Source organism: Lactuca sativa, chromosome 2 (assembly GCF_002870075.4).
Source record: "Lactuca sativa cultivar Salinas chromosome 2, Lsat_Salinas_v11, whole genome shotgun sequence".
NCBI lineage: Eukaryota > Viridiplantae > Streptophyta > Magnoliopsida > Asterales > Asteraceae > Lactuca > Lactuca sativa.
The window spans coordinates 56,498,684-56,570,772 of NC_056624.2; the positions used below are offsets into that span (position 1 = coordinate 56,498,684).

A 72,089-nucleotide genomic window follows, 5' to 3' on the forward strand; every position below is an offset into this window, starting at 1 on the left:
TAGGGTTCTAGCCACACATGGCTAGAACAGGATCACAAGTCAAAAGATAGAAATATTATGTAATTACTACTTACAAATAAGATAAATAATGTTTCCAAATGACAAATGATCAAACCCTTGAAAAAATCTTCGAAATCCTCTCGCCAACAGTGCTCTGATATGATGTGTGTGTATGTGTAAAAATGACCCCCATCCTGTAATATGAAATATAGGAAAAACTGTCAAAAGGCAGTTTTTGGGTAGAACACGTCCCATGTCAAAATAGGCTAAACTAACATGGGTCGTGTTTAGCATGGTCAACACAGCCCACGTTAAAATAGGCTAAACTGACACGGGTCATGTTCAGTATGGTCAATAGCTTCTTCTTGGTCAAACACTCCTCGTGCCCACTTTTCAGTGTAAATCCAACACGACCCGTGTACTCCTCTGACTCTAAATCCAAACTTGACCTTTCCAACTTTTCTGTACTTTGCCCGATCATCCCGAAATCTTCACTAATGCTTCCTGGCACCTCCCAAAGTGCGTTCTAACCTCCAGTTTACCTGAAAAGAACATGAAAGCGTGCAAATAAGGTTATTCTAAAGACTAGCATGAATTGAATGAAATACACGAAAAATGAATAACAACTATGCTAAATTGATGCATAAAAGGGACTAAAAGGTGTGCAAAAAGGTGCACAAAATGCACCTAACACTATTCATCCTAATCGGTATTTTATTTTAATATTTATTTTGTCCTTTTTTATTAAGTTTTTGCCTAATTTTATATGCACATAATATAAACACATAAATCACATAGATTTAAACAACTTCCTTTTGTTTTTTCATCAAATGATTACAATTGTCGATTAATGTCAATTACACATCTTATTAATGCCTAGAGGCAAATGTTGGTGCTACATCATGCCGGATCATCATGAGACGACTAGTGAATCAACAGTTAGTCTTATGAGATAGTGGGTGAGCACATGCTAGGAGCGGCCAGCCTCGCTAGGTTGATTATAGTAAGAATCAGAAGGCTAGTCGCAACAAGAACCGAACTAGCCAAGCAGCAAGGCATCATCGACCAACCAAGAATCTCTTGCTCTACATGCAGGCTAATCACTGCCTACGTAAGGGAAGATGTCTGTAGACTGGTGCACATGCCACTACCAATATTACCTCTACACCAATAAGGATAAAGGAAGATCAAGATGGGGAAAACTAGACTAATACAATGCTAGTACTCAGGATACCGTTGCAATGGCCCCTTCTCTGATACACAAAACCCTAACTAGAAACAAGAAGGAGCGATAACATCACAACGACATACTCTCTAGATCCTTCTCTCTACATACACATTCATTCATTTCTTCATGTTCAGTCTGAACCGAACATCGGAGCACCCTTCTTGAATCCCCTCTTAGGAAGCAATTGACGTTATGTTTGATTGTGTCTAGAGGTTCCTCACAAAGATCCATCACAACGTTAGAGTCTCATTGACGGAACGACATCACAACATATATATATATATATATATATATATATATATATATATATATATATATATATATATATATATATATATATATATATATATAACATCCTCTAAATCTTACTTTCAAACCACATTTTTTGTCCACCACAAAACTTGAACTCTTAACCCCTTAAGAAACACAATATCGCTAGGCCAATAATCCTTTGGTTCTCCGACGATAAATCTTCATAAATGGTCCATGTGATTTCCCGGGATATCAAGCATAATCCATAACTTTTTTGTCTTCAAGGACGACCCCCATGGTTTAAAAACTTTTCATATATAGTCTTTTTGGATCACACCATAACTTTTGGTTTGTTGTGTTAACATGTACAAGTCATGTGAGGGAAAATCCTCTTTTACAAACCACATGGACCACTTGTGACGATTTGTCTTATTAAATAAACAAACACTACTCCTCCCCCAACCCTGCCGATCGTACAAACCACAATTGGTCATTCAATTTCAACTATTTAACCTCTATAAGGAATAGCAAAACTAAACCTCAATTTCAATTACAAACCTTTTCTCTTTGAAACTATTAATCATGATTTGAGCAACTTCAAAACCTCTTTTTCCTAAAAGATCCGTTCATTAAACCTATAAAAGTTGTTAGATTGGGCGAATGACCAACTTTCACCATCTCCAAACAATATTAAAAACAAGGGATAAAAACAGGACTGGGGAATACTAGATCCCAATTCCAATCTGTATCCCAAATCCTGATTCCCATGCTCATCCCCACTGGGGAATATAAATGAATCCTTATATCCAACCCAAACGGGGAATCATGGATGTTTTTTTTATTTTAATAAGAAAACTTTTACGTAGAGTATAATTTTTTTTATCAAAGTTATATTTGAGGTAACAATAGATAAACCAAAGACGAAAAAACATACACAATGTTAAATTAGATAAACGAAGAAGAAAAATGTAATTTCAACCAAGTAATTACTAATGAGTTGAGTTACTTGGATCAATTTTTAATTATTGTAAATTTTACTATAAATATATGTTTTATATTATTTTTATATATTAATATCTATTAGGGAAAATCCAAGGTTGGGGATTAGGGGTATCCCCATCCCCATTCAACTTCGGGATTCCTCGGTTAAACCGGGTGCAGGTTTCGGGTTCCCCATCAGGTATGAGGTTTTTTTTTTCCATCCCTATTCAAGAGCATCATCTAACCATTCGCTTTAAACAAATCCTAAACAAGAACCCTACCATTAAATGCATTGGGATACAATACCATTGTGTCTACATCTTCCTGAAATAATTTACGAGGTGTTGTTGCGTCCATACATTTGGCTACGAAATATCTAAACTCACCTAATAGTATTGTACTTCACAACACTACCCAAGACCTATAAAAAATGATGAAAATGTATTGAGGAAATTTTCTAATGAGACTGAGTAGGCTCTTTCTAGTTGCATTCTTTTTTGGCTCTCAACTAAAAGTATTACTTCATTGGTTTTTCTCATCTCTTATTTGCTTAAAAGGATAAATCCTTTTTAAGACATTACACCAAATAATGTCATTGCTTCTTGAACCAATCCATCGCTACACATACCATGAAGAATCACTATTGCATTTGGGAAGGAAATTCCTCTATTCTTGAGCTTTGTACTACAATTACTATATAGAGAAAGAGAGAAGGTGGAGCCTTGACTAAAACAAATGCAAACCTACATTCACTACTAGAATAAATTATCATACAACAACCGTCATCATCTTCTCCAAAATGTCTTCATCTCACTCTCATCAACCATTAGACTCGTCAAACCACCACATCCATCTCCCTACATCAATCAATGACCACACCAGAATCACACCATCTTCTTGACACCGAAGTTCTCTTTTGTATTCTCACCTCGATCTCAACTATTGTTCATCATAACCATCATTTCCACACAACATGACATCACAGAAAAAGCCCATTTCATCTATTCTTCCTTAAGATCAAACCTTGAACTCTAGAAAAATGAAAGGGATGGGCTGACTTGGTTAGTGATTGGGGGAAAGATGGAAGGAGTGCTACGTATCAAACTTCTTAAGTCTTCTTTGATTTCGATTTTACCGGTGATCTTGGAAACAAAACATGCACACAAGAAGACGGGGGTGACGAGTATGGTTTGTTATTTAAGAGAGAAGAAGAGAAAGATATTAGGTTTTACAAAACTTCATGAATTCCTCATGTGTTGTTAGCCAAAAGACTATGGACGTGTTCGACACGCATCGTTTGAGAGCTTCTGGCTTTTAGCTTTTAAGAAAACGCTAGTAAAAAAGAAAAAACATTGTTCGGTGACAGGAGTGTTTATATTTTAGTCTAAATAAAATGCTCCAAAATCAAAAGCTACATATAGTAGCTTTCAATAAAACGCTCCAAAATCAAACGCTACCCGCTACTAGCCACCCACTAACCGCTATCCGCTACCAGCTAGTTTTACCGAACACGCCCTATGTATGAAAAGTTTTAAAAACATAAGGACCTTAACCAAAAAAATTAAACCGGAGAAACCATTTGTGAAAGATTTGTCTTTTCCACTTAGGGTTAATGACCTAGAAGAGTAATAAAGTTTTAACTTTGTCCATATTAGAACCTTAAGTTTATTTTTATTTTTATTTTTATTTTTATATATATAAATATATATTACACCAATATGGTTGTATATAATTGTTTAAAAAAGTAATAATGTTTTAATTTTGTCCATATTAAATCCTTAAGGTCTTTTTTTGTACATGTTACACCAATATGGTTGTATATAACTGTTTAAAGAGGGGTAATAATGTTTTAACTTTGTCCACATTATGTTCTTATTTTTAATATTTTTATCATTTCATCTAACTCTTTTATAATTTATATTAGTATCTAGTTAGATGGCAACATTATTTTATCTTCTCATTTTTGTTGCCCATTCACCACAACCATGGTTTCAATTGAAAGGTTACGTAATTTTTTTTTGTCATTTTTAAAATAATAATAATAATAATAATAATAATAAAAATCAAAATCTTAATGATTAAGGCTATGTTTGGTGCGTCACGACTAGCTGATAAACTAGTTTATTTTTCGATCTTTTTAAGTTGTCCTGTTTAACAAGCTAAAAAGTAGCTTATAAGGCAGCGTTTTAAAAAGCTACTTAGAATAGTTTTTTAAAAGTTTTTTTTAATGTTCAAATATACAACTTAATTAATTAATAAAACATATTTTTTAAATGCCCTTATGTCATTATATAAATTTCAGATAGCTTATAAGTTAGTGACGAAGACAGAGTCAAAGTAAAAGAGTATCCCTGAAAGGTAATGGGGTATCCTCGATAAGTAATGGCTCCGCCAATGGGGTATCCCTGATACACCATTACTTATCGGGGATACCACATTATTTTTCGAAAATACTCTTTTACTTTGACCATGTCCTTATTACTGACTTATAAGCTATCTGAAATTTATATAATGATATAAATGACATTTAAAAAATATGTTTTCTTAATTAATTAAGTCCTATATTTGGAAATTAAAAAAAACTTTTAAAAAACTAGTAGAAGTAGTTTTTTAAAATGCTAGCTTATAAACAATTTTTCGGCTTGCCAAACATGACAACCTAAAAAAGATCGAAAAATAAATTAGCTTATCAGCTACCTGTGGCGCGCCAAACATAACCTTAATCATTAATATTTTGATTATTATTTATTTATTTATATATTTATTTATTTATTTATTTATTTATTTGTAAAAGTGATAAAAGATTGTTATGTAACCTTTCAATTGAAACCGTGGTTGTGGTGAATGGACGACTAAAATGAGAAGATAAAATGATAAAGTCATCTAACTAGATATTAATATAAATTGTAAAAGAGTTAGATGAAATGATAAAAATATTAAAAATATGGATATAATATGGACAAAATTAAAACTTTATTATCTTTTTTAAACGGTTATAAAAACCATGTTGGTGTAATATGTATAAAAAAGGATCTGAAGGACCTAATGTGGACAAAATTAAAACCTTATTATATTTTTTAATCGATTATATACAACCATAATAATATGTAATATGTATATTAAAAAAAATACTAATATCAAAATTAAAAGCTTATTACCATTGGATTATATATGATGGAGTATTATTTTTCTATTTTATTTTTTTGATACCACAAAAAATGTGGATGATATTCACGATACCATCCTAATCCCATTTCATAGTTTCATGCATACAAACACACAAATACCTCACCCAAAAAAAATCCCAAAATGTTCCTTCGTTCTTCCCAATTCGTAACACTCACCTCCAATACTCCCATGGAACTCTCTCTTTACCCCTATAAACCGTCTCTCCTCACCCCTTCTTTGTCCTCCATTACCACTTCAAGTAAGTATATCCACCCATCCTATTCGCTTTCTTTTATAAATGATTATGTCTATTTGTCTCAGGGGTTTACTCTTTAATTTGCAGAAAAGGGATCGCCCCATAAAATTAGGATTGCATTCTCATGTAATTGCTCATCATCTTCGTCAGAAGCTTCTGTCGCTACAGATGCACCATTTTTTCAAATTGAGGGGAGGAGAGCGTTCATGAATTGTTTTCTTGCTACAGGTTTTGGTTTTGCTTTATTCAGTGAATTACTTCTCTTTGTCCTTCACATTTATGATACTGATATCATTTTCCTTAAAAAGTGAGCAATTTGCTAGGGTTTTAATTTGCATATAGAACCCTAAATCTGGTTTCTCAATTGATTTGGTTATTAGCATCAGAATGTAACCCTAGGTTGTGTTACTTTTAAAACAATGCAAACTTCAAGGTATTAAAAGACAATATCACTAAAAAAGACATAATTTAAGGAGGGGTAATATAGTAATTTAGGGTTTTCCTTAATTTATTATTTATGTGCCTAATGCTTGAAAATTAATTTTTGCAATGAACAGCTGCTGGTTTTTGTGTCACTGGTGTAGCTGATGCTGTTAGTACAAGTAGAAGAGCTGTGAGATCCTTATTAATTATTTAATTATAATATTATATATAAATTAATTATTTACACAAACATTTCTTACAATTTATAAGTGTTTTTATTATCTTTATTGCAGCTTAAGGGAGCAAAAGTGCCTGAGAGTGAATACACAAGCCTTCCCAATGGGCTAAAGTTAGTAACTTACTATCTACAAACAACGATTATTTTCCATTTTTGGTTTAATAACAAGTTTTATTATAATTTTGTAATTACTCCCTTAATTACTAAACTAAATAGCTACAAAAAAAAAATGGGTCGAAATTTGCCGAAAGTGTATTCTAATCCATAATCGTTTTATAATTTAGACTTTCTTTTTTGTATTGTAGCTTTTGTGAACATATTAAATTCATTAATTATTTATAAAGTTTAAAAATAAAGGGCAAATTACAGGAAAAACCATTTTTGTATTATAGTTTTTGTGAACATATTAAATTCAATTTTGTATTATAGCTTTTGGAAAAATGTCTGAAATTGTTTATGGTTCAATTGGAAAAAGAAAAAAGTACTAGTTGTCAAAGTCAAACCACAAGATTACCCAAATTAAAATGTTTTTTTTTTTTCATTTGCCCAAAAATAAACAAAAATTGTTAGTGGGTCAACCCGACCCATTTTGACCAATTACACAACACGCCCATTTTTCAACCTCCATTTATTATTGTCAAAAATAATAATAATAAAAAATTAATATTATAAGTTAATTTTGTTTAGGTACTACGATTTGAAGGTTGGAAATGGAGTTGAAGCTGTGAAGGGATCTCGGGTTGCAGTACGGTTTGTGTCCCAATTTTATATTTTTATCTCTTATTGCAAACTTAAATAACTCTAGTGCCTATATAATATATATATAAATATATTTCTATTTAGTCCTTTCATTGTATTACTCTTTTAATAATTCAAGGTCAAAAAGGTACTTTACTCTCGCTACCAATATAGGCAATGCACTTTATTTTTTACCCGTTGTAGCAATGTACTTACAGTTCTCCACCAATAATACCAATGTACTTTATTTTTACATTTTTCTACCTATATATTTATAGTCATTATACTTTATTTGTTATCATTTGTAAGGAAATGTAACTATTTTGCTAATATGAGTAATGAATTGTATTTATATGTAAGTTGCTATTATACGTAAAGAAAATATAAAGGGTTGTTTGATATGCCTCTTACTGGGTTGGGTCTGACTAAGTCAGGTCAGATTTAGACTGTTTGATACCACACTTAGCAGCCTCTGACTCGTTGGTTGAGTCTGAACTTGACTCAATCAGCAACTATCAAACAACCCGTAAGTAAATAAATGTTAGTATATTGATAAAATGGACAAGAAATATAAAGTACATTGTGCATATATTGGTAAAAACTAAAAAGAGTAAAGTACATTGCTAAATATATAGACACTGATGTTGTAGGTACATTATGTTGCTAAATGGAGAAACATCACTTTTATGACAAGTAGACAAGGGATGGGTGTTGGTGGTGGAACGGTAGGGAGAGTTAAAATCTAAATTCTAAAAAACTAAATGCAAGAAATAGCAACATACTTTCATTTCTTTTTTTGAAAAATCTACCTTATTATAGCATTCTACTTTCTTATTTTATCTTATTATAGCCACAAAAATTGCTTTGTATCTTAATGACATTGCCATAATTGGAAGAAATGAAAGTAGAATGTTGCAATAAAAAAAAAGACACATAACAAAATAAAAAAATAATTATATATAAGGCAGTTTTATGGTTTTAACCACTATTAATTTAATTTTCCAATCAAACCATAAAAGTTATAAATAATTTTCCAAAATAATCATTGTTTTGATTTTTTTTTTTGGTTTGATTGGAAAAAAATAATGTACAAGTGGAAAAAAATTATAATGATTTTTTTTTTCTTTGTTCAGCCTTACGGGTTTGATGTTGGTGAATCTGAAAGAGGAAATGTCCTTAAAGGGTTAGATTTAGGTGTCCAAGGCATGCGAGTAGGAGGCCAGGTACCCTAAACTTTCAGCAATTGTCAAAACCACCCCCTCAACTATAAGCTAAATAGTCAAATACCCCCTGGATTTTGAATATTTGAATATTTGATTTATATAATTCTTGTAGCGACTGCTGATTGTACCCCCGGAACTTGCTTATGGAAGCAAAGGTGTGCAAGAAATTCCTCCAAATGCAACCATTGAGGTATGACTACTGGTGTGAAATGACGGAAATGCCCTTCTCATAATGTAAAAATTTAAAGTTGGTGGATATCTTTATCTTAAAGTTCTTATCACATATCAAGCATTCAAGCCTACTTGTGTTCACTTTTGCTTGTGTATCGGATTCATTTGAGATTTTATTCACATCTTGAATGGTGTGGGCCCCTTTTGAATAGGGCTAAATGCAAGAAATAGTAATGTACTTTCGTTTGTTTGGGGAAAATTAAAGATTTATTTATTTATATTTTTTTTTTGACAATTTTGAGGTTTAACAACTTATACTTTATTTTTTCTAATCAAATTATTAAAGATTCAGACATTTTTCCAATTCAACCATTTTGAGTGTATTAAATCAAAATGGTTCTTTTGGAAATTTACCCATGAAAAATATGTATTAAACTTTTATGGTTTAATTGAAAAAATATAGTGTTAATGGTTAAATCTTAAAACTGTAATTTGCCCTTTTTTTTTTAAACCAAGATTCTATTTACAAATATTTTTATTACTAACTTGTAAAATCTACCCGATTAGACCAATAAAATTTACTTTTTATTTGGATGAAATTGTTATAATTGTGTAGATTTTTAAAATTACTAATTGTATTATGCTATAATTAACAAATATTTGAAATTACGTTGCTGTTTCTTGCATTTAAACCCATTTGAACAATCATTCTAAATATTCTCTATAATATCCTTTCATCCTTTTTTCCTCTATAAAGTAATTTTCAGTTTCTTCAAAAAAAAATTTAACAAAAAGTTTGTTTTTTTAAACAATGCAGATAGATATTGAATTATTGTCCATCAAACAAAGTCCATTTGGGTAAGTATAAAAAATTAAATTACTCAAAAACATTATTCAATATTTCCCTTGCATTTAAATTAAAATACTTATAATTAATCTATATGTGAATTTATCCTTTGTAGGACTCCTGTCAAAATAGTTGAAGGGTAACATGAATATTCTATATTACCTTTTGTTGTACAAAGAGAAGATCAGACGACAACAAAAGAGAAGATCAGAGGGTGACACGTGTCATGATAAAAATTGGAATATTATTTATATTTATATATCACTTTATTCGGGACCATGAAGCTGCTTTTTGTAGGTTCTTGGACTACCATTACTTTTCTACTACGTGGCATATTTTTTGTGATATTAGATCTTGTACATTGATGTTTCATGGAAGGTATATAATTATAAACCTTAATGAAAGAACTTTTGTCAATTCCACAGATATTCATATTCTACTTTTTTTTGTCGATTTTTCACAAATTTGTAGCTGGATTTACTTTTGGGAAAATGACTTATAAGCCCAACAAAGTTTTCAAATCGTTCAAAAAATCATAATTATGTTTTGTATGTTCAAGAAAATTCAACGAACTTATCATTTTGTCTAAAAAAGTGCATCTAACTTACACTTGTGTTCGATTCTCATTAGGGTCAACTGGTTAATGAAAGTCAATGAATAACATGACGTATGACGTAAAATTAGATATTAAGAAAATGAATTGTAAGACCAACGAAGTTTCAAAACTGTTCAAAAAATTTCAATCATGTTTTGTCTGTTTAAAAAAACCTAACGAACTTAACTTTTTGTCTAAAAAATCCTAACGAATTTATGTTTTTATTCAATTCTCATTAGAAGCAACCAGATTCATTAGGTATACAATTAGTTGACAGTTGACATGACATTATATTTAATGACATGTAATAAACGGATTAAAATTGCCTTTTATATATCAATTAAGGGCTTGGAGAAGAGAAAAACGAACGACGTTTGTGTTCAATCTCTTGTAGTAGCTACTTTTTATTTTTTTTCCTCTCAATCGTTGATGTTCAACTCAAGATCTACAAAAAAAGTATTTGATGATGCAAACCTTTGTGGACGTAGACACCCTTCTTGATTTGGGCATCTAGAACAGAGGATCATCCAGCAAAAAAGTTTAGGGCTTATTTGAACAGATGGATAAGTGTAATGAAAGTTCTATCATGTCCATCTTATATCTATTTGCTTGGTTTCATAAAAAACAAGAACTTATTTGGTTGATTATCTTAATAAGTTCTTGTTTTTGAAGGAACCAAATAAATAGATAGAAGACGTACATGATAAAATTTTCAATCACACTTATCTATTTGTTGGAACAAGCCCTAAACCTTTTCTCTAGACGACCTTCCGTTCTAGATATCCAGATTCGAGAAGGGTCTCTATACCCACAAGGGTTTGTATATCAAATATCTTCTTTGTAGATCTTAGTTGGACATCAACGATTGAGAGGAAGAAGAAGAAGTATCAACTACAAGAGATGGAACAAAGACATAATCGATATATAAAGGACAATTCTAATCTATTTATTCCATGTTATTAAATATAATGTCATGTCATTTGCCAACTAATTGTATACCTTATGAATCTGGTTGCCTCTAATGATAATTGAACAAACACGTAAGTTTGTTGGGTTTATTTTAGACAAAATGTTAATTTCGTTGGATTTTTATTAACAAACAAAACATGATTGAAGTTTTTTGAACGGTTTTCGAAACTTTGTTGGCCTTACAAATCATTTTTCTGATATTCAATTTCATATGATAAGTCATGTCATTCATTGACTTTTATTAGCCGGTTGACCCTAATGATAATTGAACAAAAATATAAGTTAGTTGGGTTTTTTTAGACAAAATGTTAAGTTAATTGGGTTTTCTTCAACAGATAAAACATAATTTGGGTTTTCTGAATAGTTTGTAAACTTCGTTGGGCTTATAAGTCATTTTCCTTTTATTTTTCACCATTGAGATGCGGGAATTTAAGGGAAAAAACAAATGAAGACAAATTTGTAAAAATTAGAACTTTAATGGAAAAGTCATATATCCCCGACTTTTTCTATAAACTCATTGTTTATGTATATATAAAATAAAAAGCAACAGTATTAGATAGGATGGAACTTAATTGGCTACCGAGGGTTATTTTTTATAATGAAAATAAGAGGGTATTCTTGTCTTTTATACATATAAACATTCTAGAATGAATCTTTATCGTTCTATTTTTGTGAGTTTTGCCTCATAACATCTAATAAAAAATGTATCAAATGCAATATGTCATGTCTTAGTCATTTGCATTCCTTATTCTAAACATTTCCTCCATAGAAATAATTTACTTTCAAGTCCCACAAACTTTAGTAGTTTTCAACATAGATTCTTTAAACCGCATTTTCATATTTTATTTAAAAAAAAAGCCACTTTATTCCAATCTTTTTACCCTTTATTTATCCTTCTATCTTTCACCCCTTTCACACCCATTTCTTTCCAATTGCTCTCTTTCCCTTCAAATCCCAAACCATGACTTTTCTTTTCTTTTTCATTTCCTTCTTCTTCTTCTACTCTTCTTCATCTCAAAAAATTTGTCCCAATTGTGGTCTCCAAAAAGTCCCATATCCATTAAGCACTAACCCCAATTGTGGCAATCCCGATTACACTCTCAAATGCCATAATCAAAAACTATACTTCAATGCCCTAAATGGAACTTCATATCTTGTCCTCAAAATCAACCCCCAAACTCAAAAACTAGTGATCCAAACTCAACCATGGTTACCTAACCAATGCATTACTCAAGATTTCCCGGTTAGTGAAGGACTATGGTTAAACCAATCACTCCCATTCAACATATCATCGCAAAACACCATTTTCATCTTCAATTGTTCCCCTCGTTTACTTGTGTCCCCTCTTAATTGCACTCGGTCTAGTCTTTGTCATGAGTATCTGGAAAACTCGGGCAGGGTTGACCCTGCCCGAGTTCTTCAATGTGCAAATACAATCAACCCATGTTGTACTTTCATTGCCGGAGGTCTCCCGTCGGCTTACAAGATCCGGTTGCATTCCTCCGGTTGTCGGGCTTTTAGAAGCATTATAAATTTAGAAAATGAAAAACCCGCAAAAGAATGGGAAGAGGGGGTTGAGATTCAATGGGCCCCACCGCCGGAACCCGTTTGTAAAACTCAAACCGATTGCTCCGGTGAGTCCAAGTGTGAAATTACCGAAAAGGGTATATCCCGATGTATTTGTAACCGACGTTATTATTGGGATCACGTCCTCGGAGTCTGCTCGAAAAAGGGTATCTCAAAAACCGGGTTTCCGGTCAAGATTTCGATCGGGGTGGTCTTGTTTTTTGTGGCGGCGGTGGTGATGGCCACCGTGACAATCGGAAAATCAAGAAAGATTCGCCGGAAAGCAGAGGTGGCGAAGAAAAGAGAAGAGTTGTTCAAATCGAACTCCGGGATGAAATCCGCAAGAATGTTTACGTTAAAAGAATTAAAGACATCAACAAACGGGTTTTCAAAAGATCGAATTTTAGGAATCGGTGGATTCGGTGAAGTTTATAAAGGCAATCTGCCAGATGGCACGATCATAGCCGTTAAATCTGCAAAAGTAGGCAACATAAAAAGCACACAACAAGTCCTTAATGAAGTCGCGATTCTTTCTCAAGTCAACCACAAGAATCTTGTTCAACTTTTGGGTTGTTGTATTGAAGCCGAACAGCCACTAATGATCTATGAGTTCATTTCCAAGGGTACCCTTTATCAACATTTACACAAAGAGTCCTCCAACTTTTTAAATTGGCAATTAAGGGTAAAAATATGTTTACAAACCGCCGAAGCGTTAGCTTATCTTCACAATTCGGCTCATACTCCAATTTATCATCGTGATATAAAGTCAACTAATATACTTTTAGATGATGACTTCAATGCAAAAGTTTCCGATTTTGGCCTTTCGAGACTGGCTCGGCCAGGGTTGAGTCATGTATCAACTTGTGCTCAAGGGACATTGGGGTATCTGGACCCGGAGTATTATAGAAACTATCAGTTAACTGATAAGAGTGATGTTTACAGTTTTGGGGTTGTGTTGCTTGAGGTTTTGACTACAAAAAAGGCGATTGATTTTGAGAGAGGGGAGGAGGATGTGAATTTGGCAGTTTATGTGGCTCAACGGTCGGATTCGGTTATGGAGGTGGTGGATCGGCGGTTGGTTGGGGAGGAGCCGCCTGGTCCAGTGGTGGTTAGTGTGAAGATGTTTTGTAAGCTTGCTCTTGCTTGTTTGAGAGAGAAGAAAGGGGATAGACCAAATATGAAAGAAGTGGTGCAAGAACTTCAATCTATAATTAATGTTTTAAATCAAGAAGAGGTTTCTAATGAGGCAAGTGTAGTGTCTTTAGGTTGAATTGTCTTTGACCTTTAGTTGTATACTTGCCTAGCCGTAAGAATATGAGATTCTGTAAGTGAAGTATCACATAGATGAGATTTCATAAGTGAGATATTGATTTTAAGCCGAGATACATCTTTCTTACTTTGGAACACGTACTTTTTTTTTTTTTTTTTTTTTTTTGTATTTTTTTTGTATTTTTTATGTTTGGTTTAGGTATTAAGAGATGATTTCCATTGTTTTTTTTTTTTTTTTTTAATATGTCGATATATGCTTTTGCGTTTAGAATGTATATTCATAGTATAGAAAGGGGTATGTGGTTTGATTGATGTTAGCTTAATAAGATTACAAGCTTTATTTTGTATTAGGTCTTATGTTGGCCTATTAGCTAGTTTATATATTTTGTCTTTTCTTTTCATTGTATCTTGTATTTCTCATTTGATAATAATATAAAACCTTGACTGTTTTATGTCCTGATAGTTTACATGGTATCAAAGCTCGATTTGATTATCAATATTTTCGTTTTTGAGGGGCGAGTTATAGACTGCATTGCGTTGGTAAGGGGCAGCGCGCCCCGTCTTTGAAAATTTTCGCAATTTTTGGTATGGTTTTCTTGCTCGTTTATGTATTCCGTCTGATTTGATTTGTTCGTTTTGTCGATTTCAAGGTTTTCGTTTCGTCTGTTGGTTTTGTTGATTTCTAGATCTTGATTGTTGCTATTGCTACTCGTATTTACTGCTATTTTTGTTTGACTGATATTGAAATATGGCCCCGAGAGATGATTATCTTCAGTCCATTAGTATTCAACTCGATGGCAAAAACTATGCCTATTAGAGTTATGTTATGAAAAAATTCTTGCGAGCCAAGACTATGTGGGGGATTGTTACAGGTGACAAAATAAACCAACAAACGAGAAGGCTGCTAATTATGGAACCTTATTGGATTCATAGGAGACTGATAACTCCAAGATCATTACTTGGATTAATAATTTTGTTATCCAGTCCATTGGTACTCAGTTGACGAAGTATGACACAACAAAGGCGGTTTGGGATAACTTGGCTAGGCTGTATACTCAGTCTAACTTTGCAAAGCAGTATCAGTTAGAGTTTGATATTTGAGCCCTACAACAGAACAATCTTAGTGTTCAGGAATTTTATGCAGCTATGTCAGATTTTTAGGATCAGTTGGCTCTTACAGAACCCGATGTGTTGAAGGCTTTTAAGCCTTATATTGACAGAAGGGAAGAACAACATTTCGTTCAGTTCTTGATGGCATTACGTTCAGATTTTGAAGGCTTGCATGGATCAATCTTGTATCGCACACCTCTTCCCACTGTTGATTTGGTTGTTCATAAGTTGATTACTGAAGAAACTCGTATCAAGTCCCATGCCGACAAAGGTCCCAAGACAATCACTCTCGTTGTCTTTTCTGTTCCATAACGACCTTAGTCTTCAAACCATGTCCCAAAGTTGCATTTGATGAGTGTGCTTTCTGTATGAAGTAGAGATGAGTGTGGGATCGAACCGGTACGGGTACCGGGAATGGTACCGGTTTTCAGTACTAGTATCAGTATCAACGATACCGATTCCCAAATTTCATGTATGTGGAGTACAGAGTACCATCCCATATTTTTAAATTCGGTACGGTTCGGTACCAGTTCCGGTATGGGATCAGGATTTGGGACAAACTGCTCATTCCTAGTAAGAAGAACCATTGGAAGACAAGTTGTCCTTTGCTGATAAGCAAGGGAAATCAACAACAACAACAAACAAGATCACCTACACAATCTCAGCCTTCACAACAGAACATGTCTTCTAGACAGTTATGTCCCTTGTTTCCATCTTTAGGCCACCATAATACGCTGCTACTTCACCTTCAGTTGAGAATGAATCAGATTTTACGCCACCATCAGCCTTGGATCTCCAGATTGTTAAGCAGTTCAGCCAGTTCATTGTTGCCAATGCAACTGCCATGTTAGCTTCCATGTCTTATTCAGGTCTGTCTTCAACCAACACGTTAAGTATTCCTTCATCCTTTTGGATATTGGATTCTGGCGAATCTCATCACATATCACCACATTTGTCATCTTTTTCTTCGATATCATCTCGTACACCTGCCTCTATTATGTATGCTAGTGCTAAACCTATGTTAGTAGAGGATGTTGGTTTTATTGTCACTCCTTATATATATATATATTTAACATATGTGTATTACATTCCCACACTTGTTTTGAATCTTGCATCAGTCAATCAGTTGTGTAAAAGCAAAAGCAATCTCCTCAACCTAGAAAGAGAACTTTGGGATCTTCTTTTTCTTCTTAAGAACTCGAAGGCACTGCTCTCTGAGCTCTTTTGTCCGCTATCGCTTCCTCTAGTACTATCTCTGATCTCTCTTCAACAGTTGCAGTACGACTCTTTAATTCATCTCCTGCCCTTTATAGTCGTAATCGCTAGAAACTCTACATCATTGGCAATTGGCATTGACGTAATTTTTTTTCTCTACTATGTTGACACTTGATCATTCATAAGTATAACAAATATTCTTGAAAGAAGAAGGTTATTCATTTAAGGGGGATCAAAAGTCAAAGGTTATTTATCTAAGGGGGAACATATATCACGATTCTATCATCTCCTTATCATCTATCATTCCGCTGCAACTCATGATACGTTGACTATTTCCATTGCAATTATGTCACTTTGATTTCTCCTAGTAAATTATAAAGGTTGATTCTACTGATTCCAAGAAGGGGGGGGGGGGGGGGGGAAGTATAGTTGATTGTTTCTATCTTGCTTCTACTTCTTAGGGGGAGATAATTTCAAAATGCAAGAAAGTTCTTACTCTCAGGGGAGCACTCATTATCTCCTTAATCTAAAAATTGAAGACTTTGTTGAAGATTAGTTTTGACATCATCAGTTAGGGGGATATTGTAAGGTCACGCCTGATGATCTAATAAGTCAAACACTATAAGCTGACCGCCAGTGCCAACGCCAATGTCAGCACCAGCATCAGCGCCAACGCCAACTCCAGAATGATTAGCATCAACATGAAGTCCACGATCTTGGTGATCATTATATATTAGGAATATATTGTTTGTATATTAGGAAATTATACATATATATATATATATATATATATATATATATATATATATATATATAGGGTTAGGTTATTTTGTTTTTACTAAGTATTGTGTGCCAGAATGCACAGATCTGGACCAATGGATGAAATTAATCAATGGACATGATTTGAGAGTGTATGATATTACAATGGGGTAACATGTAGCATATAATCACACAATTTTAAGCAAAAGATTATTTTAGACAATTAACTACATTTATAAAAGGAAATTTTCGGATTTTTAGGGATGATTAATTATCCTAATTTAAAAAAATCTGAATTTTTTAATTAATTCAATTTCAATTTTTTACCAATTTTATTCTGTCAGAATATTTTTGTTAGAATGATGCTCTTTCAAAATTTTATTCTAATAGAATATTATTTTGTTAGAATGATAGAATGCCAACCATAAACTAGTAAATATATTTTCGATTTTATTCTTGCAGAATATATTTCCAATGCAGATATTTGATTTGAGAAATAAAAAACAAATTCATTCATATTCTTACAGACTAATATCCTTATACATTTAAAATAGTTATATATATTCTAAAAGAATATCATCAAAGATGAATAAAATTCTTAAAAAATAGCATTCTTGAATATATAATTATTGAACAAATACACTTGATCTTCTTCAGTGGTCCGTATAATCCACTTGATCTTCGCATATATACTTGTTGTTGAACTCGATTCCAAATATTTTTCTTGTATAATCAATATTGAATTTCTTCTCTATGCAATTCTGAAAGAATAAGATACATTACTCGTTAGTATTACCCGTTAAACAAATATACTAGTTAACAAACATTCGTAAAGACATTCTTACAGAATACATTTATATAAATAAATTCTGACAGAAAACATTGCAAAATGCACTTAAATAACATTCTTTTAAAAATCTTTTGCTAATAATAGGCATCAAATTGATGATTGTTACTAACATCATTCTAAAAGACATTCTGCAAGAATGATTCATTTAAGTTGTAACTAAAAAAAACATATTATAAATTCTGAAGTACACAATACAACCATTCTAATAGAATGTCACAGACATTGAAATTCTATCAAATACATATACACAATTAACCAAAATTCTATCATAATGCATATAAACAATTAACCATTCTAATAGAATGTGGCAGACATTGAAATTCATTTACACAAGTATCTGAATTCCAATTGAAATTCTTAGTAACAATTAACAAATAGTTTATTTTTACACCAAATAACATGACCAGAACCAGTAAAAAAAACCTAGATTTCAACCATGCATTTTATCGAACACTTGGTGTGCTTCTTCAATTTCTTCAAAAAAAAAATTAGTGAGAGTCTTATAAATTCAGTTTCTTGGTGGTCAAGAACTGGAGATACAACTAAAAAAACATGTTATGATTAGTACAAGAGCATACCAATTCAGTTTCTTGGTGGTGTCATTGACAACCTAAAATCCCCTGTTGCCTTTGTTTTCACCTCCTTTTGCAGACTCCACAACAGGCACCGAGCACCTCTTCACCGCCATCTGTTGCTGTTGCTTTTCCCCGATTTCTGTTCAACAGATTGATTTAGTTCAAACACAAAATCAATTAATAAGATTAGAATCGATTTTGATGACAGATAACTCGATTAGCGATAAACGATTTCATGGAATCGATATTTTCCTCCTCCTCCTCCTTCGAATCGGTGAATCATTGGAGGTGCTTCCCGATTTCTGATTCCAATCGTGCTTATCCTCCTTAATCTGACGAAGATGAGCACCGGGGGATCTTCCCCTTGATCTTCTTTGCTGTCGACGACGGGAGAGGAACGAAGAACCGTTGACTGCCTTGAAGATTTTTTCAATCGTATCTTCCGGTTGGTGAACTAGGAGTGAAAAGGGTTTGAGCATTATGGAGGTTTTATTAGACAGGATTTAAGAGAGAGGCTAGGTCAAATATACTTATTCTATTTCCTTAATTGCAAGATTCAATTAAATTATTTCCTTAATTAAAAGTATAAAAGGTCCAAAATACCCTTAAATGATTTATTTAATTGTTTATTATTTCTTGAATTCTCATTGGTGCATTTAGGCACACAATACTTGCTAAAAACATTTGAACCTAGCTCTCTCTCTCTCTCTCTATATATATATATATATATATATATATATATATATATATATATATATATATATATATATATATATAATAGATACCTGATCTGTAATCTTGGTGATTAGGATCATACTTTTACTTAGATAGGTATACACCCCTTAATTAGAGGGATTTCAGTTACTATAATTGTATATATTCAACATTAGGGTGAAACCCTAATGTAAGTCTTGGTGACCGTCTTTGTGACATGTTATCTTTGTGAGAATATTCTTTCTTAGTGAAAGCATCTTTGTGATTATCTTCGTTCTTTGTTCTTGGTTTGTTTTTTATTTTTTATACTTGAGTGTATCCAATACAATCCTTCAGTTTATTTCTTAATATAATTCAATCATAAACTTGGAAATAAATAAAATAGAATGCCTAATTTGGTATGTTTGACTGTAGGTTGTAGAAATCAAAGAATGTTGTTGTTAAGTGTATTTTTGTGGATTAAATAAAGTTCAAGGGGGGCAGAAGCGAATAAGCTAAAACTATGAATGTTGTTGTTGTTAGTTGTACTATTGCAGTTACTGATTGTATTGTATTCAATTCATTAATACTAGTGTATAGTAATAGTTGATGTATTGTATATTGCTTAGTATGAGTCCCATATCAGGTAAATTAATAGAGTAGTAGAAATAAATATACAATATCAGAACAAGAAATAAGTCTATTAGTGATGACATTATTAGCGATGAGAGGCACCTTTAGCGACGACAATAGACAAACACGCTTTTTGTTGTCGCTAAAAGTGCTTGTTGTCGCTAATAGTGGTGTCGATAATAGCATGCCACCAGCGATCCGAGTGTCCCACATGAAAATGAATCATGACCGTTCGTTTATAAATGATCCATTGGTTAGTGTTTCATCTCGCATGAAGCAATAGAGACGACGATAATTGCGACGACATGTTGTCGCTAATTTTGTCGATCCGTGTGACCACCCCAGAAGAGATCTTGACCCTACGTTTTTCCCTTATACGACGGCTTACACTCACATAGAAAGAGCATGTGTTTTTCTCTCCAAGCTGTCGCCGCTATTTCCCTAATGTCGACGTTAAAGGCGTCTCCCCAAAAGGTGTTGCCCATTTTGTTACTAGTTTATCCCATATCAACGTTACCTGCTGCCAGTTAATTTCTCTACATTTTCTCTAACGACTAGACAAGTCATCGGCAAAGAGTGGCAGTTTTCACTGGTTGGCGACTAGACGACTTCACCGGCGGCACCACTTCCCTCTATTCCCACTCACCTCGCTGGAAAAACGTCACTCAATGTTGGACGACAAAAACACAGCTTCTTCAGCCATCTCCTGTGACGGTAACGTACTCGACATCCCTCCTTTATCTTTCTTTTTCTCTTTTGACCCTAATTTCGAACCTAATTTCAACAATTTTGATGTTATAAGGATTGTTTTCTGACGACATACCACCACAACCACAATAGGGTTGTTTTCTGGCGACCACCACCATCACAACACTGACGAATTTTCCATTTCTCCGACCACAAGTGCATTTCTCCGGTCACAAGAACTGTATATGCATGTGTTTGTATTTGGTAGGATATGGTGAATGTGAATATATGTGTTTGAGTTTGTATTGAATGCATAAGTATGTATATCTAGTAAATGTGATTTCACCCATTGACTTTGTAGTTTTTTGTGTATGATTTTTGTTTGGTTTAGGTTTTTATGGTCAAAGTATATATATGTATTTAATAGGGAATGTATCAAAATTTGTTCATATCTTTTTTTGTATATGATTTTTCCTTGATTTAGGTTTTTATGGTCAAGTATGAAATTAGTAGCATGTAATTGTGTGTTTGATATGTGTATGTGTATTTTGTATTTGGTGTGTGCGTGTGTGTATATATATATATATATATATATATATATATATATATATATATATATATATATATATATATATATATATATATGTAAAACGTGTATTTGGTATCTGGATATATGTGTATATGTATATTAATTTGTATGCATAAAAATAGAAATTATATGTATGTGTATTTGGTATGTGTATATATGTATTTGGTATTTGTGTATATATGTATTTGTATGCAAAATGTTATGATTCACAATGTTAGAATTCAAAAAACAAAAAAATAGGATGCTAGAATTCTAATAAGTTATTTAAAATAAAATGTTATGATATGATTGGAAAAAACGAAAAATATAAGATGTAAATCTACTAAATTGTAATTTAATAACTTAATTATTTAAAGTACAATTCTATAGTAAAAAAATAGTTTTTTAATTTAAGTCTCTTCCTTTTAAATAATAAAAAAATACGATACTATAAATTAAAAAACAAAAAATAGGATGCTACATTGTAATAAGTTATTTAAAATAAAATGTTATAATATAATTGGAAAAAAATCAAAAAAATATAAAACATAAATCTACTAAGTTGTAATTTAATAACTTAATTATTTAAAGTACAATTCTATAATAAAAAAAGTAATTCTTTTTTTAATTTAAGTTTATTCCTTTTAAATCATAAAAAATACAATACTATATATATATATATATATATATATATATATATATATATATATATATATATATATAGAGAGAGAGAGAGAGAGAGAGAGGATGCTATAATTCACATCTTTATATATATATATATATATATATATATATATATATATATATATATATATATACACATTTTAAAAAAGAAACCTTATGACATCGTTCAACAATCATGGCCATTCATTGTGTTTTCTTGATTAATTTCAATCCTTAGATCATTTTGATGATGACATCCCAAAATAAAATTAAAGTAAATTAATATTGACTAAATTTGAAGTTTGATTAATTGATTTAATGTTAACATCATTTATAAAAGGAATATATTCAACTCATTTAAACCTCATCATAATTTTTGAAAGTAAATTTCGTTCCTTCCTAATTAAAATTATGTTCTTAGCTGGCACCTTTCATATATTATTTCAATTTATATCTATTATATGAAACGCATCTACAAGATTACGGGATATCATTGCTCAATTTCAAAGAATCAATGAATTCGAAATTTGATATCCTTTCCATAATCATTGTTGAAAGTTATGTGTAAATCATATGCTACTGTTTGTACATTATGTTTTCTTCAGACCCTTTGCAACATCACGTTCGAACAACATCACCCTTTGCAGCATCACGTTCGTCATCCAGGTTCCTTCTTTAATATGATGTTCTTAACTTTTATTAATTGTATTTGATTTTTTTGATTCTCATTAGTGTTGTATTTGACTGTTATCTTTGAATGCATGAATAATCTTGATTATAAATGTTAGTATTAGTTTTTTAATCTTTTACTTTTGTCTTTTTAACCTTGCATTTGATGTTGCACTCTACATGTTTGATAAAATGTCCATTAGAAAATCATAGTGACTTTTGATTAACTGTATGTATGTATGTATGTATGTATGTGTGTCTTACGTAATTAATTTTTTCTGAGATTGTTTGGATTGCATGATAGTTGATGATTGAAAACTACCATTTACCCTTCAGTGTTTTTAATTATCAATATTATACTGCTATTAATTTGACATATTTTCCCACAATTTTTGGTTTTTAACAGATTTTGTTAATAGCAATGTACTTTGACTTTAATCTATAATGTTTTGAATTGCAATTTCTAAATTTCTTTCTAGTTGTTGTAACTGTGTTCAGTGAATACAAAGTGCATTGTAATTTCTATTTTGTTTTTAACATATTTAGTTAATAGCAATGTGCGTATATGTTTTTTTATTTAAAAAACCAAAGCTTTTATTTCATCATTTTCCCTAATCTGTCCCTATCCTTGAAAGGTCATATCTCAGTCATGGGAAACCCTTTTTGGTCGAAATCAGTGAACAAAGTTTCGTATTTAAGACAGTCAATCTTAAAAATAGCATAGTTATGAAAAATTATAAAGTAAGATAAAAAAAATTATAAGATATTAGGAGATTTTTAAAACGTACAAGTAGTAAAAACGTTACGGTTATTAGAAAAAAAAATAAGACCGTTAACATTAGTAAAAATGTAATATATAAACTAAATTAAGACAATAATAATGAAATGTCATTATCTGATATTTCTAATTGAAAGATATATAACAAATTACATTGATGATATACCAAAATTATTCAAAGTTATGCCAAGTCTAATGCAAAGTTTTTGTGAACACCAAATAAATAAGAACAAACATAAAAGCTATCACTTATATTCATAATCAATTTAAAATAAACAATCATGATTTAGAAAAGAATTTCCATTGATGATATACTAAAATTAAATTCATATAACATTTAACATTCCATATATTATACTCTATGAATTTATTTGAATAAATGAAATAGTTATCAATATTTAATACAGTGAAAAACCGGTATATTGGTTGTCAGTATATGTTTAAATTAAGTAATTTTATTATGGAATGAATAGTCTAATTAGAATGTTTATGCTTATATAACAATATAATTAAGTAACATTTTTAAATAATTGAAAAACGTAGAATAATAACAAGTGAAAAAATAGTTAATTCAAATGTACCAAAATTTGTCATGTGACAAAATGAATGAGAAAATGACAAGTGACAAAATGATTCTTATTTATTAGGATATATATTTTTTTTATTGTGTGACTTTTTATAACTTTATATATATATTTTTATATGTTTCCCCGCGTTTAAAATTTTATATTTTGACGACTTACGTATTTCCTTTATCAAATTCAAACTTTTTAAAATCGGATTCCGATCGTAATTTACCAATTTAATCGTCATTAATTTCATCTATAATTTCACCCAATTTAAATTTGTATTTCCCTTATATAAATTTTTTTAATGATTCTGATTTTTTCCCTCCAAAAATATTTCAAGCATTTATTTCTTATGTTTTCGTTTATCAAATTTAAATTTGTATTTTCTATATACCCATAAAAAATTTTAATTTAATAACTTACAAGTTTCTTTTGTCAAATTTAAACTTTCCAAAATCGGATCCAATCGTAACCTACCAATTTAATCATCATTAATTTCATCTATAATTTCACCTAATTTAAAATTTTATTTTCTACATATAAATTTTTTAATGATCCTGGTTTTTTTCCTTCAAAATATGTCACAACTGGAAATTTTGTGTCATGTAATCTATACATTCAAGCTAATGTGAATCAAAAACTTCAATCAAATACATCATACTAGTACCACAAATAGTCATCAAGCAATTGGAAACCTTAGAAGTCCTTGTTTAAGTCCATTTTGGGCTAGGACTCCCTTATTGGATCCAAATGGACCAATAAGCTTCCAATTAGACTATCATGGGCTTAGAACCCTAATTGGGCTCTAATTGGACCCACACTAATTTATTTCAACATTTTGGGCCATGTTGGGCCTAGAATGAAATGAATTGAAAGCTTTGATCCATAATTAACCTAATTTGACCCTAACAAGTCATAAAAATCACCTTTATATTTATTTGGACCAAAAATCACTCAACTTAACCATGAGAATTGGGCTTAAGCATTAAAGCCCAAATTTTTCTTTTCCCCTTCCAAAATCTCGGCCCAAGGCCCAAACCCAAGAAAAGGAAGAGAGTTGACTTTGGTTTGCCACCTCATTTTTATCCATTGGACACCCATGCATTGTATCTCATTCTTCCATGCAAACATCACTTCAAAATCACTTCTCTTCTCTCCTCTCTCTCACTCTCGGCCATATGCAAACACACACACACCACAAAAATCTCTTCCAAACTCTCTAAGTCTTGAAGAACAATCCTCCCTCTCCACTCAAAATCTCGAGTTTTAGGAAGCATTCAAGAGGAAATTTCCACCAACTCTTCATCCAAGGTAAGGTTATGCTTAGATCTATGAATTAAATCCTTTGTTTTATCAAAATCCCTTCCTAATCTATGCAAAATTCATGATCTTGCATCCTAGAACCATCTCAAACTCGAGATCTTCAAGAAAAGGGTGCTAAGGCCAAAAATCACCAAGTTTTCTTCCATCTTTTCTTCAAAAACCGAAATCACACACCAAGGTGAGCTTCATACCCCCTATTTTCTGTTTTTATGAGTTTTGTGGGGGGGGGGGGATACAAGTGAAAGTGTAGATCTATATGTGTTTTGTATGCCTTGTATGATTTCCATGCTTATATGTATGCATTTGTGTGTTATAAGGTTGGATCTAGCCATAAAACCCCTCAAAACCGAGATATATCTTGTGTTAAATGATTTTAGCTTCAAATATATTTCTATATACAAAGTGTTTCAAGAAAAATGGTTAAGTGGTTTAGTAACAATTTTCTTTGGGTTAAAAACACAAATTTTGGGCCTAAAATGTGAAAAATACAAAATTAAGGGTCCAAATTGGCATATCACGAATTCTGATGGATGAGGTGTGCCAAAACAGTTTCAATAAAACAATTTCTGGAAATATACTCATTTAGGGGATTAAAAACATAAATTCCAAGCTTAATGGGCTAAAAATGACATTTTTGGCCCAATGAGGCCCATTATGCGAGATTTTCTGTTTTGGAGGGCCAAAACTATATTTTTCTGTAAAACAGTGGACTATAAGTGTTCCAAATCCTATTCAAAGGTTTAAAATGCTTTTTAAATTTACAAAGGACCAAAATTGCAAAAATATTACAATTTGGGCCAAAATTGTCAAAGTTGCGAAAAAGAAGGGTTATAACCGAGAAAACTGAAACTTCAGGGGCTTAAACTGTTTTCATTGAAAAATATGCAGAAAAATATTAATTTCAATAATTTTTGGTGTTAAAATGTCAAGAAAATCGATTCAAGGACCAAACCGGAAATTATTTAACAAAAGGGTCGAAAAGGTAAATTTTACAATCAATGAGGGGCTGAAACAGAAAACTTTCAAGGCTATTTCAATACATGCAAAGAATGGTACCACGACTATCGACGAAATACAATACATTCCAATGTCGTTGTTAAACGAATTGGCTCGGTCTCGAACCAATAGAAATCTACAACTACTAACACTACGACACTACGACACTACGATTCATACAAGTAACGTTTGGTAATTCATTATACATGCGAGTGTGCACAGACATCTACGCACCATCTTTGGGCCCCAAAAGTGTAAAATCTTGTTCGTTGAGCCTAGCTAGCCCAATGACCTGATCTTAAGGCCCGAAGACATTTTTTTTACGGAGTGTTGGGTTTTACCGATCCGACACAACGTAAATGGACTTTCAATGGCTTGTATACTACTGGTCCCCAAGGGTCCTTTGGTATAGCTAGTAAAGTCTACATTTTATGCGAGGCGGGTCGGGGACCCGTCGTACATTTTTATCCCCAACCGGTTAATGGAGTCATCGGGGTCTTCGTGACCTCTTTCTCTTCGGATGTGGGACTACACATAGTCAGGGCGATTGGATAACGTGATTAGTACGGACGACGCCTACGGGATCGTTAGTATAGCTATAGACTAGTCGTTTGTGTAACGCGTGTTTGTAGCAAATAATCATGCTCAAAAATAATCCAACGTCGCCTGGGACTGACACTACACGCTATGCAATGTTTTCAATGTGACTTCATGGAATTCAAGGAATTAGGGAAAACATCGGGTTTTCCTAGGGTTTTCAATACATACAGATTTGAAATGCATACAATTTTAAATGAACAATTTTTTTTTACAAGCATAGAAACAAACAAGCATACCTATGGATCTTCACAATATTTTCAAAAGCTTTTCTTTTCAGAAAATGTCGGATTTTCTGGTAGTTTTCAAACAATACAAACATTGGATTTCAAACACTACTTATGAACTCACCAACATTTCATATGTTGACGTTTTTCAAAATACTTGTATTCTCAGGGAACCAGTGAACCAAAGGAAAACATATTCGGTGATGGCTTGCAGTTTGATTATGAACGAATCGAACAATTTTTTTTTTTTTGGGAATGTAATGTTTAAACAATGTATGACATGTAAACGCTACCGGTTGTACAATATTAATGCATGGTGACGAATGTTGTTATGTTTCATATATATTCAATGTTATGGTATTCAATTGAGTCACGACAGCCCCCGGACGTTTCCGCCGTCTGGTTCGGGGGTGTGACAAAATATTTCTTGCATTTATTTTTAGATAATGTTTCCCCATTATAATTATTACTTTCCTCATATAAAATAATAAAACTTACCTATATGCTTTTATATTTATATTGAAATTTTATAAGCAACGTTAACACTAAAACAAAGTGATGGATTCAAGTGACGATTCATCTTCTTCAAGGAAAAAAAAGCTAAAAGTTTTGTCCCTAATGTTTTACCCATCAATATTTCTTCAAAATACACTAATGTAATTATCTATGATTTTGAATGTACTCGTATGTGACGAAGAATGTCGTTCCACTAATAAAACAAAAAATGTTATGTACAAAGAGGTCATTCAACGATTATAAATATTTATCGATTTCAATGTATCTTCCACACATTTTAAGAATACCAATAACCATAACTTTTTTTTTTTAATAATTATTATGTAATATTTGTAGACATTTGTATGTTTTTTTATGCGTTCCCCTGTGTTTAACGCGGGTTATAATTTAGTTATTATATAAAGTACAATACTATAATAGAAAGACTACATAAATAAGTTGCTATAAATAATAAAAGTATGGAAAAATAAAATGCATTAAATAACAAAAATATACTACAATTCTAATAAGTTATTTAAAACAAAATGTTATAATGTAATCGGAAAAAAAATGAAAAATTTAAGATGTAAATCTACTAAATTGTAATTTAACAACTTAATTTTTTAAAGTACAATGCTATAATAAAAAAATAGGTTTTTTAGTTTAAGTATCTTCCTTTTAAATCATTAAAAGCCTAGAAATACCCACCCGAAACTGTAACGCCCGGTTCCTGGTATGTATTTAATTCAAAATTTTATTCACTTTTGTATAGAAAATCGACAAGTTGGAGGCCCCAAACTCGTCGAGTTGGAATGGAATAGGACGTGGGTTGTAAAGTATACTCAAAGAGTTGAGAGCCTCAACTCGACGAGTAGGACTTACAAAATAAAACCCTAATTTCCAGGGTTTTGCACCCTATTTAAACACCTTACCCTTCATAGGCTGGCCTCATTTACAAGCTCCAAGTCCCAAACCCTAAATCTCAAAACCCTAATGCATTGTGTGACTTTGTGAGCCATCCTTGAGAGAGTTTTATGTGTTTGAAGCTTGTGGAAGAAGAAGAAGCTTGAGGAGTCAAGAAGGAAGTTTGTAGATCCAGAAACTTCACCTCATCCTCGTCACTTTTTGGTAAGCAAGTCTCAAACTTGCCAAATGATTGTTTAGATCTCTTTCTTAACACTTTTATTAGGTTTTTGGTCCAAATATATTGATCCTTGGGAAATAGACGTCCCAAGTGAATACCCTTTCAGATCTAGAGTATTGAAGGGCTTTCATGGCATAAAGGTGCAAACTTTATGGCAATAGAGGCCCCATGCAACCTTTTGTCTACCATTTTGGCCTTTTAAGCTCCAAAGGGCCATGTATGAAGGGAAAATTGAAGGCTTTACGTATTCATCTAGTCTCTAAGGTCCATATCTATGTTTGTACACCTTGGGGAAGGGTATTAACGGGTAAAGTTGGAAACTTTACCCTTCTAAGGAGATTTCCATTCTATATCTGAAGTATGGTTCTTAAATCTGAAGAGTAGTGACTTAATCCATTAAGAAAGCTTAACAGATTGAAGAACTCGACGAGTTGGGTCGAAGTGCCCCGTATTTGAAAAAGGAAAGACTCGACGAGTTTAGGACGGACTCGATGAGTGGGGTTGGAAAGTCCCGATTTTGTTGATAGGAGAAACTCGACGAGTTGGATCGCGATTTCAGGGTTTATGATTGATGGAACTCGGCGAGTTGATGGATCAACTCGGCGAGTTGAGTCAACCCAGAATGTTGACTTTGACCAGGGTGTTGAATTTGACTTTGAATTTGACCAAAGTTGACCCTTAAGGGGGTTATGCGTATGAAAGGGTAATTAAAGGAAATCTTTAATGTGTAGGAGTTCGAGTGAGGTTGATTTCAGTGAAGAGGACAGTTCAACTACTTCACATCATTTGAGGCGAGTTACCTTCCAATAGAAGTGGGTCTAAGGCACCAATGACGACCCACTAGTAGTTTATTAAAGTTGAGATGATTGTCTTTTAGATAATTTCCTGGTATGCCAATATTTGTTATGCTTATTATGCTACTATGCTATGATATTATTCGGTAGTGGTAGGAGGGGTAGGATAGACCCCGTTACCGGTCGAAAGGACCGAAGGGGTAGGCCAGCACCCAGATATGCTAGGCAGTACGTGACCTATATGTTTACGTATTAGGATGATATGTAGTGGTATTAGGGGTGAAATAGTCCCCGTAACCGGTTGAAAGAGACCAAAAGGGTAGGCCAGCACCCATATATGCTAGGCAGTTACCGGTTGAAAGAGACCGAAGGGTATGCCAACACCCTGATGTGCTAGGCAGTTACCGGTTGAAAGAGACTAAAGGGGTAGGCCAGCACCTAGATGTGCTAGGCAGTATGTTATTGTATGGTATGTGGTATGAAGGGGAAACTCACTAAGCTTTGTGCTTACGGTTTTCAGTTTTGGTTTTAGGTACTTCCTCTTCGAAGGGAAAGGAGCTGGCTGTGTAGACTCAGCAGCTAACCAGGGAGTTCTTGGATATGAGACAAACTACTGAGTTAGTGGCGGATATCACCACCAAGTTCCGGGAGAGGGCCTTTGTAAGATCCCAAAAATACAGTCCAAAAATTTCGTTTCCAAGTTATAAATAAACCCATAGTAAACCAATCATCTCATAAAAACATAGATGATAGTATCTCAAAACATCATATCAAAACATTATATCAAAATCACATGTGAAAATATTAGAGTAAATCATCCCAGGCTAAATGCTGTGGTGTGTGCAATTCAGTCATCCCGAGCTCTTTCCCTTACAAGCGGAAGTAACTGAAACCAAAACTGAAAACTGTAAGCACGAAGCTTAGTGATTCTCCACAAACTACCACATGCCATACACATATCACGTAATCACATAATAGCATAACTTGGGCATAGCCCACTACATTGGGCCCCATCGAACCATATCGAACCAGAATCCGCCATCGGGCCCCGCCTGGCATCGAGCAAAGCTCGGTATACATAAGAATATCCATAATTTCATATAAACATAAACATCTAGCATATATATAAACATTCCTTGGGCTTTCCCCGACATCGAACCGAAGTCTGGAAGCATTCTAACAGGCACATGCAAGAATCACGAAGACATCCAACATACAAACATTCCTCGGGCTTGCCCCAGCCTCGTACCAAAGTCCGGAAACATATAAACCTAAATTGTGCATAGCCCAACATCGGATCTTAGTCCGACATAAACTCACATACATAAACGGGCCGACATTGGTGCCGTCGACCCATTCCTACTGGAGGAAAACTCACCTCACAAAGCTGACTGTGAAATATCGTGGTAAGGAATCTCTTACGGCTGCTCCAACGACTCCCCGACTATCATTATCACAATAACTCAAAATCCAATAATCCTTCTTAGGGTAAAATGACCATTTTACCCCTGGTCAAAGTCAACATTCTGGGTTGACTCAACTCACCGAGTTGACCCATCAACTCGTCGAGTTCCATAAATCAGAAACCCTGAAATCGCGATCCAACTCGTCGAGTTCCTCTTGAACTCGTCGAGTTTTCCCTGTCATCAGAATCGGGACTTCCTAGTTTCACTTGTTGAGTCCGTCTTGAACTCATTGAGTTTTTCCTTCTACGAGGTCGGGGCATTTCGACCCAACTCGTTGAGTTCCTCTATGGACTCGATGAGTGCTTCAATCTGTTGAGCCATCTTAATAGATTAAGCTCCTATCCTCCAGATCTGGACTCCACACTTCTTCTACACATTGAAAATGTCCTTTTAAGGGTAAAGTTTCCAACTTTACCCGTTAATAACTTCCTTTAATGGGTTCAGCTCAAATCCTAATTCTTCAAGATCTAGATCTTGATCCAAAGTCCATATATACTTCGAACTAAGGCATACAAACTGAGATCTAGACCTTAGTCATCATTTGAACACGTAAAGTTTCCGCCTTTATCACCATGCATGGCCTTTTAGGGCTTAAATAAGTCCAAAATGACATCTTAGAGCTTGTATGGGGGCTCTAATGGCCATAAAATTTGCACCTTTATGCCATAACATTCCTTCAAGGTCCTAGATCTGGAAGTACAAATACTTGGGATGTACATTTCCCAAAAGCTAACATTCTTAGACCAAAACCCCCATAAAAGTGAAATGAAGAGATCTAAGAAATCATTGAGCAAGTTTGAGACGTGCTTACCCGAAAATGCTACGAATGGAGTGAGGTTTCTGGATCTACTCTCTTCTTCTTGAGTCCTCTAGCTTCCTCTTCTTCCACAAGCTTCAAAAGCACAAGTTTTCTCTCAAAAAGGTCTCACAAGCTCACACAAGGGTCTAGGGTTTCGTGGCTAGGGTTTTGGGACTTGGTGGCTATAAATGAGGTCAGTCTTTAGGGATTAATGTGTTTAAATAGGGTGCAAAACCCTAAAATTAGGGTTTCGCTATGGCAGTCCTACTTGTCTAGTTGAGGCTTCCAACTCGTCGAGTAGACTTCAAAACCTGCGTCCAAATCCATTTCTTATTCGATGAGTTTGGGGCCTCTAACTCGTCGAGTTCCTGCCTAAAAAGGAATAAAATTATAATTTAAAAACATACCAGGAACCCGGTGCTACAACCTTACTGGTGCCTCAGTACGTGGGTGATGAGGAGATGAAGAAAACCCGATACCATGACATGTTGAGAGCTGACATTCGGAAATATGACAGCTACTCGACATGCCCGACTTTGGATGACATGATATTGAGGGCGAGAGAGAGGATATTGATATAGAGCATATTAGGAAGAGGAAGGCAGAGGCTGGGCAGATGATTGGGGGTTTTTGGGAAGAAACCCAATGGATTCGACTCAAGGTTGAAGGGCAAGCAAGGTCGGAGCCGTTGTGGGAAATGCGACAAGACGCATGAGGGAGTTTGCAGATTAGGGGGATTGGGCTGCTATAAGTGCAACAAGCTTGGGCACTTTGGAAAGGATTGTACTGCCCCTACCCCCACCCTTCAGACATCAGACCTGATTTGCTTTAAATGCAATTAGAAGGTCCATAAAAAGGCCAGCTGCTCGATATTAGTATCAGCAGCGCCAGTAGCGGTGCCAGCTCCAGCGACCCTACAAATTAAGGATGGCCGACAGGGCAAGACAGATGCTCCAGTGGTGAGGAGCCGAGCCTTCCAGCTGACCGGTGAGGAGGTGCGTGCCACACCGGATGTGGCGACGGGTATGTTTCTTCTCCCAAACTTTTATTACATGTCAGTTTTGATATTTATATTCTATGTGTTTTGTTTAGGATCGTTCCATGTGAACGACATCCCAATACATGTGTTATTCAACTCGGGGCTACCCGATCATTCGTATCTCTTGTACCCAGCAAGAGGTTTGCTAAGTCTTCAGGCATGTTAAATTGTCCTTTAGATGTCGAGATTGCAAACGACCGATCCGTCCGGGCATCAGAGGCTTACAAAGATTGTGTCCCGAGGATGTATGACGAGCGTTACCTCCTGGATTTGGTTCGCATTCCTTTGCGAGGGAACAAGGTCATAATATGCATGGATTGGTTGAGACCTAATGGGGCGGTGATCGACTGTGAGTAGCAGTTGGTTCGTTTCAGGACCCCAAGTGGGGGAGAGTTGGTGATTCAAGGCGAGACGCTGCAACATGGGCCAACTTTGTGTTCAGCAGTGAGCGCTAGGCGTTACCTTTAGCAGGGTTGTGCGGGTTATGTCACATATGTTATGGGTACCTGGGAGGAGGGTAAGGCAACAGTGAGCAATGTGCTAGTTGTTAGGGAGTATCCGAATGTGTTCCCGGAGGAGTTTCTTATGATACCTCCAGAGAGACAGGTGGAGTTCAGGATTGACCTAGTTCTGGGTGCGGCTCTGATAGCCAAGGCACCATATCGGTTGGCTCCTCCCGATATGCAGGAGTTGTCTACACAATTGAAGGAGTTGTTAGACAAGGGATTTATCAGTCTGAGCAGTTCACCTTAGGGAGCCCCGATCCTGTTTGAGAAGAAGAAGGACGGGTCACATCGGATGTGTATAGACTACCGGGAGCTGAATAAGGTAACGGTGAAGAACCATTACCCACTCCCGAGGATTCACGATCACTTCAACCAGCTTCAGGGGGCGTCTTGGTTTTCCAAGACCGATTTGCGTTCAGGCTATCACCAGATAAGAGTCAGAGATCAGGATGTACATAAGACTGCTTTCAGGACTCGCTACGGTCATTACGAGTTGGTGGTGATGCCTTTTGGGCTCACCAATGCTCCTGAAGCATTCATGGACCTCATGAACCGCGTATACAAAATGATGTTGGATCGGTCTTTGATAGTCTTCATTGATGACATCTTGGTTTACTCCAAGACACATGAGCAGCACGAGGAGCACTTGCGAGAGGTGTTGGATACCATGAGGAGGGAGAGATTGTACACAAAGTTCTCCAAGTGCGAGTTCTGGTTACGCGAGGTGCAGTTTCTGGGGCACTTTGTCAACCAGAACGGTATTTTGGTCGACCCGGCCAAGGTGGAGGCCGTGATGTGATGAGAGGTTCCGAATTCTCCATCTAAGATTCAAATTTTCCTTGGTCTAGCAGGCTATTATTGGATATTCATTCAGGATTTCTCCAAGATAGCGGTACCCCTGACCCGACTGACGAAGAAGGCTGTTGTCTTTCGCTGGGGGCCTGAGCAGCAGGCAGCGTTCAAGACTTTGAGGCAGAGGTTGTGCGAGGCGCCGATCTTATCCTTTCTAGAGGGCGTTGATGATTTTGTAGTGTAATGTGACGCGCCTATCTTGGGTTTAGGCGCAGTGTTGATGCATAGGGGGCACGTCACACCTATGCCTCGAGGCAGGTGAAGCCTCACGACGCGAATTACCCGATGCACGATCTGGAAATGGGCGCGGTTGTTTTCACCCTCAATATTTGGTGAGTCTACCTCTATGGGTTCCATTGTACCATTTACACGGACCACGAGAGCCTGAGGTATTTGATGGATCAGCCATATCTGAGCATGAGACAACGACAATGGTTGGATGTGGTGAAGGATTATGACTGTGAGATCCTCTACCACCCGGGGAAGGCCAACATTGTCACCAATGCACTTAGCTGCCAGGCATTCGTAGCCACGATTAGAGACATCTGCCGGAGGATGACATTAGTGACTCCGCTTTAGGAGCGGATCCGAGCGTCCCAAAAGGAGGCTATGAAGGAGGAACACCAGAATAGTGAGCGTATCGTGGGTCATATTTCCTCCTTCGACTATGATAGCTTCATCCTGTTGACACTCCATCGCAGAGTGTGGGTTCCGTATGTGGGAAGTGGGCGCCAGATCCTGGTGGAGGAGGCGCACAAGTCCAAATTATCCATCCATCCCGGGGCGACGAAGATGTATAGAGATCTTTGTCCTGATTATTGGTGGACGTACATGAAGTGGGATGTGGCATGGTACGTTGAGAGGTGCTTGACATGCAGGAAGGTCAAGTCCGAGCACCAGAGACTGACAGAAAGACGCAACCGTTGGATATCCCTGTGTGGAAATGGGAGGATATTACTATGGATTTCATCACGAAGCTTCCCAGGACTATACGGGGAGTGGATTCGATTTGGTTCATCATGGATCAATTGACCAAGAGTGCCCATTTCTTTCTGATCCTAGAGAGTATTTCAGCCAATAAGCTGGCTGACATCTACATCAGAGAGGTAGTAGCTAGGCACGGAGTGCTAGTTTCCGTGATTTCTGACCGAGATGTACAGTTCATTTCTAGGTTTTGGAAGAAACTTCATGATGAGTTGGGTACTCGTCTGCACTTTAGCACGACTTTTCACCCGCATGAGGATGGTCAGAGCGATCGGACCATGCAAACTTTGGCGGGTATATTGCGGGCGTGTGTTTTAGATTTCGGTGGTAGCTGCGATACCTACCTTCCCTTGGCATAGTTTTCCGACAATAATAGCTACCACGCCAACATTGACCGTCCTCCCTTCGATATGCTTTATGGGAGGAAGTGCAGAACCCCGATATGTTGATGTGAGGCTGGGCAGAGGGTCATGGGGATTACCGAAGTGGTACTCAAGACGAAAATGATGATCTAGTAGGTCCGGAGTAGACTCTAGAAGGCCCAGAGTCGGTAGAAGAGCTACGTCGACAAACGTCGTTCAGACCTGGAGTTTCAGGTAGGAGATATTGTCCTCCTGAAGGTGTTACCTTGGAAAGGTGTCATCCGATTCAGGAAGCGGGGCAAGTTAGGTGCCAGATACATTGGTCCGTTTAGGGTATTGGCGTGGGTGGGCTGAGTTGCGCATTGACTGGATATGCCAACCGAGCTTAGTCAGATCCGCAACACCTTTCATGTCTCCCAGCTGTGGAAGTGCCTAGTAGATGACTTTGCAGTGGTACCTTTAGAGGATATTCAGGTGGATGACAGCCTGAAGTACATCGAGAGACCAGTAGCCATCCTCGACAGGAAGACGAAGGATCTGAGGAAAAAAAAGGTAGAGTTGGTGAAGGTGTAGTGGCTGCACCGCATGGGCTCATAATGGACATGGGAGCTAGAGGATGAGACGAGGGAGCACTAACTAGAGCTATTTCCAGACGCAATGGACTTCGAGGATGAAGTCTGAAATAAGTGGGGGAGATTTGTAATGCCCAGTTCCTGGTATGTATTTAATTCAAAATTTTATTCACTTTTGTATAGAAACTTGACGAGTTGGAGGCCCCAAACTCGTCGAGTAGGAATGGAATTGGATGCGGGTTGTAAAGTCTACTCGGCGAGTTGAGAGCCTCAACTCAACGAGTAGGATTGGCAGAATGAAACCCTAATTTTCAGGGTTTTACACCCTATTTAAACTCCTTAACCTTCATAGGCTCGCCTCATTTATAGCCTCCAAGTGCGAAACCCTAAATCTCGAAACCCTAATGCATTGTGTGAGTTTGTGAGCCATCCTTGAGAGATTTTTGTGTGTTTGAAGCTTGTGGAAGAAGAAGAAGCTTAAGGACTCAAGAATGAAGTTTGTAGATCCAGAAACTTCACCTTATCCTCGTCACTTTTTGGTAAGCAAGTCTCAAACTTGCCAAATGATTGTGTAGATCTCTTTCTTAAATTTTGGTCAAAATATCTTGATCCATGGGAAATCGACGTCCCAAGTGAATACCATTTTAGATCTAGAGTATTGAAGGGCTTTCATGGTATAAAGGTGCAAACTTTATGGCCATAAAGGCCCCATGCAACCTTTTGTATACCATTTTGGCCTTTTAAGCTCCAAAGGGCCATGCATGAAGGGAAAATTGAAGGCTTTACGTATTCATCTAGTCTCTAAGATCCAGATCTATATTTGTACACCCTATCTTGAAGTATGAATGACTTTTGGATCAAGATCTAGATCTTTTAGAGTTAGGGTTTGAGCTAAATATCTTGGGGAAGGGTATTAACGGGTAAATTTGGAAACTTTGCCCTTCTAAGGACATTTCCAGTCTGTATTTGAAGTATGGAGCTTAGATATGAAGATTACTGACTTAATCCATTAAGAAAGCTTAACAGACTAAAGAACTCGACGAGTTCAGAGAGGAACTCGATGAGTTGGGTCAAAGTGCCTCGCTTTTAAAAAAAGGAAAGACTTGAAGAGTTAAGGACGGACTCGACGAGTGAGGTGGGAAAGTCCCGATTCTGTTGATAGGTGAAACTCGACGAGTTGGGTCACGATTTCAGGGTTTATGATTTATGGAACTTGGCGAGTTGATGGATCAACTTAGCGAGTTGAGTCAACCCAGAATGTTGACTTTGACCAGAATGTTTACTTTTTGATCAGGGTGTTGACTTTGACTTTGACTTTGACCAAAGTTGACCCTTAAGGGGGTTATGAGTATGAAAGGGTAATTAAAGGAAATCTTTAATGTGTAGGAGTTTGAGTGGGGTTGATTTTAGAGCCAAGGACAGTTCTGCTGCTTCACAACATTTGAGGTGAGTTACCTTTCAGTAGAAGTGGGTCGAAGGCACCAATGCTGGCCCATTAGTAGTTGATTATAGTTGAGATGATTGTATTTGTGATAATTGTCTGGTATGCCACTATCTATTATGCTTATTGTGATAGTATGCTATGATACTATGTGGTAGTGGTAGGAGGGGTAAGATAGACCCCGTTACCAGTCGAAAAGACCGAAGGGGTAGGCCAACACCCATATATGCTAGGCAGTATGTGACCTATGTATTCATGTATTAGGATGATATATGGTAGTGGTAGGGGGTGAAATAGTCCCCGTTACCGGTTGAAAGAGACTGAAGGCGTAGGCTAGCACCCAGATATGCTAGGCAGTTACCAGTTGAAAGAGACCGAAGGGGTAGGCCATCACCTTGATATGCTAGGCAATTACCGGTTGAAAGAGACCGAAGGGGTAGGCCAGCACCCGGATGTGCTAGGAAGTATGTTATTGTATGGTATGTGGTATGATGGGGGAACTCACTAAGCTTTGTGCTTACGATTTTCCATTTTGGTTCCAGGTACTTCCTCTTCGAAGGGAAAGGATCCAACATGATCACAGCGCATCACACTACATTTTCCACACCACAAATCTTTGGGATTTATACTCTGATGTTGTTTTTGATGGGTTTTGAGCACTCTAACAACCTTATGGTGCACATGCAACCCTAAATGCTTTGGATCTATGTTTTCTCTAATTATACATGCAATTTGATTTTCCAAAGAATTGTCCTAACTAGCATACAAAGCATGGGTACTTGAATAGCAAAACTAGTTAGATGACTTACCTCTTCTTGTAGCTTGTTAACTTGGACCTTTAAGAGCCTAGCACCACAAATGTGATGCCTCAAATGTTTCACAAAACACCACCAACAATGGAGGACTTGAGAGAAAGTGAGTTGCAAAAAAAAATCGGCTCTTATGATCTCCTAGAACCACTAGTCTGATTTTAGGAGCTAAGGGGCTTCTTTTATAGTGTGTCAAAGTCTAGGGTTACATCCATGTAAACCCTAATGGACATGACCTTTCATATTAGTTAGGATCTATGGGTTAAACCTGCATGGACTATGCATGGACTACCATATTGGTTTAGTCCATCATAAATAACCATAGGCCCACACTATAAGAATTATTGATTTACCAAATCAATGCATGCACATTTAATTAGTCTCTTTTGATCACTAGATTAATTCCAAATTAATTCTTGATCAATACTAATTAAATAATATGATTTCATATTAATATATTAGAACTTATAATATATTAATAAATCATAAATAACCTTTTCTCAAAAGTCCATCCTGTCAAATTGTTCTGGTGAAATGCAACCCAAATGGACCATGCTACTCTCGGGTCAAGTACATACCAATCATAGTTATGGGCTTAGACACCTAATACTACAGTGTCTCACTTGGATAAGTCTAATAACTATAATTGTAAGTACGACTTAAAACACCGACTAGCAATCGTAGCTCTTAAAAGCCTCTGTCAAACTCTGACATGCCATTTAGATAAGGGATCATATAATCCTCTGTTCTTCAAGATATCAGCCGGAAAAATACATGGAACAATGTCTTACTTATTGTCCAACAGTTTGGTTCTCGATTTTCGATTTGTTTGACATAGAACTTAATCGAACACATCAATTGAGTTCTGACCGGGCCCGACAGATAAGCCAAAACAAAATTATCGAGGGGCCCAAGATATCGCTTTTAATCCTCCAAGGCCTAAAAGGAACAGATAAACTTCGACAATATATGCTTGTACTAACTACTCGTTAAATCATACACAATAGTGTGTTTTATAACATCAAGTTACTAATGTGGTTTCGCACTATCAATGTACAACCAACTTATAGTCAACTACTCATATATCTTGGTTTGAAGACTTATATGATGTTATCGTCTCACTATCACTCGAGATAAATTCCATGAAGTGATACAAGTGAGCATGGGTTTAATCCAATACTCAGACCTTATGAGCACTCATGAATGTTGTAGTAAACTTTGCTATGTCTAATACACTTCAGACAATCTACAAGCCAAATTCATGATAGTCTTGCCTCAATACCTACTTCCAAAGTATGATCGACTGTGGATAGTTTGAATAATATAATTATTCTGGAAGTCAAAACATGAAAAATGAAACAATAGTAAATGATTGACACAAGATAGTAACATTACTTATAAATAAAAAACACCTTTTATTTAATCATCAAATGTCAATTACATTTCAACTATTACAAGTTTCTAAACAGCTATCTATTCATTAAACTAATATCGTCCTTCAGCCCAATACGCCTCGCATGCTGTAAGTGCTTAACCCTACTCAGTACCTTTGTGAGGGGATCTGATGGGTTCTCCTCTGACGATATCCTCTTTGATACGAGGAGTCCTTCTTCTATTCGATGTCTCATGAAGTGGTATTTTCTATCGAGGTGCCTGGATCTGCCATGATCCATTGGTTCCTTGGCTAAGGCAACCACACCCTCGCTGTCACAGAAAATCTCCATAGGCTCCTTTATAGCTGGTACAACTCCAAGGTCTCCGATGAAGTTCTTCAACCATATTGCCTCCTTCGCCACCTTGCTTGCTACTATGTACTCTGATTCGCACGTTGAATCAGCTACTGTCTCCTAATTGGAACTTTTCCAAGTTAGTGCTCCTCAATTCAGGGTAAATACCCAGCCCGAATGAGAGCGAAAATTATCTCTGTCATTCTGAAAGCTGGCGTAACTATACCCCGTTACTCTTACGTCATCCCTCTCACCGAGGGTAAGGACCTAGTCCTTAGTCCTCAGTAGGTACTTGAGAAAGTTCTTTACCGTAGTCCAATGAGCCTTACCAGGATTCCCTTGATATCTGCTGACCATGCTCAAAGCAAAGGCCACATCAGGGCTAGTACAAGTCATAACATACATGATCGACCCAACTACGGAAACATATGGCACTCGACTCATCTCAGCTATCTCAGCCTTTGTACTCGGACTCTGAGTTTTACTCAGTTTGGTATTGCCTTGGATGGGTAAGTCACCTTTCTTGGAATCCATCATGTTGAACCTTTTCAACACGTTTTCCAAGTAGGTACTTTGACTAAGTCCAATTAGTCTTTTACTCCTGTCTCACAATATCCTTATCCCTAGAATATAGGCAGTTTCTCCATGGTCCTTCATAGCAAAACAGTTCCTAAGCCAGGATTTAACCTCCTGCAAGGTTGGGATGTCATTTCCTATGAGAAGTATGTCATCCACATACAAAACCAGAAAGCTAACTGTACTCCCACTAGCCTTGACATACACACAAGAATCATCCTTGCTTCTCGAAAATCCAAACTCTTTGAATTTCTTATCGAAAAAGATTCTGTCTGTGAGATGCTTGTTTCAATCCATAAATGGATTTCTCAAGCTTACACACTCTATTAGGATACTTTGCATTGATAAAACCCTCTGGTTGACTCATGTAAACATCCTCAACCAATTTTCAATTTAGGAAAGCGGATTTGACATCCATTTGCCATATTTCATAATCATGAAATGGAACTATGGCTAGCATAACCCTACTAGATTTAATCTTCACCACTGGCGAGAAGGTCTCATCATAGTCAACTCCTGGAGTTTGACTAAAGCCCTTCGCAACCATTCGTGCCTTATATGTGTGTACTTTCCCATCCATGTCGGTCTTTTTCTTGAAGATCCATTTGCACCCGATTGTATTACGACCAAATACATTGTCAACCAAGTTCCAAACTTGATTGTCACACATGGACTGAGTCTCGTTGTCCATAGCCTCTTTCCATTTAGCAGATTCGAGGCCTGCCATGGCTTCCTTGTAGTTGTTAGGTTCATCCAAATTTATCACTGTGCTATCACTGATAAATGTATCACCCTCAGATGTTATATGGAAACTGTTGGATTAGGTGTCTAAGCACATAACTATAATTGGTATGTACTTGACCCGAGAGTAGCATGGTCCATTTTGGGTTGCATATCACCAGAACAATTTGATAAGATGGACACTTGAGTTAGAGGTTACTTTGATTTATTAATATATTATAAGTTCTAATATATTAATATGAAATCATAATATTTAATTAGTCTTGATCAAGAATTAATTTAGTGATCAAAAGAGACTAACTAAATGTACGGGGATTGATTTGGTAAATCAAGGATTCTTGTAGTGTGGGCCTATGGTTATTTAGGATGGGCTAAACCAATATGGTAGTCCATGGATAGTCCATGGAGGTTTAACCCATGGAGTCTAAGTAATATGAAAGGTCATGGGTATTAGGGTTTGCATGGATGTAACCCTGGACTTTGCCACACTATAAAAGGACTCCCTTAGCACCTAAAATCGGCTATTAGAGTTCTTGGAGTTCATTAGAGCCGATTTTGGAGCTAGCAACATCTCTCTCAAGTTCTCATTTGTCCTAGGTGGGTTGTGAACCGTTTGAGGCATCACACTTGGGGTGCTAAGTTCTTAAAGGCCAAATACAACAAGTTCTACAAGCTACATAAAGAGGTAAACTCCTAACTAGTATTTTATGTTGTTTATGTCAATTGTATGCTAGTTGTAGGATTAATGCTTTGGAAACAATATTGCATGTATAATTAGAGAAAACAAAGATCCAAAGCATTTAGGGTTGTATGTGCACCATAGCATGTTGTAGTATACTAAAACCCAACAGTGGTATCAGAGGCATGGGTTGTTTTTTGTTATATTGATGCAAATGTTTGATTTTCAAAGTTGAAAAAAAAAACATGAAGTTTGTCAAATTTTAAGATAAGTACTTGATTTTATGAAAAACTAATTATTTGTAAAATTTGAGTCATTTTACTAAACGAGTTGAATTAGGTCAATTTATTAAAAGATAGAATGATATGATTATTTTATTTGTTTTAAAAGTTTGATCTAAATTTTTTTAAGGAGTTACAAATTTTGTCATAAAATTTTGGAACTCCAAAGTCTTTTTTAAAAGTTATGATCTTAAGAGTTTTGAAACTTCCATCAGTTGTAACATCCGGCATTCCAGGTATCATAATTTAATTATATATTTTGGGTGCAGAAGAGAGACTCGGCGAGTTGGCACTTAAACTTGTCGAGTAGGATCGCGACCTGCTGACTGGATTAATGAATGGACTCGACGAGTCGGTAAGGCGACTCGATGAGTCCGAGCTGTGGACAGAAAACCCTAAATCTTTGGGCATGTGCTCTATTTAAGGGCCCTTATAGCTCTCAGTTGCGGCTATAATTCCAGAGAAAAGAACCCTAGTGAGGTTGAGAGTATAGTGTGAGAGGAGGAGCCATCTTGAGCCTTTTTGGTGTGATTTTTCAAAGGAAGAGAAGGGATTCAGCAGGAAGGACCAAAGGAGTTTGTGATTCTGAGACATTCAAGAAGGGATCTCCATTTTGAGGTAGTGATTCGACCCTTTCTTCCATTTTGTGTAGAATCCTTGAACCTACGGTTTTCTTTACACTTTCTTGGTTAGAATATGATGCATATGAGGTCCCATTGAGAAATAGACACTGGATCTGGACCTTGAGAGGTCCAGAGAGCACCAACCTTCCAACTTTATTCTGTTCCATTGGAATTGTGAAACTAGGTTGCTATTTTAGGAGCTATTTCTTAAAATAAGGCCATATGAGTGTTGCATGAGCTCAAAGATTGGACCTTTACGTGATTATTAGGTGTTAGAAGGTCAGATCTATAGGTTGGAGAAATAGATATGACCTCAGAAGGTCATTTGAGTGTTGCCATGGAGGGAACTCGCCGAGTCCATAAGGGGACTCGACGAGTCGAGTCGGGTTGCCCCGCGATTCGTGATCTGTGGTAACCTGTGGAGTGAAGGGTTAACTCGACGATCTGAGTGGGGGCATAGGAGGATTCATAGGACACACATGGACTCGCCGAGTCACCCAGGTGCACTCGACGAGTCTGGTCAAAGTTGGACCGTTGTCTAGAGTTGACTTCGGTTGACCTTGGGGTTTTGTTCAAGCTGATTCAAGAGAGGTCAGAGAAGGGTAGAATGGTCTTCTATCAATTATTAGAGATGAGGACATGAGAGAGTATTGATTAGAGATGTTATCATTTTGGATAGGAGGAGGCTAGGTCGGGATATCGAGCATGAGAGTTTATCTGACTTCATACGAGGTGAGTCTTCTCACTATACTTTACCTTGAGTGGTAGTTATGTGTGACCGGAAGGTCTTATGTGCTTACATTGAGTATTATGTTATCCTGTTGTATGTGACATGCTATGCATTATGTCTTTGTGATTTATGCTATGCGGAGTTATAGACCGGACCGGAGGGTCCAACGATTTATGAGGCCGAAAGGCTCAAGCAGACCGGACCGGAGGGTCCAACGATCTAAGGATCGGAAGGTCCACAGAGTTAGGGCCAGAGGGTCCATAGAGTTAGGGCCAGAGGGTCCATAGAGTTACGACCGGAGGCTCCATAGAGTTAGGACCAGAGGGTCCACAAAGTTATAGCCTCGAGTGGCTAATAAGTGTTGTATGTGGTATTTTGGGGAAGTCACTAAGCTTCATGCTTACCGTGTTATGTGTTATGTGTTTCAGGTTTTCTCAGTATCTCGGGACGACACTGGTTTGATTGTACACACCAGTGAAAGAATTACGTTTCGAGGATCCTGGATTATTAAGTAATTAAGAAGGGATTGTGTTTTGTAAACTAAACAAATGATGTTTTTGATGGGTTTTATACAAAAGAACATCCTATGCGCTCATGCAAAACCCTAAAGCTTAGATCTAGGCTTCTCTATTGTACATGTAATAAATCCTAGAATTGTAACCCTAGATCTAGCATGTATAATTTGAAATTAACACTATAAGAACAAATCTAAGTGATTACCTCTTTCAATTGGCTTGAAATCCTTTGATTCTTCTTGTTCTTGAGCTTAGAGTCACAAGTGTCACTCGTCTAATGGCTTACAAACACCACACAAGCAAGAAGGCAATTATGAGAGAGGAGGGAGGATGCTAAAATCGGCCCTAGGGTTTCTCTTGGAATCAAGTGGCCGAAAATTACAAGCAGGGGTCTATATTTATACTGTAGGCTACTAGGGTTTTAGGTAAAACCCTAATTGACAACTTAATCACCAAGTAGCCCATGAAACCTTCTGGAATGGGGCCTATGGACGCAAATATGATGGATCCCCATCATAATTTCGTTCCTCCTTTAATCCATTAGGTTTCCTAGCCCAAAAACTCAACTATCATACATTTGACAGTTTAAGCCCCTTTATTCATTTAATCTCTTTTAGTCACCAAATTAATTCCTAATGACCAATATTAATCAAATAATATAATTTCTCCTTTAATATATTATTCTTATAATATATTAATAAATCATAATATCTCCTCTCTCTCTCTCTCTCTCTCTCTCTTAAATTACCTTGTCAAGTTTCTTTGGTGAAGGAAACCCAAAAGGACCATGCACAACCGGGTCAAGAACATACCAAATATAGTTACGGACTTAGACACTAATCCAACAGTCTCCCACTTGAATAAGTCTAGTAGCTATATCTCACATATGACTTCAGGATTCGATTAGCAATCGTAGCTCTTATACGCCACTATCAACTCTGATTAGTAACTTATCCTTCAGATAAGGGATCGTATAATCCTCTGTTCTAGATATCATGCTTACAATACTTATTGTTAAGCATTTTGTTTCTCGATATCTGATTCGTTTGACATAGAACTTAGTTGAACACATCAACTTTGTTCTGACCGGGACCGACACATAAGTCAGACCAAATCATCGAGTGGCCAAGATATCACTTTTATCCTCTAAGAATAAAAGGAATAGATTAACTTCGAATCACATGCTTTTACTATTTACTAATTAAATCATGCACACCAATGTGTTTTATAACATCAAGTTACTAATGCGTTTACACACCATCAATGCATAACCAACCGGCAAACAATAACCATATCTCTAAGTTTTAAGACTATAAGATATTATTGCCTTGCGATCACTTGAGATAAAATTCCATGAAGTGATACCAGCAAACGCGTGTTTATTCCAATGCTCAAATCATAATTCATAGGCACTCATGAACTTTGCAACAAACCATTGCTATGTCTAAAACCTTTTAGACAATCTACAAAAAAATTCATGACAGTCTTCTTTCATATCTACTTCCAACATATGAGTGACTGTGGACCGTTTGAATAATCCTATTATTCAGGAAGTCAAAACATGCAAAACTGAAACAATAGATAAATAACTAACACAAGATAGTAACCTTACTCTTAAATAAAACACCTTTTTATATCAAATGCCAAGTACCAATTATCTATTACACGATTCCTGTCTATCTAATCTAAACTCATATCGTCCTTTAGCCCAATGCTCCTAGCGTGCTGTAGGTGCTTAACCCTGCTCAGTCCCTTTGTAAGGGGATCTGCTGGGTTATCTTCTGACGATACCCTCTTCACTATGAGGAGTCCCTTTTCTACCCGATGTCTAATGAATTGGTATTTTCTGTCGATATGCCTGGATCTACCGTGATCCCTTGGTTCCTTGGTTAAGGCAACCGATCCTTCATTATCACAGAAAATCTCCATGGGCTCCTTTATGGACGACACAACTCCAAGGTATCCAATGAAGTTCTTCAACCATGTTGCCTCTTTTGACGCTTCACTCGCTGCAATGTACTCTGATTCACATGTTGAATCAGCCACAGTCTCTTGCTTGGAACTTTTCCAAGTCACTGCTCCTCCATTAAGGGTAAAGACCCGGCCTGACTGCGAACGGTAATTATCCTGATCCGTCTAGAAACTAGCGTCACTGTAACCTCGTACCCTTAAGTCATCACTCCTACCGAGGAATAGAAACCATTCCTTGGTCCTCCGAAGGTACTTAAGAATATTCTTAACTGCGGTCCAATGGGCTCTACTAGGGTTTCCCTGATATCTGCTGACCATGCTCAAAGCGAAGGCCACATCAGGGCGAGTACAAGTCATAACTGATGGGTTTTGAGCATTCTAACACTTCCTAAGTGTACATGCAACCCTAATAACCTTGGATCTATGTTTGTCTAATTTGTCATGCAAAGTTGAATTCCAAGGTTATATCCTATCTAGCATACATGGGGAACAATTTTAACATAAAGTATAGATAGAATAACTTACCTTGTTGTTGCTTGTGTTCCTTGAAACCTTGTGAGCCTAGCACCTCAAGTGGTGATGCCTCAAATGCTTCACACAACACCAAATGCTCTTGGAAGAACTTATGAGAGAATACACACTCTTCAAAATCGGCCAAGCCCCCTTATTCCTTAGTGTGTTCAACTTGTGTAGCCGATTTTGGTGGAGAATATGATCCTTATATAGTGTTGACACATCTAGGGTTACACCATGTAAACCCTAATGTGTCATGACTCTTCATTTCCATGACCCATGGGTTTGTAACTCCCATGGAGCATCCATGGAGCATCCTATGGGTAGAACCCAACTTGATAATCCATGGAGCCTCTTAGCCCACTATACAAGATATGGATGATTTACATAATCAACCCATATATTTAATTAGTTATCCTATGATCACTTAATTAATTCCAAATTAATTCTTTGATCAACTAATCAAATAATATTATTAATATATTAGAACTTATAATATATTAATAATCTCCAAGCGTTATTTCTCTCATTTAGTTTATCCAATTGCATGGTGCCATGCAACCCAAATGGACCATGCCGGGTCGGGTCAAGTACATACCAGAAATAGTTATGGACTTAGACACCTTATCCAACAGTCTCCCACTTGGATAAGTCTAGTAACTATTACTGCAACTATGACTTCAGGAACCGATCGGCAATCGTAGCTCTTTACAAGGTTTCTCGAAACTTGAGAAGACGATGGTATGCCATTTAAGATAAGTGATCATATAATCCTCCGTTCTAGATATCAGCCGGACAAATACATGGAACAATGTCTTACTTATTGTCCAGCAGTTTGTTTCCCGATTTCCGATTTGTTTGACAAAGAACTTTATTGAACACATCAATCTAGTTCTGACCGGGCCCGGTACATAGGTCAAAACAAAATCATCGAGGGGCCCAGATATCAGCTTCTAATCCAAGAAGGAACAGATAAACTTCGACTCATATGTTTGTTCTACTACTCATTGAATTACACATAAGAGCACGATTTTATAACATCGAGTTACCAATGCGTTTTTCGTACAATTAATGCATAACCAACTCGTAAGTAACAAATCATATCTCTAGGTTTAAAGACTTATATGATATTACCGTCTCACGATCACTCGAGATAGAATTCCATGAAGTGATTCCAGTGAGCGTGGGTTGAGTCCAATGCTCAGAACTTATGAGCACTCATGATTGTCGTAGCCTTGTCCCAGACCTCTACAACCAAACATGACAGTCTTGATTCATACCTACTTCCGACATATGACCGACTGTGGAGGTTTGAATAATATGTTATACCAAACAAAATTATTCTGGAAGTCAAAACATGCAAAAGAAATATAGTAAACGATCGACAAGAGATAGCAACACTTTACTCATAAATAAAACTCCTTTTATTCATCATCTGATGTCAATTACACTTTACAAATTTCTGGGTTATCTAACTACTAAATCTAATATCATCCTTCAGCCCTATGCTCCGAGCATGCTGAAGATGCTTAACCCGAGTCAGTCCCTTCGTGAGGGGATCTGCTGAGTTCTCATCCGATGATACCCTCTTTGCCACGAGGAGTCCTTCTTCGATCCGATGTCTGATGAAATGGTATTTTCTGTCGATGTGTCTGGCTGATTCATGTAAACATCCTCAGCCAACTTTCCATTAAGAAAAGCGGTTTTCATGTCCATCTGCCATATTTCATAATCATTAAACGCAGCTATTGCGAGCATTACCCTAATAGACTTTATCTTCACAACTGGTGAGAAGGTCTAATCATAGTCAACTCCAGGAGTTTGAGTAAAGCCCTTCGCAACCAATTGCGCTTTATAAGTGTGCACATTCCCATCCATATCTGTCTTCTTCTTGAAGATCCATTTGCACCCGACTGTCTTACGAACCGACACATTATCAACCAAATTCCAAACATGGTTGTTGTACATGGACTGAATCTTGCTGTCCATTGCCTCTTTCCAATTAGCAGACTCCGGGCCTGCCATGTCTTCCTTGAAGATGCTAGGTTTGTCCAAATTTATTAGTGTTTCATCACTAATAAACATAGCCCCTTCAGTAGTAATATGAAAACCATAAAACTGGGGTTGAACACTAACCCTACTGGAATGTCTAAGAGGTAAGGACTCGTCAATTGGATCAACAGGAGTTTCCTCCTCGGGTTGAGTTCTAGTGTTAGAGGTTCCTTCATCGCTTTGCTCTTGAATCTCTTCAAGATCAATTTTCCTCCCACTGTCTTCTTGGCTTATGAGTTCTCTTTCACGGAAAACCCCTCTTCTCGCAAAAAAGAAAACATTGTCACTCGATCTGTAGAAGAGATAGCCAAAAGACTTGTGTGGATAGCCGATGAAATAACACTTCTCACTACGAGGTTCGATCTTGTCGTGAGTCTCTCGTCTTACAAAAGCCTTGATAAGTGCCAACGAGGGAGCTTTCCATGTCTATATCTCGTGAGGTGTTTTGGCAACCTTCTTGGTGGAAACTATGTTAAGGATATGGGCGGCAGTCTCTAAGGCATACCCCCAAAAAGCTATTGGTAATGAAGCCCGACTCATCATAGAACGAACCATGTCCAAAATGGTCCGATTATGTCTCTCAGCCACACCATTCAATTGTGGCGTTCTTGGAGGCGTCAATTGCGAGACAATTCCACATTCATTTAGATAGTCATGAAACTCAAGACTTAGGTACTCTCCTCCTCAGTCTGACCGAAGCATCTTGATTTTCCTGCCCAGCTGATTCTCCACTTCATTCTTAAACTCTTTGAACTTTTTAAAGGTTTCTAACTTATGCTTGATTAAGTAGATATATCCATATCTGCTATAATCATCTATAAAAGTGTTGTAGAAGTGGCAAGCATCCCTTGTGGTGGATCTAAAGGGCCCACACACATCAATGTGTATGAGGAGGAAACCATTGAGACGGTTGGGATAGTGCAATCGATGTACTTGGAGGTCCAACTGATGGGTCGAGAACAGACCTGGTACTTAGTGTTAAAAGGGGTATGAGGAATGGAGCTTGTTAGGGTGCAAAGTCATGATTGGATGTAGTGTTTAGGCTTTCCTCTTTGTATGTGTAAATGGGTTGAGTCTTTCCTATAAATAGGAAGTGAGTGACTCCCATTATGTAAGGAATCATTTGGAGTGTTAGACTAGAGAGAGAAATTGTATACAAACCCATTTGTATAATCTTTCTAGATCTAATAAGAGCTTACAAAGATTTATTTACTCCTTATGTTCTTGAATTTGTATGATTAATCACTAGATCTTTCTAATTCTGCACATGCCATCATAATCAACACCACTACAATTGGTATCAGAGCGGGTGTTGTTGATTTGATCAAGAGTTGATCCTTGATGGCTATCTTGATTTGGTGATTCTTATTGTTCATTGATCTTCGTGTTTAGAGAGTGTTTTTGTGTTCTAGAAGTCGAATTTTTCTTTGATTTGATCCATAATTCGACTTTCTCTCTCTAGAATACTTGTTTGTATCACTTTATCTCTCTAGAAAACCCATTCAAAATCACTTTCTCTCTCTAGAATTCTTCAAGTTTTTGTGATCATGGTGGGTTTGCCATATGATTCTTGAATTGTGATCGTTAAAGATGTGAAATACAAAGTCAATAAAGATCAATTTTATGGGTTGTTGTTAAGCAAATTGATTTCATGGGGTAATTTGGTTTCTTATGGAGGTTTGAAGGATGATCATGGAAGCTTGGTATTTCAACCACTTCATAAGATTGCATGGTTGAATAAAATTGCCTTGTCCATATTAGTTCGTAGTAGAAATCAAAAGGAAGGAGAAGAAAGAGATTTGTTCAATAAGAAATATGTTTCTCTTATTGAAGACCCAAATGATCTTCGTGCTCTTAAATTTCTTGAAGTTCTTGATAATGGAGTTCAATGTAATGTTCTTGATGTTCAAGAAAAAGGAGTTCAAGTTGATTCTCAATTGGAGTTCAAACTGATGATATTTTGTGTTCTTGTGATTCGTTTGAAGGAATGATTCCTTATCGGAAGCCGGTGATCCAAGAAAATCACAAGTATCAAACCCCAAAAGATTTGATTCAAACTCAAAATGTTCATGTTGTTGAAAGTGGGTTTGTTCATGAAGTCAAGTCTTCAAGATGCAAAAAGATGAGAAAGAAAAAGAAGAAGAAGATGAATCGGAAGAATAAGCGGGTTTACTCACAAAAATCGTCATATGTTATGAAGGCAAAATCCGTGAAGCAAATTTGGGTTACAAAGCAACAATCTCCAAGTGTTGAATTGAATTTGAAGTCAAAACCCAAATGTGTTGGTGGTTCTTTTGAAGATGTTCTTGGATCGTTGAAGAACACGAAGAACGAGTTGTACATCTCGCATGGTGGGTGGTACAATGTTCGATTTGGAGATTTTCTCATTCCGACAAAAGAACCAAGATCTTCCAAATTTGATTCGTTTGTTGAAAACGGAACTCGATTCATCAAAAAGGTATCTCAAATTCTCAAATGGATTCCAAAACATCCATGATTTCGATTCATACTTTGCGTTTTTCATTTTGATCGATTTGTTTCGTTGGATCTAATCCGTTTCAACCCCATTGGTGATCCAACTATTTTTTTTTAGATCAAGCCCAAACTCAAATACTGTTCATCAATTCAAATTTTGTTTGTATTGAGCCCAAATCACATGTTCGATAATGTTCAAATACCATTTTTGTCCCAAAATCATTCCAATTTAAATCATAATTGAACTCGATATCTTCAGTTCGTGACTTGTTTCTATTATCGCATCTTGTTGTTCACGACTCAAATCAAAATCGATTATGATTTTGTTATTTCACTATTTTTCTTGAATCGATTTGTTCATATCGATTTGAATCGATTTCGTTCATATCAAAATCAAGTTCGACCGATATCTTATGAATCCAGGATTTAAAATTGAAAACGAATCAGATGAGTACGAAATCGATTTGATGTCTATCACAGTTGAAGTGGTTTGATTTGTACTGGAATCGACAGAAGAATATTGAAGGTTTGATAATACTTCAACTGAAATCGAATTTGATTTGGAATCGATGATTGATGCTTTTGATTTCGAAGCTTAAGATTCATCGATGTGTACAATTGTTAATGTCGATAGTCAAAAGAGAATGGGTTTGAGTCCAAGTCGTTTGTGATTATTGAATATGGAAAGCGAGTTCGTCTGATGAACGGATAGTCAAAATTGAAAAAGTTAAAATTGATTCTTTTGTTCAGTAAATCAAAAGAATTGATTATTCAAGTGAATCGAAGGGAAGTCCAGTAATAACGAAGCGTTGTTTTTGAGTAAGGTTCAAATTTGATTGACAATAGTTATTTTGGATCATTGTATTGTCCATTGGGAAGACTTGATTTTTGAAAAGAAAAAGCTTGGAGTCACATAGTCGATAGTTGATTTGCGGGAAAAAAAAGTTGAATTCAATGGTTAAATGCTTTAAATAGGGTTCGATGGTCGATGAATGATGACGAACAGTTGATTAATGGTCATAGTTTTGGAACGAAATGGAAGTTGATATGTTATGTCGATTGCTTGAGAACGAAGACTGGGAATCGTTTTGAGTATTTGATTGTGATTGGGTTTGCATTGACTTTTTGGAGTCAAAATCAATGTTCTTGAGAACTTAGAACTGAAATTGAAATCAGATGGGTCAAGAAATCGATTTTGGCTGATGGCTTGATTTCCAAGATCTTTTGATCGATGGTTTGTTTTGGTGTTAATGGCTTCGCTATCTGATCGATTTGAGCTCACGATTTGGTTCATATGAGAATCGTGTTTACAGTCGAATGGTTACAGGTCGATGTCAAATGGGAAGCTGTGTGGGTTTATTTTCGTTAGAATTGGGAAGATGATAGAATATTTCACAATTGGTCCCTGTTGATTCTGCAAAGTTACATCTTTCACCCAGTTTCGACAAAATGGGTGTTTTTGTTATGTTTGTGAAGTGAAGAATGCAGAAGTTTTGAAATGAGTCCCTGCAGTTTCGAAATATTGGCAGAAAATACCCAACTTCGAAATTGGGCAAATTTTTTGAGAAATTGAAGAATGTTCATTTCTTGTCCCTGCAGTTTGTGCAAATTGACGCTTTCTACCCAGCTTTGGAAAAGGGGGAGAGTTTTGCATATTTGGCTGTTTTGGACGCAACGGGTCCCTGCAAGTTTCAGAAAGTGACAATTTATACCCGGTTTTTGGAAAATCTTGCAACTTTCACCCGAAAAGTCAAAAATTTTCACAAATTGGAAATTTTTTGAGGCTTTTTTGTGATTGTTTTTCCGTGCAAGATTTTTGGTGATTTATTTTTGGTACACATCAAGGGGGACTATTATATTGTTCATTCCTCGGGCGCTTCTCATCCTTAGTGGGTTTTATAATCATTTTTTTGATTATAAAAAGGGGGAGAATGATGGGTATTCGAAGCTTCTCGGGTTTGACGAATATTCATTTGCAGATTTGAAGACCGGTGTTACTTCGAGGGGGAGTTTGGTCTTGATCGCGCTAGCTCGTTGGAGATTAAAGCCGGACATCCAATACTAACTTTAAGGGGGAGAATGTTAGGGTGCAAAGTCATGCTTGGATGTAGTGTTTAGGCTTTCCTCTTTGTGTGTGTAAATGGGTTGAGTCTTTCCTATAAATAGGAAGTGAGTGACTCCCATTATGTAAGGAATCATTTGGAGTGTTAGACTAGAGAGAGAAATTGTATACAAACCCATTTGTATAATCTTTCTAGATCTAATAAGAGCTTACAAAGATTTATTTACTCCTTATGTTCTTGAATTTGTATGATGAATCACTAGATCTTTCTAATTCCGCACATGCCATCATAATCAACACCACTACAGAGCTGAGGCTTATGATTTTGATGTCTGAGGACATTTCTGAGCGAGCACGATTATTCTCTTGTGTACGAGGGCAGAGTGTTGAGAATTCTTTGTTTGGATGGGTTCCGATAGCAGTTCAGTGGATGAGCCCTGGTGGGACGTGAACTGTTCCGTTTCTTGGGGCGTGATTCAGATCGTTGCTATGTTTGGTATGAGTGATCGGTAGCCGATTGTTGTATTATGTACGGAGAGAATCAGAAGGGTTGGTTTTCTTTTGGGATTGGGAAACCCTGTTTGGATTTAGGTGTCCAGAGAGGGGGGTGATAGCGGTGTGGTACGAGATCCTAGCGATGGCGCTAGATCTACATGTTGACGAGGAGCAATTTCGAGGGCGAAATCTAATTTAAGTGGGGGAGAGTTGTAACATCCGAAATTCCATGTATCATAATTTCATTATTTATTTTGGGTGCAGAAGAGGGACTCGACGAGTTGGCGCTTAAACTCGTAGAGTAGGATCACAACTTGCTGACTGGATTAATGAATAGACTTGACGAGTCGGTAAGGCGACTCGATGGGTCCGATCTGTGGATAGAAAACCCTAAATCTTTGGGCCTGTGCCCTATTTAAGGGTCCTTATAGCTCTCATTTGCGGCTACCATTCCGGAGAAAAGAACCATAGTGAGCTTGAGAGTATACTGTGAGAGGAGGAGCCATCTTGAGCCTTTTTGGTGTGATTTTGCAAATGAAGAGAAGGGATTCAGCAGGAAGGACCAAAGGAGGTTGTGATTCTGAGAAATTCAAGCATGGATCTCCTATTTGATGTAGTGATTCGACCCTTTCTTCCATTTAGTGTAGAATCCTTGAACCTAGGGTTTTCTTTACCCTTTCATGGTTAGAATATGATACATGTGAGCTCCCATTGAGAAATAGACATTGGATCTGGACCTTAAGAGGTCCAGAGAGCCCCAGCCTTCCAACTTTATTCTGTTCCATTGGAGTTGTGAAACTAGGTTGCTATTTTAGGAACTATTTCTTCAAATAAGGCCATATGAGTGTTGCATGAGCTTAAAGATTGGACCTTTACATGATTATTAGGTGTTAGAAGGTTAGATCTATAGGTTGGAGAAATAGATATGACCTCAGAAGGTCATTTGAGTGTTACCATGGAGGGAACTCGCCGAGTCCATTAGGGGACTCGACGAGTCGAGTCGGGTTACCCCGCGATTCGTGACCCATGGTAACCCGTCGAGTGAAGGGTTAACTCCACGAGCCGAGTGGGGCCATAAAAGGATTCATAGGACACGCATGGACTCGCCGAGTCACCCAGGTGCACTCGACGAGTCTGGTCAAAGTTGGACCGTTGTTTAGAGTTAACTTCAGTTGACCTTGGGGTTTTGTTCAAGCTGATTCAAGAGAGTTCAGAGAGGGGTAGAATGGTCTTCTACCCATTATTAGAGATGAGAACGTGAGAGAGTATTGATTAGAGATGTTGTCATTTTGGATAGGAGGAGGCTAGGTCGGGATATTGAGCACGAGAGTTTATCCGACTTCATACGAGGTGAGTCTTCTCACTATACTTTACCTTGAGTGGTAGTTACGTGTGACCGGAAGGTATTATGTGCTTACATTTAGTATTATGTTATCATGTTGTATGTGACATGCTATGCATTATGTCTTTGTGATTTATGCTATGCAGAGTTATAGACCGGATCAGAGGGTCCAACGATTTATGAGGCCGGAAGGCTCAAGCAGACCGGACCGGAGGGTCCAACAAGCTTAGGACCGTAAGGTCCACAAAGTTAGGACCAGAGGGTCCGCAGAGTTAGGGCCAGATTGTCCACAGAGTTAGGATCGGAGGGTCCATAAAGTTAGGACCAGAGGGTCCACAGAGTTATAGTATCGAGTGGCTAATATGTGTTGTATGTGGTATTTTGGGGGAACTCATTAAGCTTTGTGCTTACCGTGTTATGTGTTATGTGTTTCAGGTTTTCTCAGTATCTCGGGACGACACCGACTTGATTCTACACACCAGTGAAAGAATTATGTTTCGTGGATCCTGGATTATTAAGTAATTAAGAAGGGATTGTGTTTTGTAAACTAAACAAATGATGTTTTATGAAATGTGTATTGAGAATCATATGTTTTTTAAAAGAAAAATTGTCTTGAAAATTTACAGTGTTACATAAGTTATGGATGTGAAAAGTCTCATTCATTAGCTCTTTAAGTTATGAATTCCAACAGTCTTCAAAGGTTACAAAATTTGTTATAAATGGCTTTGAAGAGTTTCATAACTTGCCCTCAAGTTATGGAACTTGGAAAGTCTCTTTTATGGAATCCTAAAAGTTTTCAAGAGTTACAAAACTTGCCCTCAAGTTTTGTAATTTGAAAAGTTTTTTTTATGAGACATTGAATGCTAAAACTGAAGTTATTTGAAAAGTTTTCAAAAGTGTAACTCATGGGTTCATAACTTAATAATATATTAAATAGTTTTAATTTTGTTTTAGCATCGTGATGTTTTGAATAATTCATATTACATATTTATGGACTTTATTAATAGTTAATTAAAGTGTTTAACTAAAAGAGAATTAATAATTTCATAATGACATGGTTTAAGTTTAATTAAATTAAGAGTATAGTTTAATTAATAGATTAAACAACTTAGTATTTTAAAAGTTTAAAATACACCCTTATACAATTATAATATTAAAATTTTATTATATTATTTGTATAATTAAAAACATGGTCTTACCGTTAGTAGGTCTCATTCACGAAGCCGGTTTATAGGGGGGAGGGGGGGTATAAGGTCACTGCATATAAAATGGGGGTTTAATGTGTGTCCACTCCCACCCACCACTTCCTTGACTGTTGGTGGGTCGTTAGCCAAACAGTTAGGATAGGACATTAATTCAAATTAAAAGTATGATGAAAATACCAAGTAACTAAACATTTATAAATTCCCAATCTTAGTTACTTAGGAAAAATGTGAATTTGGTGCTAACCCATGAAATTGCACTTTGCACCTTGTTAAGTCGTTAGTGGAGCGCGTGTGGTTAACCGGCACACTAATCTGGGACTGACAGTGTGTGGAAAAGGGTAGCTTGATGTTAAGCATAGATCAATGGAGCGTGTGTGGTTAACCGACACATTGATCAGGTGATCTGTAACATTAAGTATACTAAGCTAATTTGCATGGTTATTCATACCTTGTTTGTGATCCTCAACATTCCAGTCACAAACTTGAAGGGCACAATCGAGATTTAAACATGTCATTGAAAAGTTTAATGAATCTCAAAATATCTAGGAATTTCAATTCATTTAAAACTTAATAATCAATTTTGTTTTTCATGGTGAATTGGTAAATCTTCATTTAACTACCTTTAAATATTTTGCAATTGGATTACGACATCCCTCTTCCAAATTGTAAAATATTGTGTTGGGTCCTAGCCTTAATATTTCATTTTGGGTGTTATATTAAGGACTTAAATCAACTAAACTTGAATTTATCCATGTAGATGTCTAGTTTTGACAACTATGGTCTTCCTAAATCTTTTGGAAAAAGCTTTCCTAATGAAGATGATATCCCACATGGTGATCAAGGTGAAAGATTAATCCCTTTGTCGTGCATTAGTGGGACTGGAAATCATACTTCACTTCGTCCACCTCCTCCAATTCTTCTCCCTAACCCACATGTTCAAAGAGTTGAAAAGTTCAAGGTCATTCAAGCCCTATTGGTAAGCAAACACAAAGACGGAAATTATGTATGTGCTTACATCTTGGAGAGGAAGTTACATATTGACAGGCTGGGAGAATTGGGTGTCGAAGTCTCAAGGAAGTTGGCTGGTGACTGGGTTCTTCAGTCACTTCCTGAGTCATATAGCGGGTTCATTAAGGACTACCATATGACAGACCACGACATGACCCTTATTGATCTTACCTATTTGCTAATTGCTGCTGAATCATAAATGATTTGGGGCACTGGTAAAGCAAATGTGAATGGAAGATGAATTTCCCAAGCTTCCATGGACTTTGAGAATGGAAACATTGGAAGTCCAGAAAAGATTTCTATTTCCAAGGGAAAGGGAAAGGCTAAGGCTGAGATTGTCTCATGTGCCGATGCGAAAGAAGTCATTTGTTTCTATTGCCAAGAAAAAGGGACATTGGTTGCGAAGCTGCCGAATCTACCTAAAGGATCATAAGGATAGTAAAGTCAGAGTGTACGAATCTGCTTCAGGTAAGTACACTCTCTAACTCTATTAAGTTCCTATTTGGAGATTCTTAATACATGATGTAATGTAATTACATTTTGATGTTTTGTAGAATCAAAGAAAAGAAAGGAAGCTTAAAGGAAGAGTAAGCTGATTCTGATTGCGAAGAGATGGATTTCGTTCACATGGTTTGATGATCAGAATTTTGAGCTGCTGCTTAAGAGTTATGATAGATTGCTTAGGAATACATAACAACATAGTTTTCATTTGTATTTTCATTGTAAGGATAAGTTTCCGCAATTTTATGAATAAAGATTTTTTTTTGATTTTTATTTGTAAGTCTCCTTACGATGGTATTTGTGAAAATTTTTGTTTATATGTTTCCATTGATAGCAATATAGGAAAATGGATTGGATTCTTTTGTTAGTGGCAGAGTCACAATTTACCAAATAAGGAAAGATTCTCATCACCCAAGTTTCAATTGGATAGAAACTCGTAATCATGCAACTTTTATTGTGTGATGAATGAGAACCTTCATCTTTGGGAAATTAAGACTAATTCCTTATTCACATGTATATGTGACTCAGGTGAAGGACTAGGCGATTGGGTACATTTGGTCGTGCACTTGTCAGGTCCACCGTAAGGAGCAGTAAGCACTACTAGAAAATAGACCTTTAATGACGCGCTTTTTACGACACGCGCTGATTAATGATACGCAAAAGGACGTGCACTTAAAATAGTGTCATCTCTCCAAAAAAAATTAAGGATATATGTCACGCATTATTGCATGCCCTTAATTTAGTGTCTCAATAAAAAAATTAAAAACACGGAGGGCGCTTTATCTTAAACGCGCGTCGTCTGTACCTGTCGCTTTATAATTTTAATGAAACGCGCTTTTAGTAGACAAGGGGGAAACGAAATCCCAAAATTTTGAAAACCCTCCTTGTTTTTTCTATCTTCTATCTATTTTTAATCCTTGAAATCCAATCTCCTCTCTATGATACTCTCTCCTCTATATCTCCCTTCATTCTCTACCTCCCGTCTCTCTGTAAACCCTAAGCCATCGCCACCTCCCTTCTCTATAACACGTGCTAGAGTTTTATTTTCATCCAAGCTTCCACTTCTCTCGTTTTCTCTCAACCCAGTACGTGCAAGGGTTATGAAATATAGAAAAACCCCAATGCTCCGCAAAGACTCCTTTCTGAAAAATATCATGTAAAGTCGTAGAGACGGAGTCTGAAATCATCAAGAGGAGAACAAGAAGATAAAGCGAAGGTGAATCGTAATTGATCTGCGAGGTCTCCACATCAATGGCGTCGACCAAATCTAAAACCTCAAATTCAAACTGGGGATTTAACCAAACCATTAACCCCTTTCATTTTTCATCAATGGCGTCGACCAAATCTAAAACCTCGAAGGTGAATCGTAATTGATCTGTGAGGTCTCCTTCTTTTTCTTTGTTTTCTCAGGTACGACATCATCCCAATCCATTATACCCTTTCATTTTTCATTAAAAAAAACCCTAATTGACATGGCAAGTTCATGAACCAGATGTAGCATATTCCAAACTGGGGATTTAACCAAACCCGATAGAGCCATTGACGGAAGCTTTGGATTCGGTTAACAAGGACTCTCTGTAATCGTGCAGCTTTCTTCACAAGGGATCGCTGTAGGTCTTCAATCTATCAATATACAATGGCCATTGTCAAGTTACATCGAATTAATGTATAGGGTTTCAAATGCTTCAAGTTCTTCCCAAATAACTTCCCCTCTCAAGACGATTTTCCTCATATTTCTATCGAACTTGGTAGCTGTTGAATCGGTGCGTATCGGTGTCAAGAACCTGCCACGAGATCTGTTGTATTTATGAATGAGGAAGATTTGGTAAGGCAACTCACTTGATCTTCTACCTCTCTCATGTTTTCAACACATAAAACACAGACCAACCTTGAAGAGAAATTTCAAGCTTTTGAATAAGAATCCTCAAAAACCATCGTGATTTCAAATGAAACCCCTCCCCCTAGAGTCCAGACACTTCTACTCTGTCGATAGCACATGAAATCTAGGTTTTCTATTGTTTCTATCGACCAGAGACTTTCAATGGAGAAGACAAAACCTGGAAAGAAAGATTCAGATGCCTAGAAATTCAAGGGCATAAACAAAGTTTTTCAATGTATATCATCTCTCTCTCTCTCTCTCTCTCTTGCTTCATCTACTCTTTTTTTATTGTGTTCTTCTGATATGATAATCAACAATCTTGTTGCTCTATAATAGAGTCGATTCAAGTGACCAAAGGTAATTAAGCAACATAATTAATCAAAGAATGTTGCACCAGGCCAAGAAGAAGAAAACAGTCCACATTCCTAATGGAGCTGAAAGTCATGTAACCATTCAAACTCATTTAACTATCTATTTTTACTACTTTTTAGCTAAATACTTATCTATGTTCCAGTTGATGCTCGATTTGGGATCCAATTAATGGATATTAACTATAATACCAACAAACTGCAGTTGGATTTTTTTTTCTTTTACATGGAGTTAATGAACCTTCCACGACACGGATATCATTAGTAAATATGATGTATCACGGTTGTTGACCATTGGAAGTTATTGTTAGTAAATATGATGTATCATGGTTGTTGACCATTATATATATATATATATATATATATATATATGTATATATATATATATATATATATATATATATATATATATATATATATATATATATATATATATATATATATGTTCAGGAACTTAAATCTTTATTCTCCTAATTAAGTACTTTTTTTAACTTGACTTAATGTGGTAATGTATAGACAACTTGATATCTTATATCTGGATGTAGTCAACAAAATAAGCAAGGACAAAATGGTAAGAAATTTTCAAACTTGACTTAATGTAGTAGTAATGTGTAGTCTGTAGACAACTAGATATCTGGATGTAGTCATACAAATAAGCAAGGGCAAAAAGGTAATAAATTTATGATTATGTATGCAATATTAGCTTAAAATTCATGTTTTAACTAAAAAGATATATCTTTCCTTACTGCAGGGATGGATACAATGATTTCAATACTTTCTACATGCAAGTGAGCTTCACGTAATTATTAGCCTAAATTTTATGATTTTCTTCCAATCTTTTTTTTTTATCTTTTTTAATTTTGTATTTGTTTTTTTCTACACACACACACACACTAGGCTGCTTCAGATACTAAAGGTGGTTCAAGTGGTTCTCCAGTGATTGATTGGCAAGGAAGGGCAATTGCACTGACTACTGGCAACAAGACTTCTAGTGCTTTGACATTTTTCTTCCTTCTAGAACGCGTTAGTTAATAATAAATTATCAAACTTTATTCTTATTATTTATATTTATAAAGAAAAATATAAAAAATGACAACTTATATAAATAATATTGTTGCAGGTGGTAAGGATTTAAATTTCTTACAAAAGAGGAGAGATTTTGGTCAAGATAAGTGGGAGGCTGTCTCAATACCTCGTGGTAGGCTAGGCCTGCAAACTGACACAAATAAGGTATGTGGTTTTATACTTTTATGGGTTGATGATGCCTACGTGGACAAATGATGTAGGTGCAAGGTGGCCCAACTTATAACCATTTAGAGCCATGTGACGTACTTGTTCGCATGAATGGTGAGGTATCTATATGTAAAATATAAAATATAATATAAATATCACCATATTTCATACCAACAAATACTAATTTATAAGTGTGTATACAGGTGACTACTCAGTTTCTGAAAATGGAGACTTTACTTGATGATAGTGTTGGCCAAAATGTGGAGTTACAGTTTGAAGGAGGTGGCACACCTTTAACTGTTCAGTTAAAGGTAAGTAACTATATTCTCTAATTCTCTAGAATCATGCCCAGATTTTGTAAAAGTCAAAATACTAGTCAATGATACTAAAATTCTCCATATGTTATTGTTATCTTCAAGTGGAAGATTTACACTCCATAACTCCAAACCATTTTCTTGAAGTTAATTAGTGGTGCTGTTATACACCCTCTCTCCTATCAACAGGCTAGGAATTTTCGTTTTCACTATGGTCTTGTACATCTATTAGAACCTGGCACCTACATCATATGTACATGTAGGCATCATCAACCCATAAAAGTATAAATGGTTATAAGTATGATTATGAAACCGAGAAATTAAGTTTTAACTGTTAATCTTAATTCTCTTAATTAAGTACTTTTTTTTTTCAGGTGGTGTTTCTTCACCCTATTCATAATTATGCTATTATTGCATATGACCCTTCTGCCCTTGGAGCTACTGGTGCTTCAGTAGTACAAGCTGCTGAACTTCTTCCTGGTAGGAAATTTTTTGTTATTGAGCTTGACACAGTACTATTACTATACTAATACTATATGCAACACTTCAATAACATATTTTTAAAGAGATGAATGGATATTTTATAGAGTTTATCATGGTGAATGTAGATTTTGGTAGCAGTTTTTCAGGGGTGCTTACGGATGAGGAAGGAAGGGTTAAAGCTATATGGGGTAGCTTCTCAACTCAGTTTTGTACTAATCATTGATCAAAAAACAAAAAGAAAAGGAAGGCTGGTTGGTTGGTTTTCTTTAGTATTATTGGAATCACTAATAGGTCAACTAATGCTCTAATATTTAAATCCTAATTTCAGATAAAATACAGGGTGAATTCATCTGAAGACCATCAATTTGTTAGAGGCATTCCTATACATTCCATAAGCCAAGTCCTTGATAAAATCATATCAGGCGCAAAAGGTCCCTCCCTTCTTACAAATGGCGTAACATGACCCATTCTTCTAGTTAGGATTTTGGATGTTGAGCTTTATCCTACTTTGCTTGCTTTCTGATAGAGAATGGGTCCTATATAAATATAGGGGCAAAGATGGAGGGACTTATTTGGAATATTTATTATTTACTGTTTTACCCCCATTCTAGAAACACCTTAGCTAAGTATAAATAAGAGTGATAGGAGTAGTGGGGAATATCTTCTGGTTTTGGTTAGAAAGAATCGGCTAGCAATAGCTTGGGCAGGAAGGTTAATCATTAGGTTATCTTCTCTGAATTAGGCAGGAAGGTTAACCATTAGGTTATCTTCTCTGATTTGATTTGTTTCGTTGTATCTGCATTTCCATTTTACTGAAATTGAAGCTTTTTTCCCCTTTCAAACCCATCTTTCATTTCCTTGTTTATTTGTTGGTTATTGTTTCTATCACTTTCTAAGGCTAGAAGTTTTGGCCTCAACAATAATTGGATCAAAGTATGTTTCATTTTTTAATTTTTTTCTTATCGTCAAATTATATGTATAAATTTATATTTTTATAACTTTGTTGTCAGGCTCTTGTGAAAAAGGTTCCTGTTAGACGTCAAGTTCTACAGGTGAAAGGCTGTTTGGCAGGATCTAAAGCTGATAATTTATTAAAACAAGAGGATATGGTGTTGGCTATTAATAAAATGCCAGTTACATGTTTCCAAGATGTTGAAGATGCATTTCATGCATCGGATCTTTCTGATAACATGGAAGAGAAACTTGAATTAACCATATTTCGTCAGGTTTGTTTAATCAAATATATATGGCTCTTATTTGTTGACTTAATGCGTAAAAAAGAAACAGTTCCTTAGATTATTTTAATTTAATGATTTTTATTTGTGATTTTTTTCTCAGGGATGTGAAATTGAAGTTGTTGTAGGAACAAATATAAGAGATGGAAATGGTACAAAACGTGTTATAAATTGGTGTGGATGCTTTGTACATGAACCTCACCCAGCAGTGCGTGCCCTTGGCTTTCTTCCTGAACCTGATCCTGCTGGTTTCCATGATCAGTTAATACCAAATGGAAACACACTTCCCTTTTGATTGTTTATTATAGTTATACACTTTCATTTCTTCTTATTATAATATGAAAATTCACTCAATTATAAGTATAATGTTGTAATAGAATGATTTAGAAAAAACATATTTGAAAAGTGAATAAGGGGAAACTTGTTAAAAGTTAGGACTTGATAAGGATAGTTAAAATCACATGTTTTGTAAGGATAGTTAAATTCACATGTTTTGTGAAAACGTTATTCATCTGGAAACCAACTATTGTTTGCTAAACAGGAGTAAAAACGTTATTCATCTGGCAATTCACATGTTTTGTAAGGATATGTAAATTCACATGTTTTGAATCATTTAGACTACATGTTTCCCTCTTACATTATTTTTGTTTCATTACTCTGTAGGGTGGAGGGATGCTCTTGACCAAGCTACAAAGGAAGGGGAGATAGAGATACATTAACTGTTGTGGCGCCTATTGTTAAAAAAGAAAAGTGCAATAAAGCTTATGATGAGGACATGATATCTGAAACAAGAAGGTGCCCCTTAATAGCAATGTAGTATTAGGTTATATAGTTAGAGAAAACCTCTTAATAACAATGTACAATCAGATTCTTTTAATATCAATGTATTACAATTTTTTGACATAATGTTATTGGATGAAATCGAATGTTTTGGTATATAATTTTTTCTATATATTTGTATTATGCGTAAAAGAGTATCGTAAAGGCACGTCGTATATGCATATTGTAAATGGCTGCTAAAATTTATGACACACAAATGCGTGTCATCTTCATTTATGATAGGGGCTATAATGATACGCAATGCATGTCCTAAATGCGCGTCCTAAGGTTACGACACGCAAATGTGTGTCTTCTTCCTTTATGACAGGGCCTTCCTTGATACGCATTACATGTCGTAAATGCACGTCGTAAAAGCGTGTCGTAAATGAGCGTCGTCTATAGATGACGCACAAAAGCATGTCGTCTCTCGTTATGATAGGGCCTTCCTTGACACACATTTTTGCGTCGTCTGAGCGTTTTACGACGCGCAATGAGTGTCGTAAAAGGCCTTTTTCTAGTAGTGAAGACTATTCGTCATGATTTACTAAAGTTTAGTAAATATGGTTATGCTTACAAGATTAAGTATAATTCTGAATCGTTGTAAAAGTTTCAATGTGTAGTAGAACGAATAAAAAGAATCAAATTAGGCAGAAAGATAAAAGCTTCTCCAATCTGAAAGGATGGGAGAGTACCTTAGTATTGTGTTTTATGATCATCTTCGAGTCATACTCCAAGATTGTAACTTGAGTGACATAATCTTAAGAATGGATTATAACACTTGTCAAATGCAGAGTAAAATGTTTTCTACTCTTGTACATCTGAAATTGGTAAGGTGTGATGTTTTGGATAAAACAAAGGCCAACTAAGACCAATGGTGTGAAGTCTTAGTCTTGATAAGAAACCGCACTAACTCTTCAATTTTGTTTTTCAAGTAATGTCGCTTGACAAAGAGAAATTTATATGTCAAGAGGTCAGTGGGAGTCATAAAGATCTTGAAAAGGTTCAAGAACTTTTCAAGAGTAAACCTATTGTTAATCACTAGCTCTCGATTTGAGGTTTATAACCTATCGTGTTGACATATTCTTGTTTCTGTGCCCATTCCAGTTGAAGTTGACTATGCATGTGAGTTCTATTAGTGCTAAATTTTTTGCATAACAACTTGGAAGCAATGGTAGGCGCTTGTGCTGCCACGTGGCAAAAAATTAAGATTGAACAAGTTCAGTCCATATGAGTTTGTATTTGTCACTAACCTTGTCTTGTGATTATGGTTATGGAAAATTCACATGGATAGGAACACGTACACCATAAAATCAAAGTTTCATAAGGTTTCTCTCCACTTCATGAAAATGATTGTGAGGAAACGGTTTCACCAAGTAGATTTTAAGAAGAAAAAACTTGTGGTATTTGCGTTCTCAAATTCGATTATGATTATGGCATCCCTCTTCATAGTTCAAATTGTGAGAAATGGCAAAGGTCTAAACATTTGATACTTATTGTTGTAAGTTATAAAATTGTTTAGACACACATGTCGGCTATCTAAGGAAAGGTGTATGAGTTTGAGAAGCCTAGATAAATTCTTATCGAAGCATCTCGTGTCAGAAATTAGAACTTTGGTAAGGAAGTCAATAGGTATTGATTTCTAGATGTCCAACTGATTTCTGGGTACATGTCAAAGCTAGTGGGAGCATAAGTGTTATGCTAGTAAGATATTAATTATTATGCTAGTGGGAGCGTAATTATTATGGTAAGTGTTGCAAGTTAGCAATGTTAATTATTGAAAACAAAAGTTTTAAATCGCAAAGTTATAGGGTTTGAAAAGTTGTTTTGCTATAATTAAGGGAGAGGATTTCATACTTCATCTCAAATCTAAAAGCTTAGTTTGAGATTTTAATTGAATTTAGTCATGGACATATGTGAATGTTATGTTGAAATGATTCAACATAAGGAAATTCTATATGTGGAAATATTATAGCGAAAGACTGGTAAACTATCATGTATTTATGTGAGACATTATGAATCGTATTCCATATGGTTCAGATATAGGATCGATTACATATGTTATAATATTATTATGTTCCAATTTTCCAAATGCCTAGGGCATTAAGAGGGAAAAGGGACTAGAATGAGATACGACTAAAATGGTTAAGCAATTGTCAAGGACAATTTGAGGTTTACCAAAGATTGGTTGCTTATGGACAGTTGGAAGTATATTCTAAATTTTGGAAAGGACCATATTGACATACTCTGAGAAGAGGTAACTCTTGTTCAGGAGTGATAGTCAAAATGGGAATATGGAAATGTTTCCATAAGTGGAAGTTATTCTTTAAATCTGTGTAAGATTAGGAAACTTAATACAAGAAGGATGTTCAAAGGAATGTAATTTGAATGTGAGAATTCGTTTCCATGGAATTGCTCTCCATTAGATTACTTTGTAATGTTTGTTGCCAAGCCTCTATGACTTTTGTGCATAGTCATTACAAGAGGATCATTGCATATAAGTTTAGAATCTAACAGATTACAGTAAATGGCAAGAATTTGGTATTATTACATTTACGGTAAGGATTTGAAATAGTGAAATGAGTTTCATTGAAGATGTGTTCAATTGATTTATTTCACAAAGAGAGGACCATAGGCAAACATAGTGTGCATGCTTTTAGCATGGGATAACTATTGTTTTAATTCAAGTATTAAGTTGATTAATCGAAACATTATACAATGAATAATGTGTAATCAATATGGTGATTAAATAAAAGGTGTTTTATTTATATTCATGAGTTCTGAGACCATACTGGATTCGATTATTCTTGTGTTTCACTTTGCATGGTTTGACTTCCCTAATAACAAGGTCATTCAAATCTTCCACAATCAATCATACTTTGGAAGTAGGTATTGAAGCTAGATTGTCATGAATGGGTCTGTAGATTGTCTAAAGGCATTTAGACATAGCACAAGTTTGCTGAAGTGTTCATGAGTACTTCTGGAATAAGATTCAAGTATTGGATAAAACCATGCTCATCTGAATGACTTCATGGATTTTATCATGAGTGATTGTGAGACGATAATATCTTATATTCTTGAAACCAAGACATATGAGTTGTAGTTTGCAAGTCGATTGCACATTGACATATGTAAACGTACCAGTAACTTGGTGTTATAAAACATATTGTTGTGTGTGATTTGATGAGTAAGTACAAGTAAGAATTTGAGTCGAAGTTTATCCATTCCTTTTACCCAAAGTGGGATAAAAGCGATATCTGTGAGCCCCTCAATGATTTACTGATGACAACCCTAAGCGCTTGGCTAAGCCTGGACTGATTTGATTTGTTCAATTAGTCGGTCGTCATAAATCGGAAATCGGGAAACAACAGATGGACAGAGAGAATGATTATAATTCATGTCTCATGTCCATATGTATCTAGAATGGAGGAATATATGATCCCTTATCTAATGGATGCGTCATTGACTAGGTCAGAGTTCGTCAGCGGCTTTTAAGAGCTACGATTGCTAGTCAGGATTTTGGAGTTGTGCTTACAATAATAGTTATTAGACTTATCCAAGTGGGAGACTGTTGGATTAAGTGTCTAAGCCCATAAATATAATTGGTATGTACTTAACCCGAGAGTAGCATGGTCCATTTCGGGTTGCATATCACCAGAACAATTTGATAGGATGGACACTTGAGTTAGAGGTTACTTATGATTTATTAATATATTATAAGTTCTAATATATTAATATGAAATCATATTATTTAATTACTATTGATCAAGAATTAATTATGTGATCAAAAGGGACTAATTAAATATATGGGGATTGATTTGGTAAAGCAATTATTCTTATAGTGTGAGCCAATTGTTATTTAGGATGGGCTAAACCAATATGGTAGTCGATGGATAGTCCATGGAGGTTTAATCCATGGAGCCTAAGTAATATGAAAGGTCATGGGCATTAGGGTTTGCATGGATGTAACCCTAGACTTTGCCATACTATAAAAGGACTCCCTTAGCACCCAAAATGGGCCACTAGAGTTCTTGGAGTTCATTAGAGCCGATTTTGGAGCTAGAAACATCTCTCTCAAGTTCTCCTTTGTCCTAGGTGTGTTGTGAACCCTTTGAGGCATCACACTTGGGGTGATAAGTTCTTAAAGGCCAAATACAACAAGTTCTACAAGCTATATAAAGAGGTAAACTCCTAACTAGTATTTTATGTTGTTTATGTCAATTATATGCTAGTTGTAGGCTTAATGCTTTGGAAGCAATATTGCATGTATAATTAGAGAAAACATAGATCCATGTTTAGGGTTGTATGTGCACCATAGGATGTTGTAGTATACTAAAACCCAACAAAAACCATATAACACAGATGGAACACTAGCTCTACTGGAGCGCCTGAGAGGTATGGACTCGTCAATTGGCTCAACATGAGTTTCCTCCTCAGGTTGATTGCTAGTGTTTGAGGTTCCTTCACCACTTGAATCTTGAAGCTATACAAGGTCAATTTGCCTCCCACTGTCTCCTTGGCCTATGATTTCTATCTCGCGAAAGACTCCTCTCCTCGCAACGAAGACAACATTGTCACTCGGTCCGTAGAAGAGATATCCAAAGGATTTCTATGGGTAGCCGATGAAAATACACCGCTCACTACGAGGTTCGAGCATCTCGTGAGTCTTGCGTTTCATGAAAGCCTCACAACCCCAAACCTTGATGTGTGCTAATGAAGGAACCTTCCCTGTCCATACCTCGTGAGGTGTTTTGGCAACCTTCTTAGTTGGGACTAAATTAAGGATATGGGCGACAATCTCTAAGGCATACCCTCAGAATGAGATAGGTAACGAAACTCGACTTATCATGGAACGAACCATGTCGAACAGGGTTCGATTGCGCCTCTTAGCTACACCCTTAAGCTATGCTGTCCTGGGTGGCGTCAATTATGAAACAATCCCACATTCCCTAAGATAGTCTTTGAACACGATACTAAGATACTCACCACCCCGATCAGATCGTAGCATCTTTATCTTCCTGCCTAATTGATTCTCCACTTCTTGTTTAAACTCTTTGAATCTCTCAAAGGTTTCTGACTTGCATTTAATTAAGTAGATATAGCCATATCTTTTGTAATCATCAATAAAAGTCACATAGAAGCAGTTAGCATCCCTCGTAGCGGTCCTCTAAGGTCCACACACATCGGTGTGTATGAGATCCAAAAAACCTTCACCCCTTTCACAAGCACCAGTGACAGGTGACTTGCTCATCTTTCCAAGTAAACAAGATTCACAAGTGTCATCCGACCTTAAGTCGAATGACTCCAAAACTCTAGCCTTTTGGAGTTGGCCTATGCACTTCTTGCTGACATGTACAAGACGACAATGCCACAAGCATGCCTTATCCAAATCATTAAAAGAATCAATGTGCAACACATTATTTCCTAAGTTGTCTACAACCATCACAATTTCATATACACCATTACAAGACAATGCTTTAAAATAAAAAACACCATTATAAAAAGCATTAATAGCACCGATTTCATTATCAAATGAAAAACTAAAACCTTGTTTGTACAAACCATGAAAGGAAATAATATTTCTCGCCATTTAAGACGAGTAGCAAAAATTATTAAAATCTAATTCTAACCCACTACTAAGCAATAAAGAATAAAGTCTAATCTTGGTGACAGGTGAAACCTTCCTATTCGCCACGATCAAGTTCATCTTCCCGTGCTCCACATCCTTACTTCTTTTTGGTCGCTACAAATCAGAAAAAAATGTGAAATCCACAACCTGTATCAAGGACCCAAGAACAAAAATGTGATGATTTATTAGATCGAATAGTATAAATACATGCGTGGGTGGCCTTAACCTTCCCATCTTTGACATCCTGAAAGTATTTGGGGCAGCTTCGCTTCCAGTGCCCTTTCTCATGACAATAGAAACACTCTGCTTCCTTAGGAATAGTAGAGGGAGCAACAGAACCGGCCTTGGTCCCACTTGAAGAGGGTCCATCAAGAGACTTTCCTTTGTGGCTATTAGAGGGAACCTTCCTCTTCTTCCCTTTCCCATGTCCAATTGCCAAGACAGGGGCAGTAGCTGTAGGAGTAGAAACAAATTTAACTTTGAGACTACTTTCAGCAGTCCTCAAAAGGCCTTGAAGCTTGCTAAGAGTGACCTCCTCCTTGTTCATATGATATGTCATACGGAACCGATCATACCATGGAGGTAAAGAGTGTAGAATGATATCTATGGCCAACTCCTCATTGAAGTTCACATTCAACTTCAATAAGCGGTCCACAAACCTTTGCATTTTCTACAAGTGGGCCATGATGGGTTCACCATCCTTCATCTTAGTTGTTATCATGGAGGCGATGATTTCATACCTCTCTTGATGAGCACTCTGATGGTATCTTTCCATCAGTTCTTGGTGCATCTCAAAATGGTAGAAGTCCTCATAGGACTTTTGGAGTTCAACTATCATGGTGGCCAACGTGATACAATACAACTTGGTGGCATCCTTCTCATGAGTCCTAAACTCAATGATCTCCTCAGTAGTAGCAGACGAATCATCGATTTCCTTAAGCTCCTTATTGAGGACATATTCCTTGTCCTCATAGCGAGTGATCATCCTGATGTTCCTAATCCAGTATTTGAAGTTGGTACCATCAAAGATGACTCTCCCACACAAGTTCATCAGAGAGGAGCCAGTAGGGTTTGAGCCAGAAGCAGTGTTGGAAGACATCTGAAAAAGAAAGAAAAAGATTAGATTAGATAATAAACCTTAATATAACACCAAAAAAGAAATATTAAGGCTAGGACCCAACACATTATTTTACAATTTGGAAGAGGGATGTTGTATTCCAAATGTAAAATATTTGAAGGTAGGTAAATGACGATTTACCAATTTCCACCATAAAAAACGAAATTGATTATTAAGTTTTAATTGGATTGAAATTCCTAGGTTCCTTTGAGATTCAATGAACTTTTCAATGGCATGTTTAAATCTCGATTATGCCCTTCAAGTTTGTGACTGGGATACCTTGGATCACAAACAAGGTGTGAATAACTATGCAAATGTGCTTGGTACACTCGATGTCATTTATCACCTAATCAATGTGCCAGTTAACCACACACGCTCCATCGATCTATGGCAAACAAGAAGCTACCATTTGCCACCCTTACTAGTCCAAGTTAATGTGCCGGTTAACGACACACGCTCCATTAACGACTTGGCAAGGTGCAAAGTGCAATTTCATGGATTAACATCAATTTCACATTTTTCCTAAAGTAACTAAGAATGAGAATTTAATAAAACATTTAGGTACTTTATAATTTTCATTATACTTTTAATGAAAATTAATTTCTTATCCTACCCGTTCGGCTAACGACCCTCCACCAGTTAAGGAAGCGGTGGGTGAGAGTGGACACCCATTAAACCGCCATTTTATTAACAGTAACCTTATACCCCCTTATAGACCGGCTACGTGAATGAGGCCTACTAACGATAAGACTGACTTGTCTTATACATATATATAATTATTAAACTTTTAATATTATAATAGTATAAGGGTTGAATTTTAAAGTTTTAAATTCTAGGGTTTGGAATTAAAGTATTTATAAGTGTGACTTTCCAAATTCCAAAACTTGAGGGCAAGTTTTGAAACTCTTCAAAACTTTTCATTTCCATAACTTATGAGTTTAATGACTTTTTAAAGAAAATATTTTTCATTTTCCATAACTTGAGGACAAGTTATGGAGTCCACTAAAGGCATCCATATCATTATTTTAATTAACACAATAATCAAAATAATTCATCCATGATTTAATTAAACTTATAAGAGCAAGATAATTCATATCAACAATCTTCAAGAAATTAGCCTAATCATATAAACTAACACAAATCATGAAATTATGACAATTATCTTTTAATTGGACAAGCATGATCATTACTATATCAAAAACAGATTTCATGGTTAAAAAAAACAGTTTGGGGGTAGTGATCCTAATCCAATTCTGGCCAAAAACACGAAATTCGTCACACAGGAGCATCAACTCGGCGAGTACATGAACTGGACTCGTCGAGTTGATCGAGTACTGAGTGGAATCGTCGAGTCAGCCAGTGGACTCGGCGAGTTCACCAGTCCGAAGGCAGAAAATCGATTTTTTCATCTTTGAAAACC

The 72,089-nt window shown here is 36.1% G+C and overlaps 2 protein-coding genes and 1 pseudogene across 3 annotated transcripts; all 3 read left to right on the plus strand.

Moving 5' to 3' along the window:
- The first annotated feature begins 5,706 nt into the window (after nucleotides 1–5,706).
- Nucleotides 5,707–9,951, plus strand: LOC111907159 (peptidyl-prolyl cis-trans isomerase FKBP16-4, chloroplastic). 2 transcript variants are annotated; one of them, XM_023902958.3, is made up of 10 exons: nucleotides 5,710–5,888; nucleotides 5,973–6,113; nucleotides 6,443–6,498; nucleotides 6,602–6,657; nucleotides 7,234–7,291; nucleotides 7,935–8,009; nucleotides 8,418–8,507; nucleotides 8,620–8,697; nucleotides 9,496–9,536; nucleotides 9,641–9,951. In XM_023902958.3, the coding sequence occupies exons 1-10, from the start codon at nucleotides 5,771–5,773 to the stop codon at nucleotides 9,666–9,668; spliced, it is 741 nt and encodes a 246-aa protein (XP_023758726.1). In that variant the 5' UTR covers nucleotides 5,710–5,770; the 3' UTR covers nucleotides 9,669–9,951. The 2 variants fall into 2 exon arrangements, with proteins under 2 accessions (XP_042755000.1, XP_023758726.1); XM_042899066.2 differs by lacking the exon at nucleotides 7,935–8,009 and having other exon boundaries at nucleotides 5,707–5,888.
- A 2,078-nt stretch (nucleotides 9,952–12,029) lies between these two features.
- On the plus strand, nucleotides 12,030–14,758 carry LOC111907160 (wall-associated receptor kinase-like 20). Its single transcript, XM_023902959.3, has one exon. The coding sequence runs from the start codon at nucleotides 12,051–12,053 to the stop codon at nucleotides 13,923–13,925; it is 1,875 nt and encodes a 624-aa protein (XP_023758727.1). The 5' UTR covers nucleotides 12,030–12,050; the 3' UTR covers nucleotides 13,926–14,758.
- A 44,473-nt stretch (nucleotides 14,759–59,231) lies between these two features.
- Nucleotides 59,232–63,402, plus strand: LOC111907191 (protease Do-like 7; annotated as a pseudogene).
- The last annotated feature ends 8,687 nt before the right edge of the window (nucleotides 63,403–72,089 follow it).

Excerpts from the sequence above, each read along its gene's own strand:
- LOC111907159 (XM_023902958.3), top strand. The coding sequence starts at position 5,771 with ATGTTCCTTCGTTCTTCCCAATTCGTAACACTCACCTCCAATACTCCC. Across the intron at positions 8,010-8,417 it reads TGGGTGTTGGTGGTGGAACG|CCTTACGGGTTTGATGTTGG; the intron begins GTAGGGAGAGTT and ends TTCTTTGTTCAG. Across the intron at positions 9,537-9,640 it reads ATCAAACAAAGTCCATTTGG|GACTCCTGTCAAAATAGTTG; the intron begins GTAAGTATAAAA and ends TATCCTTTGTAG.
- LOC111907160 (XM_023902959.3), top strand. The coding sequence starts at position 12,051 with ATGACTTTTCTTTTCTTTTTCATTTCCTTCTTCTTCTTCTACTCTTCT.